This window comes from Cornus florida, unplaced genomic scaffold (assembly GCF_030987335.1).
Source record: "Cornus florida cultivar Cherokee Brave unplaced genomic scaffold, ASM3098733v1 CherokeeBrave_3.0.0_Hap2_Chr06, whole genome shotgun sequence".
Lineage (NCBI taxonomy): Eukaryota > Viridiplantae > Streptophyta > Magnoliopsida > Cornales > Cornaceae > Cornus > Cornus florida.
In genome coordinates, this window is record NW_026775576.1 from 26,340,641 (window position 1) to 26,412,729 (window position 72,089).

The 72,089-nt window shown below is 35.0% G+C and overlaps 1 protein-coding gene and 1 pseudogene across 1 annotated transcript; both read right to left on the minus strand.

Annotated features, from left to right (window-relative positions):
• Positions 1 to 35,856: 35,856 nt before the first annotated feature.
• On the minus strand, positions 35,857 to 37,233 carry LOC132313893 (PR5-like receptor kinase; annotated as a pseudogene).
• A 3,457-nt stretch (positions 37,234 to 40,690) lies between these two features.
• Positions 40,691 to 41,149, minus strand: LOC132313894 (uncharacterized). The gene is made up of 2 exons (XM_059812831.1): positions 41,117 to 41,149; positions 40,691 to 40,978 (listed from the first exon to the last, which is right to left on the minus strand). The coding sequence occupies exons 1-2, from the start codon at positions 41,147 to 41,149 to the stop codon at positions 40,691 to 40,693; spliced, it is 321 nt and encodes a 106-aa protein (XP_059668814.1).
• Between the last annotated feature and the right edge of the window lie 30,940 nt (positions 41,150 to 72,089).

Below are 72,089 nucleotides of genomic sequence, written 5' to 3' on the forward strand. Positions count from 1 at the left end.
TACTGAACCTCTAGCATTAATTCACATTGATATCTGTGACTTTAAATCTATGCCAACCAGAGGTGGGAAAAAGTATTTCATTACTTTTATTAATGATTGCATAAGATAATGTTCTGTATACTTGTTAAGAAGCAAAGATGAAGCCTTGGAAATGTTTAAACATTACAAGAAAGAGGTTGAAAATCAACTTGGCAAGAAGATAAAGGTGTTTAGAAGTGATAGAGTTGGTGAATATGAAGCACCATTTGCTGACATTTGCTCAAAACATGGTATTATTCACCAAACTACCGCTCCTTATTCACCTCAACAAAATGGTATTGCTGAACGCAAAAACCTTACCTTAAAAGAAATAATGAATGCTATTTTGATAAGTTCTGGTTTAATCTAGAATTTGTGGGGGGGAAGTTTTGTGTTCTACTAATTATGTTCTCAATAAAATACCTCAAAAGAAAACAAATGTAACACCTTATGAATTGTGGAAAGGTCAAAAACCTTCCAATAAATTCTTAAAAGTGTGGGGGTGTCTAGTTAAGGTTACGGTTCCTACTCATAAGAAAGTTAAGATAGGACTAAAAACCTTTGATGGTATTTTCATAAGCTATGCACAAAATAGTAGTGCATATTATTTTCTTGTGCATAAATCAAACATTCTTGACATCCATGTCAATACAATTATTGAGTCAAGAAATGTTTATTTTTTTAAGGATATATTTCTTTGTAAAAATCCTCTTAAAAGAAATCATGATATTGCTAACAGCAATATACAAGAGAATATAGACCAAGAGTCTATAGATGATGAAAATAAGGAAGAATCTAGACGTAGCAAAAGAGCTAGAACATCTAAGTCATTTGGTCCTGATTTTCTGACATATATATTGAAAAATGAGCCACAAAGCTATAAGGAAGCTATGTCTTCACCTAAAGCTCCTTTATGGAAATAAGCCATAAATATTGAAGTTGAATTCATAATACAAAATCATACTTGGGAGTTGGTGGATCTTCCTCCTGGTACTAAACCTTTAGGGTATAAGTGGATTTTCAATAGAAAGATAAAGCCTGATGGTTCAATATATAAATATAAAGCTAGGCTTGTTGCTAAAGGATACAGGTAAGAAGAATGTTTGGATTATTTTGATACATATTCACCAGTCACAAGAATAACATCCATTAGATTATTACTGGCTATTGCGGCATTACAAAATTTAGAAATACATCAAATGGATGTTAAGACTGCATTTGATGAGAACTGAAAAGTGTGTATTTAACCCCCTTAAGCTTAGGCATTCTAGTACCTTTATCTCTCTTACTTTACCATTTTAGATTAATTTCGTATTATTTCCATTTTCAGGCACTTATCCTAAAAATAAGCTAACTCAGCCAAATAGGAGCTTAATTGAAGCAATTCTGAGATTAAATAAAGAAAGGAGCAAAGTGGAGAAAGAAAGAAGCAAAATGAAGCAAAGCAGTAAGTTCGATCGATCGAACATTGATCGATCTCAGCACTTCAAGATAGATCCAAGCCTTGACCCAAAGCACTTAAGCCTAAGTTCGATCGATCCAACATCATTCTTTGATCGATCGAATACCTTTTTCCTTATCCAAATGATTGATCATATCCACAATTGTACCACCCACTAACCACTTTTGTCCTTTTCCCATAAATATTTCCCATAAATAACTCGGATTCGTCTTTTTCCAAAAAGCTCAGTCAGTGGATCGATCCAGCCTAAGTTCGATCGATCTCACTTACTTTCGATCGATCGAACTTCCTCCAGTGCGAAAAAGTTAAAATTCCATCTCATTGAAAGTTATCTTTTATCCAATCATTAGGGAATATTGTGTGCACGACCCCAACTCATTTTGGGTGTCATTTTGACCTACCTATATAAGGATAAGGATTGTTTTTTCAAAAGGGGGGCAACATTATTTTCATATCATCTCTTCGAGAGGAAGCTAAGAGGAGGAGGAGGAGGCTAGAGACACCATTGGAGACTCTTCATCAACAAGGAGCGGATTTCAATCATGGAGTTAGCCCTTGAGGGTTGGAACATCCTCACCATGAGTGGCTAGACATCCTCTTGGGGCTAGAGTTAGCCCCAAGCATGCTTTCTATATCTTAATCTAGTGTATTATTGAGGGATTAGTGTTGTAATTAATGTTTTGACACTTTGATATATATAGATCTTATTTAATCAATGATTTATGTGGTTTAATGCTTCCAATTGATCATTTCATTCTATCCATATGTCTATGTATGTTAGAATAGATATTCATGTGCTTATTTCTAGAATTTGTGTTGTTGATGCATGTCTATGTGTATTGATGCCAAAAATTTAGAGGTTGTCAAAACATAGTGCTTAAAGGAATGTTCTTGTGATTCTCTAGATGGTTCATGCTCATATCTTGATGGATTGTGTCTCCTTCTTAGCTAAATTAGTTTAATTTTAATGGCTTAGTTAGAGTTTAGTGATAGTATAATATTAGATGGGAAGACAATCCATGCTAGTTGTTTGATGCTCCATAGTTTTGAATGCAAGTAGCATATGTCTCTAATATTGTGTTGTATTTGGATTGTGAGCCTAATGAAAAAGATCAATGATTTGCTAGATATGTTGTATTTTTCACATGCTATTTAGACAACATATAACTTAATTGCTAAATATATTGTGTTTTTCACATGTTGGTTAGACAATGTATGCTTAATTAGTTATCCTTGCTTGTTGAATCAACCAAATACACACACACCAATATTGCAACACCCTAATTGCCCTCATTAATCATTTGTAAATAATATAGAAATGTATTGCTTGGTGGTGATCTGTAAACCCCAAGACTCTTCTCTCTCTCTTACTTACTCTCCATTTCACTCAATTACTTAGTCTAATTTAGTTGCTCTCTAATCTAATCAACCAACCAATCAATTGTTTGATTACTCGACCTACTAACCCTAATAGCGATTCCACAATCAACTCCGACTCCAATCCCTTGGGACGATCCCTACTCGCCCTAGCTATATTTATAGTGAAAGGTAGTAGTGGCTTTGACAAATGTAAAACTTGGCCCTCGCCTAAATTGAACGTTTCTCCAAGCTTGTGGTCACCGCGACCTACAATATAAAGGACCAACAAGTTTTTGGCGCCGTTGCCGGGGATTAAGCAACGTCGTAGTTGTGGAATCAATTAGGAATTAGTACTATTTTAATCGTATCTTTACTTATTTCATTTTTCTTTTAATTACTTATTGTGTTTGTTCATATTTGACAAGGAGCATTGAGCAAGAAGGCAAGCAAAGGAACATCCAAGTAAAGAAGCTAAGCAAAGAAAGGAAAAATGCTAAAAACTTAAAAAGTGCCAAGCTAATTAAGCTTTAAATTTGGAGTTGAAATGCTAAAGGACCTTTGTGAGACTTTCTTTACTCAATCCCTTAGTTAAATCGCCGGCCCGCGTGAAGGCAAGTTTTTAAATTCTTAGATAGATCGTGAGCCCGCGTGGAGGCAATTTACTTTTCTTTGCATGTTGTTCAAGCATGGGAGTGTGGGTACAATGTATGTGGAGGAAGTTTGTTGATGGTTGATTTGTTGCAAAGGGGGAGTGCTTGCTTGTTTTGTGGTGATTTGTGTGTCATTTGTAGTCTTGTGTAAACCTCGCCATACCATTCATGCTAGGCATTCACATGGAAAATCTAGAGGGTAATTGTGGCTACTTAGACCCACGTTTCATGCAAAACCCACCACTTAATCAACATGGCCCCGGAGTCCAAGCTCCAATTCCTTCAATGGTCCTTCGTGATCATTATAATCTTCATGCATACTATACACCTACTTGCATTGTGTTGCCTAATTTTGAGGCTAATCAATATGAAATCAAGCCCGAGACCATTCAAATGTGTCCACTCTTTTATGGCTTAGATGAAGAGGAACCATATAGGCATCTTAATGAATTTCTTAAACTATGCTCCACCGTGAGGTACATGAATGTCCCAGAGGAAGTTCTTAGACTACTCCTTTTCCCTTTCACACTTAAAAACAAAGCAAAGCATTGGTTCAATACTTTAAGGGTAAATTCAATCACATCTTGGGCGCAAATGCAAAATGAGTTTTTAAAAAAATTTTACCCCGTAAGTTTGACCAATGTAATGTGTGCTTCAATTAGAGAATTTTCTCAAAGGGAAGGAGAGTTATTGCATGAGGCTTGGGAGAGATTGAATGACTTGCTAAGAAAGTGTCCACATCATGGCATTCCAAAATGGCAAGTGGTCCAATACTTCTATGAAAGCCTATCCGATATGCAAAAGGACATTGTTGATACCTCATGTAGAGGCTCATATTTTGGGAAACATAAAGACGACATTTGGCACGTCTTTGAGAAAATGAGTGAGAATTCTTTGCACAAACATTACATTTCTCGGTTTGGTCATCATTCTAAGGAGGAAAGTGAAAAAGTTTGCCAAATTGAAAGTTCAAGGGAAATTGTAGCTAAAGTTAAAACTCTTTCTCAAAAACTTGATCAATTCTTGTTAAGTCAAAGACCGGCTACCAATTCATTCCCTCTTCATCATTTTTCTCAATCTTGTGAGCCTTGCATGACATGTTCAAGTGTTCTACATACTACTTCCAATTGTCCCCATGGACAAGTGTTTAATGAACATTTTGAACAAGTCAATGCTACATTTGCTCGACCTTATTCAAGTGCATATGTTCCAAAGTGGAATGAGAGTCCCAGTCCTTACCTAATCAAAAATTTTCAAAGCAAATACATTTCACCTCATAAGAGGAATGGAGGGTCCCAAAGAATTGTTTCTTCTTCTCATCACCAAAGAATGAACCACTTTTCACATCCTCAAATGTATGACTCCCAAGTTGACACTCATTATCCTCATGCATTCTCTAGCAATTCAACATTTGAAGATAAGGTTTTGGTAGCTTTAGATAGCTTAGAAATGAATACCAACTTGTTGCATTCCCATTCTCAATCAATTTCAAAGCTTGAATCCCAAATCGGGACCATAGCTAATGCATTGAATGCAAGAGAGGTTGGGAAATTACCTAGTCAACCCGAGAGGAATCCAAAGGCCCAATTTTGTGTGAAAGCAAACCCTACATCGGGGTGTTCTTCCCAAGCTCAAACGCAAGCCATCATCACTTTGAGAAGTGGGAAGCAAGTGGATAATAGGGTTGAACTACCGAAGGAAGATAGTGAATAGGTGCAACCTAAAGTTGTCACCCATCTAATTCCCAATCTCACTCCTACTTCCTTGGATGAAACTGTTCCTAACCGGAATTCTCAATCTTCTCCATCATCCTCTCAAATTACAAAGTCTTGTGAGCCAAAAGCTCCACTCCCTTATGCTTTAAAAGAAACTTCACCTTTAGGGAGGCAAGAAGGGAAAACACATGACATGATGGAAGTTTTTAAGCAAGTCAACATCAATCTTCCTCTTTTGGATGCCATTAACCAAATCCCACCTTATGCAAAATTCTTGAAGGATCTTTGCACACAAAAGAGGAAGAGCAAGGGCCCAAGCCCTAAAAAAGTGTTCTTCACGGAGCAAGTGAGCTCCATTCTTCAACAAAACACTCCACTTAAGTTCAAAGATCCCGGTGCTCCAACTATTTCTTATGTAATTGGAACACATGAAATTCGTAGAGCTCTTCTTGACTTAGGTGGAAGTGTCAACTTGATTCCTTACTCCGTATATGTCCAATTAGGGTTGAATGATTTGAAGCCAACCTCGGTGGTACTTCAAATGGCCGATAGATCCGTTAAAACACCTAGGGGCATGGTAGAGGACATCCTTGTAAAAGTGGATAAATTCTACTTTCCGGTTGATTTTGTAGTTCTTGATACCGAGCCGGTTTCCAATCCTTCCACCCACATCCCAATCATCTTGGGAAGACCATTCCTTGCCACCGCAAATGCAATAATTAATTGTAGATCCGGGATCATGGATCTTTCTTTTGGCAATATGATGGTCAAACTCAATGTTTTCCATGCAAGTCGATATCCCACAGATGAAGAAGAGTGTTGTCTTGTTGATGTGTTAGATGAGGTTGTTGCGGAGTCAATTCTAACAATGATTATGAAGCAACCAATTGATTATAGTCTTTCATCTCTTTTATCCAATGGTCCTCTTGCTTCTTGTCTTCTTGAAATGTATGGAAATTGTGGATTTGATGATGAAAAATAATTGAATGAATTAAGCAATCTCATGGAATCGGTTGCAAGCTTAGATTGTCCATCTTGGAGAACTCCAATAGAACCCCTTCCTCCACTTTCTAGCACTCCACTGGTCTCATCTTTAATTTCTCCACCAACTCTTGAGCTTAAAACTCACCTTCCAATCTCAAGTATGCATTCTTAGGTCCAAAAGAGACTCTTCCGGTTATCATTTCTTCAAGTCTTGAAAAAGATCAAGAAGAGGCACTCTTAAATGTGCTTAAAGAAAATAAGGAAGCCATAGGATGGAGTGTGGCGGATCTTAAGGGAATTGACCCTTCTATTTGCATGCATTGCATACTTATGGAAGATGAGACAAAACCCTTTAGGGACACCCAAAGGAGACTTAATCCAAACATGAAGGAGGTAGTCAAGAAGGAAGTAGTCAAACTCTTAGATGCCAGAATCATTTATTCAATCTCCGATAGCAAGTGGGTGAGTCCAACTCAAGTAGTTCCCAAAAAATCGGGGATTACGGTGGTTGAAAATGAAAAGGGTGAGGAAATCTCTAAGCGTACCGCCAATTCATGGCGTGTATGCATTGATTACCATAAATTGAATGCCGCCACTAGAAAGGATCTTTTTCCTTTTCAATTCATTGATCAAATTCTAGAAAGATTGGCCGGGCAACAATATTATTGCTTCCTTGATGGCTATTCGGGGTACAATCAAGTAGCCCTTGACCCATTAGACCAGGAGAAAACCACATTTACATGTCCATTCGGCATATTTGCTTATAGACAGATGCCTTTTGGTTTATGCAATGCACCTGCACATTCCAAATGTGTATGATGTCAATTTTCTTGGACATGGTGGAAGAGTATCTAGAGGTTTTCATGGATGATTTTTCTGTTTTTGGGTCCTCATTTGATACATGCCTTAAAAATCTAGATTTGGTGCTTAAAAGATGTCGAGAGACAAACCTTGTTCTTAGTTGGGAAAAGAGTCATTTCATGGTTCAAGAAGGCATTGTTTTAGGTCATGTCATCTCTGAAAGGGGGATTGAGGTAGATAAGGCGAAAGTTGAGCTCATTTCTGAATTACCTCCACCTTCAACGGTGAGAGAAGTTCGCTCCTTTCTAGGTCATGCCGGCTTCTATCGCCATTTCATCAAGGACTTTAGCAAAATTGCTCGACCCTTGTGCAATCTTCTTGCCAAGGAAACTCCTTTCGTCTTTGATCAAGCATGCCTAGATGCTTTCATAAATTGCATGAATTATTATCATCTGCTCCTATCATGCAACCTCCCAATTGGTCATTGCCATTTGAAATCATGTGTGATGCTTCTGATTATGCCATGGGAGCAGTTTTGGGACAAAGAGTGGGTAACCTTCCTTGTGCCATATACTATGCAAGTAAAACTTTCTCGGGAGCTCAATTGAATTACTCCACTACCGAGAAAGAGTTACTTACCGTGGTATATGCCCTTGATAAATTTTGATCCTACCTCTTAGGGTTAAAAGTTGTTTTTTATTCTGATCATGCTAATTTGAGGCATCTTTTGACAAAAAGAGAAACAAAACCTAGGTTGATTAGATGGATTCTGCTTCTTCAGGGATTTGACTTTGAAATCAAGGACAAGAAAGGCACCGAGAATGTGGTTGCCGATCATCTTTCTAGGTTATCGATAGAGCTTTTCCCTAGTCTACCAATTTGTGACTCATTTCCGAATGAACAACTCTTTCAAATTTCCAATGGGAAAATGCCTTGGTTTGCCGACATTGTGAATTATTTGGCAGTGGGCAAGCTACCAACTTCTTGGTCGAAGAATGAGAAAAATCATTTCTTTGCCAACATCCGGAATTACTATTGGGAAGACCCTGTCCTATACCAATATTGTTCGGATCAAATAGTGAGAAGATACATTCTAGAGAGTGAGATTCCAAGTGTCCTGGTGTTTTGTCACACTCTCGCATGTGGTGGGCATTTTAGTGTAAAGAAGACCACCTTGAAGGTTCTTCAAAGTGGGCTCTTTTGGCCCATTATTCATAGAGATGCCTACAATTTTTGCAAATCATGTGAGAGATGTCAAAAGATGGGAACAATGTCTAGAAGAGATATGATGCCCTTGACCAATATACTTGTTGTTGAGATCTTTGATATATGGGGCATTGATTTTATGGGTCCATCTCCTATGTCCTATAGTTTTAAATACATTCTTCTTGGCGTTGATTATGTTTCCAAATGGGTGGAAGCATATGCTACTAAAACAAATGACCACTCCGTGGTCATTCAATTCATCAAATCCAATATCTTTGCTCGTTTTGGTATGCCAAGGGCTATAATAAGTGATGGGAGAAAACATTTTCGCAATCAATTCTTGAGGCACTTATTTCTTAAATACTCCGTCACTCATAAGGTAGCCACTCCCCACCATCCTCAAACAAGTGGGCAAGTTGAAGTGTCCAACCGGGAAATTAAGCATATTCTTGAGAAAACGGTTAACACTACCCGAAAGGATTGGTCAAGGAAGTTAAATGATGCTTTGTGGGCTTATCGAACGACATATAAGACCCCCATTGGCATGTCTCCTTATAGGCTTGTATATGGAAAGCTTTGTCATCTCCCGGTTGAGTTAGAATACAAAGCATTTCGGGCAGTTAAAAAGCTCAATTTTAACCTTGATAAAGCCGGAGAGAATAAGCTTCTTCAATTGAGTGAGTTAGAAGAATTGAGATACAATGCCTATCACAATGCCAAACTCTACAAAGAGAGAACCAAAACCTTTCATGACAAGCATATTGTGAAAAAAACTTTGGAACCCGGTCAAAAAGCTTGGCTTTTCAACTCTAAACTTAAACACTTTCCGGGGAAATAGAGAACTAAATGGGAAGGTCCTTATGAAATCATCTCTGTTGCACCTCATGGGGCGGTTGAAATCAAAAATTTGAAAAAGGGAAACATTTTTAAGGTTAATGGGCAAAGGTTGAAACCTTACATCGAGGGTCAAGTCTTTCAAAGACATTTTAAAGCTACACATTTAGTTGACCCGGTGTATGAGCACATAGAACATTGCATCAACAAGGAACCAAAGACTCCTTTTGAGCTTAATCCAACGAGTTCTTTAAAGAACCGTTTGTTAGGAAAAGTTCAAAGTACTCATCACCCCAACAAGGAGTGGATGCATCATAAGATCTTTGATCCAGGCTAAAAGAGCCCAACGTCTTGCTAGAGACGTTAAAGACTAGATAAGACATTTATAGGGTGTCAAAACCCTATTCCTCCCCCATTTCTATCTTTCATTCTATTCCTTGTGAAGTTTAGATACCTGTTTTTGGTTCTCACATGCATTGCAAGGAACTTTGGTGAGGATTGCATAAGCTTTTATGTCATAATTAAGCATTTGGCAAAGTTTGATCAATCTCACATTGGAGTTCGATTGATCGAACTATGGATTACACTCCAACACTTAGAAAAATTTTTGACCTGTAGAAACCTGTATCCAAATCACCTCTCTGTCCCATCGTTCGAACCAACTCCAAGATCAATCAAGAGACCTTCGATCGATCCAACTTGCAAGTTCGATCAATCTCAGGACTCAACACTTAGAAAAAATTTTGAGCCTGCATAAACTTGCATATTTCAGCTCTCTGTCTAATCATTTGAAACATTCCAAGATCGATCTAAAAGTTCTTCAATCGATCCAACTCTCCAGTTCGATCGATCTCATATTCCAACACTTAGCCAAATTTTTGAACCAAAAACCTGCATATTTTTGCCCTCTGTCTGATCGATCGAACTCTTGTTTCGATCGATCACAAATCTTCATTTCATTATTTTAACTTTAGTTTGACTTTTCAACTTTTCAAAAATCCAAAAATATTTTCATTTTTATTTTATTTTATTTTCACTCTCATTTTATTTTGTTTTAATTTTCAACAAGTTTTAAAAAATTCAAAAATATTTTAATTTATTTAGTTTTTGATTAATTAAATTCAAAAAAAAAAAAAAAAAAAAAAAACACCAAAAATCCAAAAATACTTTGAAAGGAGTTCATCAAAGTTCGATCGATCACAACTCATCTTCGATCGATTGAACTAGTCGGGAAATGTTTTTAAAAACAGATCCATCCTCCTCTTCTTGGATCTTCCTTCTTTTCACAGTCCATCCCTCCTCTCTTCGATTGAAGGTAAGATCCAAGACCCTAGAGCTGTCTTCACACCATGCTTTGTTAAGAATATGCTTTCAGTGTCTGATTTGTTCAAATTTTCATGAAGATTAGTGGCCATGGATGAAGCTTTAAGTCTTTCGTGTACATATGTCTATATCTATCTTTATGCCATGTCCATTGTCATGAGTTTTTCTAATTTTTTTGGGAGTGTGGACCATTCCAAGTGGTTAGAATTGATGTTTGTTGTGTACCTGGACCCTCGAACATGTTCATGTGGGTCCTTTGCTTCCACAGTCATAGATCTATGACTTCTCATTTTTCACATAACACAGTTCGATCGATCGAACTCCAATGTGAGATCGATCGAAGTTGTGAGATCAATCTCACTTACTTTCGATCGATCCAACTTTTGTGATCGATCTCATTTCTTCTTTTTTTTAATCGATTGAACTTCACAAATCTCACACACACACTTCATTCATCATATCCTATATTCATCCTATCATATCTATGCCCAATGCCTGTGATATTCCACATTGCAAGCAATTCATACTTATATCGCCTAGCATGCTTTACATCCCATCACTTGCATAGATTCATGTCATCTCTATTTTGTCTATCTTATTTGACATACATCTTAATCCCATTGCAAGATTTCCTTTTTGCAGACCATGACTAAGAATAACAATTCTTCCACTTCAGCCACACCTGAGGCTCATGACCAGATATGTCGCTTAGAGGAACACCTCCAGAGTTTAGAGGATATGTTGGTTGCTCTTAGAGCTGACATTAGTACCCTTCGTCTGAATGTGATGGCTGCCATTCGAGCTAACATTTCTCGCCTCCGTACGGAGATATTGACTGCCATTGATGACTTAGCCAGGGAGATCCGTGGAGCTCCCTCTGCCTGAGACTTCCAGTCTCTTTATCTTTTTATGCTCTCTATCTATGTTCTGTGTCTGCTACACTTGTGATACTATTATTTTTGCAGCCGGGTCTGTCGGCTTTGACACTCGATGTATTACACTTTATTATTGTCTTTATCTATGATGGATGTTGTATGTTTTTATTGATACATCTGCCCTTTTAACTCCATCAGGTGCATCACAGTGACTTCAGTGAGAGAGTGTCACCCAATTTCCAGGACCACCCTTATACCTCTGTCATTTCATTATCTGTTTATCACATTTACACTTGCATGACCACTGTGCACTGATTACCCCATTTTGTTATCTGATGCGTTTATCCAAGTGCCAATTTTCAAGACCACAGTTCATCCCAAGTTTGGGGGGGCAATGCCACCCACTTCAGACACTTCAGTCCCGATCATTCTTGCTTAGTTGCACTGGTATACTCTTTCCTTTGTTCTCTTGCACATTGAGGACATTGTGCCATTTAAGTTTGGGGGGAATGGTGCTCTACAGTGATAGTTTTAAATTCAAACTTTTAGCATAACTCATGTATTTAAGGGATATTTCTATGATTGGTCCATACTTAGCTATGATTTTGATCTTTTGAGGGTTATATTGCTTAAAATTTAAAAATTGCTTGACTTGAGAGTCCAATACTCCTTGTATGCCTTATGAATGCCATTTAGGAGTAAATTTTTCGAGAGATTGATATCTTGTTTGCATTTGTGGTCCACATCATCTTGATTTTGTGATTTTTTTGAGATTCACTCTAGTATTCTACACTAGCACAGGCGCACACTAGCATTCATTTGTGGGGTACATGCTTTGTTGATTATTGAATTGGTTATATCCCAATTGGGCTAATTGTGCATTGAAAGCTTTCATTCTTGATAAAGGTGGATAATAACCCCTTTTCACTAAGTAGCCGGGATTCTAGCCTCATCAAGCACTGAACTTCTCGCGCCAAAAGGTGGAGATCCTAAACTCTAGGTTAATAATTGTTAAAAAAAAAAAAAAAAAAAAAAAAGTTGCAAAAGCAACAAAAGTGAGGACTTCTCCCAAATGGTGAGAAGTGAGAAATGATTAGATAGAGGTTGTCTTGATTTGTAGCCTAGTTGATTTGAGCTTGTAAGTCCGTAGGGGTGTTTGAACACCTAGTGCCCTAAAGCCGTCTGGTTTGGGAGTCATTGACCTAACACTTGACCTCATGAATTGCTAGAAAGCTTAATAGATCAATACATTGCACTATGCTTCCATCTTTGATCCAAAAAAAAAAATATGAGTGAAAAGAATAAGCGCACCTAGAGCAATAAAGCTTTAATAAAAGGTCCACTTTTTGTCTTGATGATCGGTACTAGATTTGTATGCAAGTTTGAGGGTAAGGATGTGATTAATTCTTTAGTTGGCTAAGATAGCAACACATTGATGCCGGTCCACTCAAAACAATTCTAGAATTGTTTTAATCTGCATAATCATTTTCTTGATATGTGGAGGACTATATTTGCTTGCTTGATGTTGAGATTTTGGGAGATTGCTTAGAAAGGGTTGAAAAATTGCATACTTGAGGTAGTTTTCTCCCACTGCTTGTTTGCAATATTGGTACCTCTTTTGAAAAAATGAGCTTAATATTTGTGGGTACCATTTCTGGAAACCCTCACGAGACTTCACTCGTCTACTAGGGGTAACTTAGGGGTTTAAAAGGCTTGTTGCATATGCTAAATGCAATCGTGCTCCCTACGAAAGTGGCGTTATCCATTTATTGTTTTCTAGTTTATAGTTGTATAGTTGTTCATTTCATTCCTTTACTTTCTAGTTCATTCCTAGGGACTAGTAATATTTAAGTTTGGGGGTGTGATAAGAACTGAAAAGTGCGTATTTAAACCCCTTAAGCTTAGGCATTCTAGTACCTTTATCTATCTTACTTTTCCATTTTAGATTGATTTCGTATTATTTCCATTTTCAGGCACTTATCCCGAAAATAATCTAACTCAACCAAATAAGAGCTTAATTGAAGCAATTCTGAGATTAAACAAAGAAAGGAGCAAAGTGGAGAAAGAAAGAAGCAAAATGAAGCAAAGCAGCAAGTTCGATCGATCGAACATTGATCGATCTCAGCACTTCAAGATAGATCTAAGCCTTGATCCAAAGCACTTAAGCCTAAGTTCGATCGATCCAACATCATTCTTCGATTGATCGAACACCTTTGTCCTTATCCAAATGATTGATCCTATCCATAGTTGTACCACCCACTAACCACTTTTGTCCTTTTCCCATAAATATTTCCCATAAATATCTCGGATTTGTCTTTTTCCAAAAAGCTTAGCCGGTGGATCGATCCAGTCTAAGTTCGATCGATCTCATTTACTTTCGATCGATCGAACTTCCTCCAGTGCGAAAAAGTTAAAATTCCATCTCATTGAAAGTTGTCCTTTATCCAATCATTAGGGAATATTGTGTGCACGACCCCAGCTCATTTTGGGTGTCATTTTGACCTACCTATATAAGGATAAGGATTATTTTTTCAAAAAGGAGCCAACATTATTTTCATATCATCTCTTGGAGAGGAAGCTAAGAGGAGGAGGAGGCTAGAGACACCATTGGGGACCCTTCACCAACAAGGAGCAGATTTCAACCATGGAGTTAGCCCTTGAGGGTTGGAGCATCCTCACCATGAGTGGGTAGACATCCTTTTGGGGCTAGAGTTAGCCCCAAACATGCTTTCTATATCTTAATATTGTGTATTATTGAGGGATTAGTGTTGTAATTAATGTTTTAACACTTTGATATGTATAGATCTTGTTTAATCAATGATTTATGTGGTTTAATGCTTCCAATTGATTATTTCATTCTATCCATATGTCTATGGATGTTAGAATAGATGTTCATGTGCTTATTTCTAGATTTTGTGTTGTTGATGCATGTTTATGTGTATTGATGCCATAAACTTAGAGGTTGTCAAAACATAGTGCTTAAAGGAATGTTCTTGTGATTCTCTAGATGGTTCATGCTCATATCTTGATGGATTGTGTCTCCTTCTTAGCTAAATTAGTTTAATTTCAATGGCTTAGTTATAGTTTAGTGATAGTATAATATTAGATGGGAAGACAATCCATGCTAGTTGTTTAATGCTCCATACTTTTGAATACAAGTAGCATATGTCTCTAATCTTGTGTTGTATTTGGATTGTGAGTCTAATGAAAAGGATCAATGATTTACTAGATATGTTGTGCTTTTCACATGCTATTTAGACAATATATACTTAATTGATAGATATATTGTGTTTTTCACATGTTGGTTAGACAATGTATGCTTAATTAGTCATCCTTGCTTGTTGAATCAACCAAATACACACACATCAATATTGCAACACCCTAATTGCCCTCATTAATCATTTGTCAATAATATAGAAATGCATTGCTTGGTGGTGATCTCTAAACCCCAAGACTCTTCTCTCTCTCTTACTTACTCTCCATTGCACCCAATTACTTAGTCTAATTTAGTTGCTCTCTAATCTAATCAACCAACCAATCAATTGTTTGATCACTCGACCTACTAACCCTAATAGTGATTCCACAATCAACTCCAACTCCAATCCCTTGGGACGATCCCTACTCACCCTAACTATATTTATAGTGAAAGGTAGTAGTGGCTTTTACAAATGTAAAACTTGGTCCTCGCCTAAATTGCACGCTTCTCCAAGCTTGTGGTCACCGCAACCTATAATATAAAAGACCAACAGCATTCTTTAATGTTGAATTAGAGGAGGAAATCTATATAGAACAACCTAAAGGTTTTATCGTTCCAGGAAAAGAAAAGAAGGTGTGCAAACTTGTAAAATCCTTATATAAATTAAAACAAGCACCTAAACAATGGCATGAAAAATTTGACAAAGTGATGTTGTCAAATGGTTTTAGAATTAATGAGTGTGATAAATGTATTTATGTGAAAAACACTTAAAATGGATATGTCATTGTGTGCCTAAATGTGGATGATATGCTAATAATGGGTAGTAATGATGTTATAATCAAAACTACTAAAAAGATGTTGACAAAAAATTTTGATATAAAAGATTTAGGCATAGCTAATGTCATACTAGGAGTCAAGATTTCTATAGCATCTGATGGTCTAGTATTATCTCAATCTCACTATATTGAGAAAATATTAGAAAAGTTTAATAAAGAAGATAGTAGTTTTGTAACGATTCCTGTTGATGTAAATCTTCATTTATCCAAAAATATTGGTCCTAGTATATCACAACTTGAGTATTCTCACATTATAGGAAGCTTAATGTATTTGATGAATTGCACACGACCAAACATAGCATACTCAGTTAATAAATTGAGTAGATATATAAGTAATCCAGGAAAGAACCATTGGACTGCAATAATTAAGGTTTTAAGATATTTAAGATATATCATAAGTTATGGATTATATTATTCTAGATATCCAACAGTACTTAAAGGATATAGTGATGCTAATTGGATATTAGATATGAATGATTCTAAATCCACCAGTGGCTATGTATTTATTATTGGAGGAGGTGCCATATCTTGCTGGTGAAGAAGCTGAGTGGCTTCGTAATTACTTAGAAGATATTCCAAATTGGCATAAACCTGTGCACACTATATATATACATTGCGATAGTCAATCAGCAATTTGGAAGGGTACAAAGTAATATGATAATTGTAAGTCTTGATATATACGTTGACAACATAATACCGTTAGACAATTGCTCTCAAGTGGGATAATCTCAATAGATTATATCAGGTCAAAACATAATTTAGCGGATCCGTTTACAAAAGGTTTAACAAGAGAGCAAGTGTATAGTTCATCAAGGGGAATGGGATTAAAGCCGAAGGCTAATGAGTCATCTTAATGGAAACCTAACCTAGTTGACTGGAGATCCCAAGATCTAGGTTCACTACAAGAAAAATGGGTTTTTATGAGGTAGTATTTACGGGATTTTTTAAATTCTCTTGTAGAAGTTACTTTTTACACACAAAGGGTCACGTTTTCACGGGATGTTAATAAAATCCTCGTAAAAAAACATTTTCACGGGATGTTAATAGAATCCTCGTAAAAAAACTATTTTCACAGGAGTTTCAAGAGCTGGTTAATGTTGACATATATTTACGAATGATTTATTCAACTTTAACGAGATATAAGTCACTCGTTAATAAATATATTTTTAAGGAAGTATTTTCCTCCCCCCCACCCCCAAACAAAAGTCCAATAGTCAGCCAAAACTCAAAAGCTAGCCTCTTTTTTCCATGTCACCATTTACACGCGCGCGCAAAATACATTGACTTTATCTCTTTCATTCCCACGAGCGGCTACTCCACCATTGTTGCGCAAACTGCCCTAATGCCCTAATCCTTTTCTTTTCTTCCATTATTTCTTTTAAGGAGGCAGGATCATTTACCCCATCTCCGCTTGAAGTTCTATCTCCAATCTCTACCTCGGTTAGATAGGTTTTGGGTTTTTTTTAATCAAGATAGGTCATTAGTGATATCATCTGGTCTCACTTCAAGAAATTAGAACTCAGCAGAAGGTCCGTTGTGTGAAGGCAGCGTCTTCTGGTTCGACAGGAAACGGAGAGTTGAGCGATCTCAACCAATTTCTACCTTGACCAACACAGAGCAATTTGTTCAACCCTCTCTTTACTCTCTAGAACCGAGGATCCGGGACTCACCTTCATTCTTTAGGTAATTTGCAATCCCTCTTCTCAAACATTTTAAGGGTTTTCTTTAATCCCTATTTCTTAAACATTTTTAGGGCTAACACATGCATATTTTATTCTCTGGTTTATTGTTGATTTTATTGGTTGAATTTGCTCTGGTTGTGACTGGATTTGGATTTTTTTGTTTTCCATTTCGTTATTGATTGGGTTTCTCTTTTTATTTGCATTCATGTAATATATATATATATCTCCTCCTTTGCTTGAATCGTAAATTAATTCGAAGCCTCGGCTATTCTAGCAAAATTTAGTTTTGTACATTCCTCTGTGTGTGTTGTATTTCACCCCTTATTAAATCTTGAGGTCTATCATTTTTTTGGCAAGTAACTTGAGGTCTGTATTGGGTTTGGATATTGATGTTTCAATCCTTAAAGGTGACAGATGGTCCCTTTTTTCCCCTTAATTTAGTAAATGACAAACATACTCTAAAACTAGGAACAGTCTAAAATATAATATACTCAACCTTCTAAGTTGTGAGACTTCACCTAGTAACAATGAATAGGATTACAATTTACAACACTGCATGTGCTTGAAAGCAACACATTGTCTTCTTTTCTTGCTTATTGTATGATTTTTTCCAAAGGGGCACTGGAAATGATCTATTATTAGCATATATCTAAGAATATATCTGAAATTGTAAAGAATTGCGTAATAAGTATAGTTGTTGGATCTCTTGTATTTATTACCACTTTCGACCTATTCATTTTAGTGTTCTAATAGTTTTCTTTCTTGCTTCTTATATATTTTTTCTTCAATTTCTTCATTTTTATTCTTTTGAATAATATCAAATTCAATGGTAGTTTCTCCTATAGTACTTAATGAAATTAAATGCCCAGTGATTGGAACTCACATTCTTGAGTACAACAAGTGAACACTATGACAAAATAGACTTCTGGAATATTAAACCACTTATTCCATTTTGGGGGTTTTTATTTTGGGGTTTTTAAGGGAAAGAGGTTGGTAAGCAGTTTTCTCAATTATCTTCAGATTACTCATTTAACTATATACCTTAAACATATCAGTTAAAGATTAATCAATAGCTAAACATCAATCTTACGACCGTTAATCAAAAAGACTCATTCCCTTATTGAAACAGAGTTCCAAGGCCACCTTACAACTATGATTTTTGAGCTAGAAAGCTAATAATACAAAAACTCAATCAGAAGAGTGCTACCAAGAAAGATACATAACACCTAAACATTTTTTTTTTTTTACAGAAGTGGTAGATATCACCAGGAGAAGCCCATTAATTAGTTCTGATGTGTTTGTCATGCATGTTTCTTACACCAACCATGACCATCTAAAGAATTAATTGTCTGCAGGTTGAAGAGATAGCTAGATTTGGTAGTTTCTTCTTTTGTTCTTTTGTTGTTGTTATGTCCTTTATTTAGTATAGTTTTGTTGTATATATCTTTGTTTAGTAATCAAATATGCATTTATGTGAAAAATACAGAAGAAAATGCTAACATTAATCATCTATACATACACACACACACATTAATCAAAGAAGATCCCTCGGAGAGTTCGAATCCAAGCTACGCCAGCATTGCCCTTTGCTTCATCTCAGTAAGTTTTGATCCTCCAACATATCACATATATACTCTATGAGCGTGTGCTTGCAAATTCTTCTATTTTTTTCGAGGATTTTCTATTGCAATATTTACTGTGAATAATGTTAATTGAGTTTGTTTCATGTAGATAAAGCTTATTTTCTTATGTAATTTTTCTTTTTAAAAGGAAAAATAATTTTATTTATGAAGAGCTTAATGTTTCTTTTCTTGCGATTTTCTCAATTTTTTTTTTATCTGGGAGTAAGCATGTTACTTCCAGATCCAACCTCACACACTTACTATGTGAATTACGTTGCAGAAAGATTTTTTTTTCGTTGATTTAATTAGCTGCATATGCAACATTCTTTGTAATAAACATAACCAAAGCCTAGCTTTGCCCTCAAAAATCGACTTCTTTATGGATGTTATGGTCTCATAATGACCAAATGTAAGGAAAAAAATCATCTTGCCCTGAACATTGACATAATTATATTCTACTATCCAGCCACACTCCTTTGGCTAATAGTATTGGACAAATTTTGTGTGAAGAAAAAGTTATTCTGCTTTGTGTTATAATGTTTTTCTTGCATTTCTTGCTATAGATCCCGTTTTGTTTCTGTTACCCAAGAATTGACTCTAGAGGGGGGGTGAATAGAGTCAATGGCCAATTTTCGCAAATTATAGAATTACAATTTCTAATCAACAGTATAACCAATTATGCAATAAACAAGATATGAAAGTAATCAATTTAGCACAATTGTAAAAGAGATAAGGGAAGAGAGATTGCAAACAATAACACAGCAATTTTTGCGAGGTTCGGAAACTCCTACTCCTCGGCTCAAGATCCCTCTTGAGACTTCCCAAATTCCTTAGAGCTTCTCCTTAATGGTGGAGAGCAAACCTTTAATTGAAGCAAGACCTTGCTTCTCTTTCTTGCTAGGAGAACACCCTTCTCCTAGGCTTCCTTTTGGGTCACACCAACCCTTTACAGTATCCTTGCTAAGAGACCACCTCTCTTAGTTTTACATAGGCCACACCAGCCCTTACAATTTCTTTGCTAAGAGAAACTCTTCCTCCTAGGCTTACAGCAAATTTGTAGATAGAATTTGCAGTACAAGAAATCCTCTCAAGAACTGATATAAATCAAACCTCGCAATAGAGTATATATGAAATCAAGTGAAGCTCAAACTCTAAGTATGAAATGTATGAGAGATGATGAGGAAAATACAGAACAAAAGCTCTGATGAAATACTAGAACAAAAGTTCAGCAAAGGCTCACTAAATGCTCTCTGAAGTTCACTGTGATTCAACTATGGAAGCTTGTATATGAGATAAAGATCGATGTCTGAACAGAGGCTCTGTGAGTGAGTATAACCAGAATAAAAGCTCTGTATAATGGTAGAGCCAAAAGCTCTCTTTGATGCACTTGAATGAATGTTCTTGAATGCTCTCTCAAGTAGTATAATAGAGCAAAAACACTATGAAGATTAAAACAAGAGCAAAAGCCCTGTAAATCTTTACTGGAATCTCTCAAGATAGAATAAGAGTGAAATGAGAGAGATGATGAGAAGATTGAAAACAAAAGCTCTCTTTGCAATGTAAAATGATGTCTCTTAAAATCATGTTTCTTTTCAGACAAACCCTCTGTATATATAAAGAAATTCATAGCTCAATATAGCTGTTAGAAGTGGTTAGAGGAAATAAATGCAGAAAAATTACCGTTGTAATTCAAAACCCTCAAAGTAGCCGGCTCTTTACAAAAGTGGAGGTGGCTCAATTTCAAATGGAGGCGGCTCCATTAGAAAAGTAGAGCAGGCTCTTTTTCTGAAAAGGAGACGGCTCAATGGAAAAGTGGAGCCTTCTCTAGATTTTTAGAGCCTTCTCTACTTTCGTAGAGCCTTCTCTACTTTTTGGTAGAGCCCTCTCTAGTTTTTCATTGAGCCTTCTCTAGTCTTTGAGAGAGCTGGCTCTATTTCTTATAGAGGCTGCTCTTGCTTCAAGAAGGCTGCTGCTAAATTGGACAGAAAAAAGTGCATGACTTCAAATAGACATAACTCAGTCCATGAAACTCCAAATGAGGTGAAATTTGAGTCTAAATTTATTTTCTTGAAGTCAGCTATCTAAAGCCACCGGCCTTGCTCAAAAATTCCAACCATAGAAAAAGTTATGGCTGTTTAAGTGCAACCTGGTCAGAATTTTCGCAGAGCAGAATCAGGTATTTTGTGAAGCTCATATCTCAGTCATTTTTAATCCAATTTAGGTGAAATTTGAGTCTAAACTCAAGGGCTCGAAGTCAGCTTTCCAATGCCACTGGCCTTGTGTAAAAATTCCAACTACACAAGTAGTTATAGCAGTTTTAGTGCAAGCTGGTCTGAAATTTTCTAGGCTGAAAATAGCTTCTTTTGAGATATTCATTTTTCTAGCACCTAGGACTTTGATGAATGATTCAATTTAGTTCAAGGCCTGTTTCTAGGAGTCTATGGACATATGAAGATGTTAAATTTCAAGTGCATTGTGTCCTAGAGTCATTTACCAAATTATGGCAATAAGGGCTTTAAAGATGAAATATAAAATTCAATGCCTTTTCCTTTTCTTTCTAGAGACCAAAATAAGTATTGTGATTAATGTGCATGGTCCTAGCATTTCTAGCTTAAGTTGAGTTCTTTCAAAGCTTATGCAAGCTTGAACTAACTCATTCTTAGCAAAGACTTCATATGTTAAATATATGTGTATTGAAGTTCAAAGTCTATTGCTAATGATGTAGGAGCATATGATGTATGATATGCATGGTCCTGTAGAGATGAGCTTCAAATGAATTCAAAAATACTTTGACATTAAATCTTAAGCTCTCACCATCTTATCTACCCCTTTTCTTCATTCTTGACCATGATCGTTTAGGCTTGATGAAGACTTGTTTTCTTTCTTTGAAATGCTTGAATGATCTTTGAAGTTCGAGTTTTTCTTTGATTGAATATGCCTTTGATCTCTTGCAACTTTTAAGGCTTCCTTGAATCCATAGCTTGAGTATTTGTAATGCTTGGAATGGATCTTCTAGCTCAACATTGAGGATTGAATATTGATCAACTATATATCACTCAATTAAAACATTAGTACTTAAACATCATTAATGGTTTGTAATCATCAAAACATAAGATTGACCTTTAGATAAAATCCTTAGGCCAACAATCTCCCCCTTTTTGATGATGACAAAACATTGATGTGTTTATTGTCAAAGTGGAGTTGCATTTGAAAGAATGCTCCCCCTATCAATATGCATATTTTGAATATCATAGCATGCTTGATTTTACAACAAATATTTTAGACATTAAAGTGTATAAGACTCCCCCTTTCAATATGCATCTAAAATAAGTGAAAAGTAATATACGCAAGCATAACAAGCATAATGAATCACACATCTTTCTCCCCCTTTGTCATCTCAAAAAGGTGGGAGGATGAACTAGGTTCTTGCAAAATTTTGAAGTAGTAGTGCATGAGAAACATGAAAGATTTAAACAAATAGGAAGAAATTTGAAGCAAATTTTCATTTTACATCTATAGAAGCCATGGATATTTCTAGAGTTTAGACTGAAATTACAGAAAGAATTCTCCAAAAAAAATCCAATTATCATACAATTAAAATTTCAAGACTCAAATTGGTTTTGATTGAAGATTAACAGAGGTACTTAAAAGGATTTTGAAACAATGAACCCATCTAGTTTAAATTTCACATTCAGTCAATTTGAGTGCTAGGACAAATTTATACTTGAAAACCCCAACACAAAATTTTATGTAACAAGATTTAAAGATTGAAATGGATAAATTCAGCCTAAAAGTGGAAATCCAGTAGAATCTTGAAATATTCTGTCCAATTGAACCATAGACAACACATGTTGAAAATTTATTCAAAGATAACTTCAAAACAAATGGGGTTTGATAACAAAATTTGTGCAATATATCTCTAAGATTTGATCTATATATAATGGATCAATAGATTAATTAAAGGACAAATGATAGTTTGTGCATAAATTTTGAATTTGCAAACCATAGACTAAGCAATTCTTGCTAGAATAAGTCTTTTACATGTGAAAGAAAAAGGCTACATTGCAATCAAGGGTCTCATGGAATGATGAATTAAAGGTGATGAGTTTAGAAAATAATTACTAGAAATTAATTACTAAAAATCATTTAAAAAGCAAGAGTTAATTGAACTTTAAAGAGAATTGTGATGAAGAGAGCTTACTTGTGAAGATGCCCAATCAAGAGTTCTCGCCGAGATACTTACTCACTGTTGCTTTTGGAAAACTTTCTGGAGTGATTCAAGTTCAAGACCTCAAGACAGAAAGTGCTGAGACTCATTTTAACATCAAAGATGGAGCCTGTTCTTGTGTTCTTCTTGAGATGCCGAGATACTGATTCTTATAACCATCATAGGAGCCGGCTCTTAAGTTATATAGAGCTGGCTCTATAAATTCCTTGGAGCCTGCTTTTGTTTTATAAGTAGCCGGCTCTCTCTCATCATTTTTAAGATCATGTGAAACTTTGAGTGGATTGAATGAAAGAAACTTACTGGGTAGTATGCCCAATTCGCATGAAGACAATCTAGAGTTCTTGCTACTGGAAATGTCAACTACAATGCTCCAAATGAAGTGCCGAGATCAATTAAATATGTCTAACCAACTTACAGTGCACTTAAGAACCCGAGACTTAGAGAAGCATTGTGGGAGCCAGCTCAAAGGTTGTTGGAGCCGGCTCTGTATTTGTCCTTGGAGCCGACTCTTAGTAAATTTAGAGCCGGCTCTTACTTCATCAAAGAGATCCCGAGAGTGAAGCTTGCTGATTCTTCGTTTCGAGATCAATGAAAACTTCACCGGACTGAAATTCTGCTTGTTTGATCACCGGAGCTGAAACACTATGGAATGGAACTGTTTGTGAAGCTTGCCTGAACCATTGTTGTAGTATGAAGCTCGCCGGTATTAATGGAGATAGTTGTGTCTCGCCGGCGGACTGAAATTGTAGCTAGGAACTTGTGATTTGGTCATCGGAGCTTGAATGCAAGCTTAGAGCTTTCGGTTTTGGGTCTTATTGATCTGAGCTATTGCCGGAAAGTTGATTGTTGTAGCATCTTCACCGGACTGATATACTTAATTCTGAAATAGAAGGAAGCTCGCCGGAGGTTGTGGATGATGTAAGCTATGGCAGCAGCTGTTGCAGCTTTCGGTTTGGTCTTGGAACCTCACTGTAGCTGAACTGTACCTTTGCCTTTTAGGAACTGAAACTCACCATCGTTTGAATCTGCCATTCATCTTCACATTAGTGGAGCTACAGCTGAGTCCGAATTGGTTTGATAGACTGAAGCTTACTTGGTCGGAGTTTCACCGGACTGATATGGAACTCAAAGGTAGCTCGGGCGTCACCAGAGTCAATAGACACTCGAAGCACACCCAAGACCCAGAAGCTCTCCTCTTTTTTTTTTCTTTTTTTTCTTTTTTTTTTTTTTTTTTAAATCTACAGTCATGTATCAATGGACCTCACTGGTTTTGAATTGATGCTCTTTTCTCTCCGTTTAAGCTTTCCAAGACATTTTTCTATGAAGTTCAGTGGAGCTCATTGTGATGGCTCAAAATAGTGTATATTTTCTTTGCTCTGCCGCTCACCCACATCTTAGATCTTGAGAGAGTAGATTTTAAAGCAGTTTGGCAGCCGGCTGGGATAATTTGTGGAGACGGGTCTTAAAAATTTTTTTTTTTTTTTTTTTTTTGGAGACGGCTCTTCCTTTTTGTTGAGCAGGCTCAATTGTCTACAGAGAAGATCCCGAGAGTTGGAAGAAAATAGCACTGAAGGAGCCGGCTCTACCTTTTTCTAAAGACGGCTCTTCCTATTCCAATTTTGTATGCAGGTTGGGGAGCCGGCTCTTGTTTTTATAGAGCAGGCTTTTTCTTAAAATTTTTGAGATCCCGAGAGCAAACAATTTGATATCATCTGTGGAGACTGCTCTGCCTTGTGTAGAGACGGCTCTTTTTCTTCAAAGAGAGGGCTCTACTCTGAATGGAGCTGGCTCTGCTGCAGTTTGTTGGTTCATCTTCTCACAAAAGCTCAGAGGTTAAGCAATTCATTTCATAATTTAATTTCAACCTCAAAATCTGTTATAAACCAGTTTCTGTAGAAACTCTGCACTCAGGGACAAAGCTATAAAATCACTGCACCACTGTATTGAATTCGAACCTCTCAGATATATTTCATGTAAATACACTTGCTCAGACAGTAATTACATCAAGATAAGCATGGTAAATAATTTTCATAGTTTGAATCCCAGATTTTCAGGCCTTAAACCTTAACAGCTTAGGTTTACTAGGCCAAACTTCAAGTTGGTCAGTTTTGATGTAACTTCTGAACTTCACTAGTCTCTATTAAACCACAGACACTTGCTAGAATGATTGGCAGATGAATCACAACAAGATATTAACACTTCCTTTCATAAATCAGAGGTTGAACCAGAAAAGAAGCTTAAATGAGGGTTAGGGATATGAAAAACTTACTTCAGCTCAACTTTATTCAAGTGAGCACCTCCTGCAGATGTAAACATGATATAAGAGCTTATTTAAACCTTCTTCAAGCTAAGATAGTGATTCCAGCAAATTTAAGTCCTTCCAGACACCTTTTCACCAGATTTTCAGTTTCTTAAGCATCCATCATCACTTCAATGTATTTTACATTTGCTCACTGATTTCTGAGAATGTATTCAGCTTTCATTCTTGATTAAGAACTCAGGAAATCATGTGTTCATATGGCCTCTCGAGACACTCTCATTTAGCTTTCTCTTCTAGGGTTTTCTTTTTACTTTGAGGCTTACCCTTTCAATTTGCTATAACAGCCTTTGTATAGACCACACACTTCTGACCCTTAGGAAAGCAATATACATTCTCATTCTTCATTTTAATGAGATGGCTCTACCAATGAGATTTGTTCCTCAAGTTGAACAACCTCATTTACTATATGTATGGAAGTGACACAAATAAGTAGATAAAACATTTAAGATCACAAAAGCATATAGATGACTTTTTATACATTGCTACTTTAATACATTTGATAAGGTTCACATGAAATAGAATTGATGGTCTATATTAGATAATGTATGCTTTCATTTGATGGCATATCTTCCAATAAATCCATCACAAAGATTGGGCATAGTTAATCTAAAGATCATTTGAAGGATAGAAAAACATTTCTTGTTAGCATGTTCATAACTCAAAAAAAAAAAAAACTTTTATGCAAAAAATCAAAACATAGACATTTTTACATCTATTAGGAACAAGTAGCATATCAAGAGCGTCATGCTTAGAATTTCATGATTGAATACTTTATATAAGAGCAAATTAATGAGAAAGGAAATATTTATCCATGGTACTAACTTCATTAGCTTGGAAGTTGTTTCTCAAATAGATGCATCATTTATAATCCTTGATTGATGCCATCAAGTAACCCTATAAGAAAGGGTTGCATATTCTTCTTTTGGTACCCAAATTTTCTTGGGTCCATATAAGTTAGGCAATGGAACATAAGTTCTTTTTGGAACCCAAACCTTCTTTGACCTCAACTTCTTTCTATATGGACAATCATGAATTGTGTGTCCTAGCCTCTTACAATAATTGCATTTAAAGGAATGAGTACCACTTTTGACAAAGTGATCATACAAAGGCTTTCTTCTTCTCAACAAGCATACATCTTTAGTATGAGGATCATGTCTTATCTCATTTTTGAAATAAACAACTCTTTGATTTCCAAGTATAGAACTTAAGTTCTCTTTTCCTTTGGTTGTCTTTGCTAAAGTGCCATTTTGATCATCAATGATTTCCTTTGAAAAATTATACTCGGAAACGCAATCAATTGATGGTGGCTCTATAGATAGTACATTATCCTTTTCCTTTTTCAAGGATTCGTTTTCAAGTTGGATCTTTTGTAATTCTTGCACAAGATAATGGTTTTTCATTTTCAAAGAATCATTTTCCATTTGGACTTTTTCATATCTTTGAGAGAGATTGTGATTTTCCTTTTTAAGAGAAGAACATTTCACAGTCATTTTATCGAGCACACCATGTAACTCTTTAAACGCATCAAGTAATTCATTATGTGCATCAACTAGTTCATTATAAGAGGCTTCTATATCAAAAAATTCATGATTAGGATTTACCTCATCTTCATCGGCCATGAGACAAAGTTTGTCTAACTCTTTAACGTCACTTGCTTCTTTGCTAGAAGCTTGGAGAACAATACTCTTCTTTTGAGTTGCTTTATTTACTTCACTATAGGAAAAAGAGTAAGTTCTACTAAGAAAATTCAAATGATTAGTAATGTTAGTAGAACTAGAATACATCTCACTAACTAATTCATTTTCATTTATGATGGAAACAGCATCTTTTTCAATAAACATAGGCATATATGATTCCTCACCATTAATTGATCCTCCATAGGCTAATTCAAGTGAGTTCCAAATTTCTTTTGCCGTTTTACAAAAGATAATCTTATTGAACTCATTTTTGCTTAATGCACAATAAAGATGGCATATGGCTAAAGTATTACACTGTATTAATCTATGATCATTTTCATCCCATTCCCCTTTCGACTTAGGAAATTTATTTCCTTCAAGAACTTTAGTTGGGATATGACCACCATTTTCTATAACTTTCCACACATCAATATCAATACTTTTTAAAAATGCCCTCATTCTAATTTTCCAATAGATATAATCATTTCCATCAAAACAAGGAGGTTTATCAATGGGATAAACTTCTAAGTGTGTGATACTACTATTATTGGCCATGATCGTACTCTAAGACGGTTAAGTCCTTTAATAGAGTTTAGGCTCTGATACCAATTGTTACCCAAGAATTGACTCTAGAGGGGGGGTGAATAGAGTCAATGGCCAATTTTCGCAAATTATAGAATTACAATTTCTAATCAACAGTATAACCAATTATGCAATAAACAAGATATGAAAGTAATCAATTTAGCACAATTGTAAAAGAGATAAGGGAAGAGAGATTGCAAACAATAACACAGCAATTTTTGCGAGGTTCGGAAACTCCTACTCCTCGGCTCAAGATCCCTCTTGAGACTTCCCAAATTCCTTAGAGCTTCTCCTTAATGGTGGAGAGCAAACCTTTAATTAAAGCAAGACCTTGCTTCTCTTTCTTGCTAGGAGAACACCCTTCTCCTAGGCTTCCTTTTGGGTCACACCAACCCTTTACAGTATCCTTGCTAAGAGACCACCTCTCTTAGTTTTACATAGGCCACACCAGCCCTTACAATTTCTTTGCTAAGAGAAACTCTTCCTCCTAGGCTTACAGCAGATTTGTAGATAGAATTTGCAGTACAAGAAATCCTCTCAAGAACTGATATAAATCAAACCTCACAATAGAGTATATATGAAATCAAGTGAAGCTCAAACTCTAAGTATGAAATGTATGAGAGATGATGAGGAAAATACAGAACAAAAGCTCTGATGAAATACTAGAACAAAAGTTCAGCAAAGGCTCACTAAATGCTCTCTGAAGTTCACTGTGATTCAACTATGGAAGCTTGTATATGAGATAAAGATCGATGTCTGAACAGAGGCTCTGTGAGTGAGTATAACCAGAATAAAAGCTCTGTATAATGGTAGAGCCAAAAGCTCTCTTTGATGCACTTGAATGAATGTTCTTGAATGCTCTCTCAAGTAGTATAATAGAGCAAAAACACTATGAAGATTAAAACAAGAGCAAAAGCCCTGTAAATCTTTACTGGAATCTCTCAAGATAGAATAAGAGTGAAATGAGAGAGATGATGAGAAGATTGAAAACAAAAGCTCTCTTTGCAATGTAAAATGATGTCTCTTAAAATCATGTTTCTTTTCAGACAAACCCTCTGTATATATAAAGAAATTCATAGCTCAATATAGCTGTTAGAAGTGGTTAGAGGAAATAAATGCAGAAAAATTGCCGTTGTAATTCAAAACCCTCAAAGGAGCCGGCTCTTTACAAAAGTGGAGGCGGCTCAATTTCAAATGGAGGCGGCTCCATTAGAAAAGTAGAGCAGGCTCTTTTTCTGAAAAGGAGACGGCTCAATGGAAAAGTGGAGCCTTCTCTAGATTTTTAGAGCCTTCTCTACTTTCGTAGAGCCTTCTCTACTTTTTGGTAGAGCCCTCTCTAGTTTTTCATTGAGCCTTCTCTAGTCTTTGAGAGAGCTGGCTCTATTTCTTATAGAGGCTGCTCTTGCTTCAAGAAGGCTGCTGCTAAATTGGACAGAAAAAAGTGCATGACTTCAAATAGACATAACTCAGTCCATGAAACTCCAAATGAGGTGAAATTTGAGTCTAAATTCATTTTCTTGAAGTCAGCTATCTAAAGCCACCGGCCTTGCTCAAAAATTCCAACCATAGAAAAAGTTATGGCTGTTTAAGTGCAACCTGGTCAGAATTTTCGCAGAGCAGAATCAGGTATTTTGTGAAGCTCATATCTCAGTCATTTTTAATCCAATTTAGGTGAAATTTGAGTCTAAACTCAAGGGATCGAAGTCAGCTTTCCAATGCCACTGGACTTGTGTAAAAATTCCAACTACACAAATAGTTATAGCAGTTTTAGTGCAAGCTGGTCTGAAATTTTCTAGGCTGAAAATAGCTTCTTTTGAGATATTCATTTTTCTAGCACCTAGGACTTTAATGAATGATTCAATTTAGTTCAAGGCCTGTTTCTAGGAGTCTAGGGACATATGAAGATGTTAAATTTCAAGTGCATTGTGTCCTAGAGTCATTTACCAAATTATGGCAATAAGGGCTTTAAAGATGAAATATAAAATTCAATGCCTTTTCCTTTTCTTTCTAGAGACCAAAATAAGTATTGTGATTAATGTGCATGGTCCTAGCATTTCTAGCTTAAGTTGAGTTCTTTCAAAGCTTATGCAAGCTTGAACTAACTCATTCTTAGCAAAGACTTCATATGTTAAATATATGTGTATTGAAGTTCAAAGTCTATTGCTAATGATGTAGGAGCATATGATGTATGATATGCATGGTCCAATAGAGATGAGCTTCAAATGAATTCAAAAATACTTTGACATTAAATCTTAAGCTCTCACCATCTTATCTACCCCTTTTCTTCATTCTTGACCATGATCGTTTAGGCTTGATGAAGACTTGTTTTCTTTCTTTGAAATGCTTGAATGATCTTTGAAGTTCGAGTTTTTCTTTGATTGAATATGCCTTTGATCTCTTGCAACTTTTAAGGCTTCCTTGAATCCATAGCTTGAGTATTTGTAATGCTTGGAATGGATCTTCTAGCTCAACATTGAGGATTGAATATTGATCAACTATATATCACTCAATTAAAACATTAGTACTTAAACATCATTAATGGTTTGTAATCATCAAAACATAAGATTGACCTTTAGATAAAATCCTTAGGCCAACAGTTTCCAAACAAGAGAAATTTTATCCCCGCTGTACACCAAGGAATTCAGGGCCCCAGTCCCGCAAAACTCCACCTAAAAGAGGTAATTTATGATATCATCTCAATATTGACTTGTAATTATATCTCAGTCTGTCCATCTAATCATAAAACTGGTACAGTCATCCATAATTGAATGTCGCGATGATATTATCCTACAACTATGCTACATTGCTATAAGGTCAAAACCTCCATTCATTGCTGCTCATATGTCATTCACACAACTATGCTACATTGACACTGTTTTCATAACCTTTTTAAGTATCATCCCAGGTGGATGCATTAATTGGATTTGTTGATCTCCTTGATAGTGGTGGGAGAAAAGTGACTGGACTGGGGACAAAGAGCTAGGTATATTCCTTACCTTCCATTTTCTAGATTTGCTAGTTAAAAGTATGGATCTGTATAAGATAGTTTCCAATGTTTTTCACCATCCATTTATTCTGAATTTTTTTAATAGTTGTTCGCTATGTTGTGGTTGAACTTAATATATATTAACTTTAAGGAAAACATATTTATTTAAGTTATTGGATAATAGATGCTAACTTTGCCTGAATGAGAAAAAGTACTTATGATTCCAGTTTACTTCTCAAGTTTAAATTGCTAACTCAGTCCAGCTGGTTATCTTATTTTTCTAAATAGGGGAAAAAAAACTTATTTTTCTAAATCAATACTATATGGCATATTTGACTATTTTGACATGAAAGTGAAAGAAGTTGAAGGTTTCTTATGGGCATGAACAATCAATAATATAGTAGACACTAAGAAGAAGATGCTATATTTGGTTATGTGGAATTAAATCTAGCAACTTTTTTTGTAACTAGGTTTGGTTTAAATCCAAGAACTTAAAGGAAGGAAAAGAAAGGATAAAAGTTTTTTAGGCACTGAGTAGTTGTCAAAGTGTGTGAACATAGAATACTTGTGGGGATTGTTTTGTGCAGTATAGGGTGATCCTTGCATGCTAAATACGTTATTTGAGTTATTATTTAAAGAGAGAAAGTCTAGAGAGAGAAACATGGGAGGAGCCCGTGAAGAGTCATGGTTACATCATATAGAGTCCATGATTTCTTGCAAGTTGGATATAAAGACCTTGTAACTGATTTCTCTGTTACTTCAAAGTTTAAACTAGATTCTGAAAAATACCTAAAATAAGAGAACTGAATGAGAGGAAAATTTTGAAAAAATGAACTATGCATGTCACATGCAATAAAATTTAACATTTTGTTTCAACTTTTGTAAGATAGTGAACTAGCTAGAATATTTTTGTCCATTCTTTGAACTAATATGCCAATCAAATTACTGATAAGCCTCAAGAAATCAAATTGATTTTAGTACTATGTTATGCGTACCAAGGCAGATCCGTGATCTAAGAACTACTACGTATGTAGATAAAAGAATGCTACTATCTCCCACTATTTCATAAGCTAAAACCCAGCTAAAAGGCTTTTCCAAATACCATGTTGAAAAATAATATTATATGCGTAAAAATTAGATTTCAACTTTTGCCGATATTGGAACTAAGAATTGTAAAGTTGGTAATTTTTATCCTTCCTATTTTTCATGGATTGGAGTATTCAATCATTTTTTTTCACCTATGCTTTGTTGTATTAGAAGAGCAGCCTTGAGAAAGCATATGGTCCTAGAACTTATATTTATACAAACTCATGTTTGATTCACTTTAGTCTTTTAACTTTTTATCATTCTGCTTTTAGAATTTGTATATGCATTGGATCATCCAATCCAATTGTGTGATGTGAGTTTCGAAAAGCGTAAAGGACTTGTGTTTGTTGTACATATGCTCCACTGTGATGAATATAAAATTACTGCCCCACTTGGTTTAATCAATATGATAATCATTCACAATAAAAAATAGGCAATCCACAAACCCATCACAAGAAAGGTATTGAAGTTGTTTAATAAGATACAAATGATATAACAAGACAGTTCAAAAGTGCAACTTTGTAATACTCATTCGTTTCATAATATTTTTCTTCATTGCTTGCATATTGGTATCATTCATGTTTTCCCCTTTATTTTAAACTTCTGGTCTGTTTTATTTGGATGATTGGATCTAATAGTTAAGTGCATTATTAAAGAAAATTACAAAGCGATAAAGATAATGCCATTGATATAATTTCAACAAAGGGAAGAACAAGAACAAAAAAGATAGCAAAATATATTTTTAATGCTATCATTAGATCATTGATTAAATTTTTCTTTTTCTTTCTTTTTTTTTTTTTTTTCTTGTTGAATAGTATGTTATACAAAAATTTCACTTGTTGATATGATTCTAATAAGTTCTCTAATATGTTTTTGCTGTAGTATATTATGTTGAAGCTAATAAGTTCTCCAATATGTCCTCTTGAACTAATTAGTAGCATGAGTTTAGCTTTGTAGTTGTTTAACAACTATTAACTATATTTGTGTCAAGCATCTTTAGGTTCCATGTTGAAGTTGTTATTTTTTCTTTGATGTCAAATTATCAATGTGCCTTAGAGATTTGAAAGAGCATAACAGTTATGTTTCTTATATTCTATGTCTAAACCTTTATTGGCCGTTGGCATTCCTGGTACATTATTATCATACTAAAATTAAAACTTGTGTGATGTAGGTACGTTCTTAGATTTTGTACCAGACAACGAGGTGTGGGAAGTGTGAAAAAATGGAAGTCACCTTGCGCTAGGAATTAACGAACAATGTGAAGATTGACATATTGATCTATTTTTGGCAAATATTGGATTTTCTTTTTAATTTTGGCACATTGAATAACGATGAATTGTAAAATGCCTTACTCTTTTGATATATTTAATGATGAATTTATATATGGATTGTTTTGAGTATTGGCATTAAGTGCAATTTTTTAGCATTTTATATTATTGTTTAGTTGAAATGTAGCCAGGTTATATATGTGAATGATTAGGCATCAGGGTGCATTGATTATATATATACATATATATATATATAGCTATCTACGGGGGGCTTCAGACCTCGTAAATAATAATTATTAACGAGAGGCCTTATAAGTATTTACAAGATGTCATATATCTCGTAAATTAATTATTAACAAAAGGCCATTAATCTCGTAAATTAATTATTAACGAGAGGGTAAAAATCTCGTGAGAGTTTTATTTAGTGGTAGATTCATTGTGCTTTACTCTTTTACGAGTGCTATTGTTTCCCGTAGAAAGTTGAGAGTATTTATAGGACCATAATAGACTAGAGGCTCAGAAGTCCTGTGAAAAATTTTTCACAGGAGGCCCAGACACTCGTAAAAGACCTTTTTATTATTATTATTATTATTTTTTGTAGTGGTTCAAAGGGACAGCAAAAATTCTGAATGGCTCACTAGAAGCACTAAAAAGATATAATCTTCAACCCATTACTATGATGAGACAGTGTTACTTATAACGATGAGTAGAATAAGCTATGCTTTTACTGACTCTTATACCTTGAAAATGCAAGTGGGGTATAGTAGGATACTCTTAATAAGAAGTCACCTATATGAGTTTGAAGTGGGACCGCTTCTATGAAAACTTCTAAGGCTAAGTATTCTAGAGCACTCATGAAATACTAGGAGTTGTTCAAGGCCATATGAACATAACCATGAGAACTGACTTTGTGCGGGAAGGAACTGTGTGTTTGCTACTGTCTTGGTTTACATCAACGGCTGAGCAGTTCAAGACATCACGTTCACTGGTTAACTCGTAAATCCGATAGTAATACACTAGGGAAGGTTCAAGGCTAAAAGCTACTTATCCCGATGCAGTTACTTTCCAATAATACTCTTTCTAGTGTCTGTATCTTCTTCATTTGCAATTTACACAAATTTTCATTCATGTGGGGGATTGTTGGAAATGGAGGCATTAAAAACATAAACTTTGGATGAGATTTTGAATAAATTTCGATAAGAATTTTTTATGAATCAATAGACGAGCGCGTTCCTTTCCGCAAGGAGATGAACGTGGTATATTTACTTTCTCAAATCTGTTTTCCGATGAATGAGAAATTAGCTCCAAAGTGAAGTATTTGATAAGCTTAAATGGGTTTGCAAAATGTGGGAAGTGTTTATCCCACATCGGAAAAATATTCAAACCAAAAGGTACCATGAGGCCTATATAAACCCCCCCTTAGGTTCATTCCAAAGTACTCTAATTCAGAATCATTTTCTCTAATTCTGAATTCTCTCTTTCCTTTCTCTTCTTTTATAAGTGTCTATCGGTACGAGCCCTTGTCTTTGGGTTTGAGCCTTAGTCAGTCACTCCGAGTCCAAGTTTAGTCAGTCATTCCGAGTTTGAGTCAGAGAGTATTACACTGAGCCGGTTCGCCAATTCCTTTGGTTTGCAGTGCTAATACTGAAGGAAGTAAAAGTTGTTGTATCCTGGGAGATAGACGCTACTGAGTCCGTTAGCACCATAGCGAGGCAAATCTGTCTTAAGGACATAGAAACAAATTCTAACTTCGACTTATTTTCAAGTTCTTTTATTTTGTTTTTTTTTTTATATTTTATAAGATATTATATATATAGATTATTATTTTATAATAATTATTATAAATATACACACATTATATTTATGCATAATATTTAAATAGTAATACTATAGTGTGTGGTATACTTAGACCATATTTTGGACTACACCTTGTTTCATAGGCACATTGAACATGATAAAATAAATTATTATTATAATGATTTTTAAACTAACATAACAACTAACAATGTAGCAAGACAATAAGCCAAAAATAGAAGTACAAATAGTAAGTCATTTTCATAAAAAAAATAATATAATAAATTACAGTATAAAAAACCAAAAACGTAAATATAGACATTAAGTTCATAAAATTATTGTAATAAATTTAAAGATGAAGAAGATTAAAGAAAATCCACATACATCATATATGAGTCTAAAAGAATAAATTTTAAGACGAAAAAAAAAGAGAAAATAAAGACAAAAGAAGAAGAAAATAATAGGAAAAGAAAAAGGTAAATGGGAAAACTTTAAAGGGGGAAAATTAGGTTTTTATTAAAGATGAAGAATGTAAAAGAGAAAATTAGGTTTTTATTGAAGATGAAGAAAATAAAATTTTGATGGGATCAATAATACGCAAGGAAGAAAAGTAAAAGAGAAAAAAATAATACGATTTTTTAAAAAAAAAAAGGGGGGGGGGGGGGGGGGCGGAGGTCTTTAGAGGGGGCATTTTCTTAAAATTTCAAAATTTCACATACACAAGAGTATAAAGATGAAATTGAGGTAGCCAGGGGTAGCTGAGCCCAATGGGTTTTGTCACACGGCTGGCAAAGAAAGTAAGATGGAAAAATGTTTGCATTCTTTGCATTCTTAATGCAATGAGTATGGAATATGTTACATCTTTGAAGTAATGCACATAGGATGGCTAAAATCTTTACCCCTCCAGCCAATTTGGTGTTGGTTTTGGGGAACCGATTATGTAAATAGGGATGGGGATGAGGGCTGCTTTGAAAAATCTGATAGGTTTTGGAGCTGTTTCGGAGATGGTTGCACCGCCCCGCCCCGCCCCGCCCCGCCCCGAATATACTATAAATTTATTAAATTACCCTTGCATACTATGATATATTACTAAAATAGGTTAAGTATATATAAAGGGATGGCAAAAATTCCCGTCCCGATAGGCCCACTCTGTTTGGGGTGGTTTTGGGGAACCAATTATGTAAATGGGGATATGTAAAAAGGCTGTTTTAAAAAACCTAATGAGTTTTGAGGTGGTTATGAGGGTGAATAAACTAAACGATGATAGAAATGGAAATGGGGAATGAGATCCTGGCCCCAAACCACACCATTATCATCCTAAATTTGTATCTCGGACTTGGTCATTAGTGTGGTAGAGTCCTTGTACCAGTACAAATTAGATCCCTCCCTTCATGCATCGTTTGAACTATTGTGAGTACTGCTGAATGGTTTGAGCACATTCATGCCTACTGAATACAGATAGTGGAATGGTCTAGGAGGCGGAGCAATGTCCACTCCTGCCTCCAACATCCTCACCACAACACTTATCGGTGGCCTAGTCTCTAGAGAGTCTTAAACACACCCAAAGCTATTATGGATAGTCTCTCTGCCTTCTCTCTATCCTTCTCTTCAATCCCACATGATATGGTCATCGTTGCCTACTCACCCTTCTCATACCGATCCCAAACATATTTCGGGAACCAATCTGGGCTCTCAGTAGGACCGCCTATGACATTCTTCCTCCTTCCAACTATCTCAAACAATAGTATTCCATAACTGTAAACATCATATGTATAAGTTACTGGAAAATTCTTCAGAATAAGCTCTGGTGTGGAGTAACCAGAAGTCCTCCTATATCCGATCACACTTGCATGGGTGCCATCTCTATTACACAGCTTTGCTAGCCCAAAATTTGCAACCTTTGGGAAGAATTTTGCATCAAGTAAAGCATTATTGGGCTTGATGTCATAGTGAATGATTCTTTGCTTGCATTCTTCAAGCAGATATACAATACCTTTGGCTGTACCAACTGCAATTTCATATAGCTTCTCCCACTCAATTGCCTCTGTATCATGGGACAGGTACTTGTCAAGAGATCCATTTTCCATGTACTCAAACACTAACGCACTTATAGAGGGATTATAACAAAATCCATATAGTCTGACTAGATTTATATGGTTGGTTCTTCTTATTGTGCCAACTTCTGACATGAATTGCTCTTCAGCTCTTCTTTCTGAGCTCCTTTTGAGGACCTTTACAGCGATATGCACTCCATTTGGAAATTCTCCTTTGTAAACTACCCCAAAACCTCCAGAACCCAACCTTGTCGAGTAATTACTTACGAAGCTAAGTAGTTCCTATTCATGAAATCTAATCGCTTTCTCATTTGCCAGGTCTTGGAAGAACTTCGCCATTGAAGGTGCATCAACCTCCTAAATTAGAACTCCATTCAGTGATGGTTGATTGAATGCTTGTTGCACTTCACCTATGATTGGTTGCATTTCTCTTATAATTGGTTATCTCTTCTTCCAACAATATAAAACGACAAAGCCTATTACTGCCAGTACTATCAAAAGCCTTACTATGCTTGGAAGTGGAAATAACTTAAAATGGTGAGATCTTAGGATCAATTTGATGTCAATGAAAATTTTTGAATATCTCTTTTTATTTCCCTCTTCCTAATTTTCTCCTTTTTTCTTAAAACTTACCAATTACTATTGCGACAATGAATGTTTTCTCTGGTGAAGACATGTAGTCGTTTGTGGATATCTCTGGGGAAAAAACCAAGGCAAAATCAATAAAACTCTTCATTTTGATTGATTATATTTCTAATGAACATAATATTTGCTTGGATTTGATAGGCAATGCTATTGAGATACAGATTGTGTCAAACATATGATAAATTTTTTCTGCAAGTATTTGGGTTTATGGGTTGAGTAACTTTGCATGCTGCCATAAAATGAAAACATTTATTAATAAAATTAAAGCAAACATGTATTTAACTTATATCACACTGGTGTGCTTAAGAAGATTTGAAATATTTTAATATGTACAAGAACAATTATCTAGCTATTTAGATTTTGAGATGTGACAAGGATGCATAAGGATGCTATTTTTATATCTATTTTGGCACCTTAGCTCTATTCTGGAAATCACCAGTAGTGTATCCATGCTTTTTTCTATCTTCTATGTACATTTATGTTCTCTTCTAAAACTAATGTTATCATCCATGTTCCTTTTAAATCCTACTTAATTCAAATGCATCAAAATACTTTTAGATTGATGTCCACCTTTCATTTATCTAATAATTATTACCATCTTTGCCTTAATCCCATGCAAATATGTGTAAGGCCACGTGAATTCACTATTTCCATTCTTTTTCATGCACTATGTTTAAAGTCATTTCTAATAACTTATTTTTTGTCACCCTCTCCGTCTCTTGCCTTCTTCTTTTTCAGATAGATGATGGAAATTGAATTCCAATGTCTATCCAACCTTATTATCAACCCTCAATATATTCCAAACTTTAGTTTCCAAAGAAATGGAAAAAAGAAAAGAAAAAAGAGTATTAGCATCCATTTGCTCAATAATTAATCACAATGTAAAGCTATCAATAAAAAAAATCCATCGTTGAATCTTGTAAAGACGAAAATTGTCATCAAATTTATTATTCTTTGTATTGAACCTGTTATCCTTTTAATTCTTTTCACTTATATAGTATATACTAAGTTCTTTTAGACTAAAATTTCTCTATTATAGTCAAGCCCATATATTTTAATGAGTGTGTAGATAGAAAGACATATACATATATATATATATAGTTCCTTTTGTGTCTTTCTCAACTGGAAAACTAGCTTGAGAGCATATAAACAATACAAGAAAATTAATTCAAGGCATTCTATGAAGAACCCATGAATTATTTCTGTTGTTCATCATTAAATAGGCCTTTTCATTTCCACTCAACAAAAATAAAAAATAAAATAAAATAGAAAGAGGAAGCTTTGTTATACACCTGAGTTAAACAAAGAATAACCAACTCATTAAGCTTAATAAGCAGTAAATCACATACCAGCTAACAAGCAGGTGAGTATGGTGAGAAGCAAAGTAATGAGCCAATTAGTCCTTATTGTTGCCTAATCTTTGGCCAAACACCTTTAAAATGTCCCTAGAAAGTTTGTATTCTAAAAGTTTCTTCACAAACAAACAAACTGTAAAGAGATTACAATAAGAATGTGACTAAATTTGGAGACAAATCATTGCTGGTAGGTTTGGGGAAGAGAAAGGAGGTTAGAAGTCTAGAAGTGGGTCTACATCAGAAGGTATGAGAGTGTGGAAAAGAATTAGGAGGGCTTGGGATGAGTTTTCAAAGCAGATAAGGTTTAAAGTTAGGGATAGAAGGAATGTGAGGTTTTGGAAGGATTTATGGTGTGGGGATGTGGTGCTGGCTTGTAAATTTTCATATCTATTTAGCATTGTTGAGAATAAAAATGTAATGGTTGCTGATTATTTCCATTTTATGAATGAAAGAGTAGAAGATTCAATTGTGAGTCGTACGCAGTGGAAAATACTTAGAAAGTTTTTGTTTGTTTTGTAAAATAGATATGTGTCGCTACCACTTTACTTTTTTTATATTTTAGCAATTAAACAATTAATCACATACAGATAAAATAAAGCAAAGTATAAAGTTAGAGATGACACTAGGATTTTAGCGAGGAAACCCCAGTTGATAAAATACGTCAACTGTTATGGGAAAAACCTCGTGGACTGTGCAGCCCAAAGTAAACTAATCCACTATGCTTGAAACAAAGTATACTGAACTTTGACTCTGGCTCACACCCTATCATTCTACCAAACACCAACTGTTGAAAATCCTCTGGCTTTGTGACTCCCTATCCAACAGCAACTTGACCTCAGGCTTATGCTTGATATTTGTAAAAGAGTAGCAAGTAGATCAGACAACACTCCTCGAATGCTCTAACCCTTTCAAAGTGTGATTGTTTTTACTTCTGTTCTTCAATCGTCTGAATAATATAGAAGAAAATCTACTTTTGTCTGATCGTTGTAGATGCAACTGTATAATCACGATTAGGATTCGAACTCCACAACTCTAACCTAAATAGGTGAATATATATATATTCTAGGAAGACTACAGAAAAATCAACTTTGATTTTCTAAGAGGGATAAACTTCCTAAGGCTTTGTATGATATGTGAATAATAATTAAAAGCCGTAAATAAACCAATGTATATGACATAGTTTATATAGAGGTTTGCAAAGTCCTATTCCTCTTGAAAATAAAGGAAATTTCGTGCATAGAACTTGGAAGGAAAGTTGGATTGAAAAGGGATTAAACGGAACAAGGAAACTTGAAACCTTGTACATACAAGACTTGTGGAACCGGTTCCCAATCTTGTAACCGGTTCCCAAAGGACAGAGAGTTGTTTCAAGTGAATTAGCTTTTGGAACCAGTTCCCAAATTTAGGTACCGGTTCCCACTTGATAGAATCCAATATAGACTTAGAAATTCTGTATTTTTGGAATTCTATAAATATACCATGTATATCAATGTGTCCTAAGTGGGAAACATTGTCCTAATCATTGTTCTTGCCTTTCTGATGATATTACTTTCCACTTCTGTTCAACCTCTGAATTCCGCAGTCGATATCAAGCCTAATATGGTAACTAAAATTACAACTTGACTAAGAATTGTTTTGTTACTGAAATATGCTAATTTACAAAAATATATCTCACAATCTCCCCCTTTGGAAATTTCATGGCAAAACCCTATAAACAATGTATAATCTACCCAAAGCAGAAAAATAAATTACAATTATTTAAGGAAATACGGAAATATTTTAACTTTGTTCTCTTCATTTCTTGGACAAAAGTTTACCTAAATTCTTGCACATGATTCAAGCAAAACTACCAGTGAAAGTTTAATAAAACAAGTTTAAAACTCCCCCTGAATTAATTATCCAAAAAAAAATTGTTTTCTTCCCCTCCTTAATGTATTCTTGGTATATCTTTCCCTTTTTGTAACAAAATTGACAAAGAAATAGCCAAACAACCAGAGATAAATAATACTTAAATAGAGTAAACACAAATCAATTTAATACATATCAGAAACCAAAACAGAATATCCAAAAATATCAAGTCATGACAATGTAAAAACTAATAAAAAATGATGCATAAATAATATGAAAATAGAATCAGGTATCAGGATCATCTCCAGCAAACGGAACTCTAGATGTTGGAATCTCTTCATCATCACCAGTACCATCATCTGTATCACTCCCACTGGCATCATCATCATCCTCGTCATCCTCATCATCCACATCTGTATCAGCCTCCTCATCCCTATCATCCTCAACAACAAGTGATGCATCTAGAAGGGCTAGTCTGTATACATCCTCAGAAGTACCACCCGACCTCTTTTCCTTAAGCAACCAAACATCTTCTTGAAGATCACGGACAACATCCATCAAAGCTTGTTGATTCTAAAGAATTAAGGAATAGAGCAAATTGGCATCCATAGTATTAAATGCCCGCTCAGTCAGAAAAACTGTAATAATCGTAGGAAGAGATGATGAAGACACAGTTGCACCCATGCTAGCTTTCCTAGATGAAGCTCATACAGATTTGGCCTTGTTAAAAGCCCTCACATCCATCTCAGATATGATCGCAATCTAGTGAGCACGGGGTGGAAGAAGGATCTCAAAATGCCGATATAACCACATAATGATCATAGGGAATGGAGATGACTTCTTCTCGGTGTTGTTCTTGTAGTGCGCAACCATCAAACCATAGATTGAAGAGTTAAGATAAATCTCAGCATCAATGGATAAGAGATATAGTACATCTGCACGATCTACAGAAATAACATATTTTTCCTAAAATAACCCAAATTTGAGATGGCAAACAAATTCAGAAAAGCGGCCTCATCTATAAGATAGCGATTGGGAATGTAGTCGGGAAATCTCGGAGAACCTGGAACATACAGCTCATTGCAAACATCTTCCCACTTTAGATTGGAATGTACTAGTGGAAGACGATAGCCAGTGTTTGAAAAATTCTTGGGAATGCCAAGAACTTTTCCAATCACATCATTATGAACAACATAATCCTTCCTGAACAATGACACCTCAAAATATCCAGAATCATGAACCTTGCGGATATTTGAGTAGAAATAATGAACGAGATCAGGACTGTAAGAACTTGCCACAGTGGTGAAGAACAACCACTTGTGATTCTTGATATAATCAACCAAGTTCTTTCCCGGACTATCTCGTAACTTTTTCAAGTTCACATTTTGTTCAGACTTAATTGGACCGTCCTTGTACACTTGCCAAGCATGGTCATCGTAGAAGTGTTCGGAAGTAAACTGAACCTTCCCTATGTCAGAAATCGATGGATACTCAGATGGTATCTCAGTGCTAGGAAAGTTAGAGAGCACGGGAGAAGACGGAGAATCCCTGTGATACCCCCCAATTTCGTAACACGGGTTGATCAAATCCATGCACAAAATTAAAAGATATCAAAACAATTAAAGTATTTAAACAAGCACAGATTACAAAAATGGAATAAGAATAAAATAAAACGCTGAAGAAACATTAATTAATAGTAAATCCATTAATAACTTTCAAATGGTTACAACTCGGGAATCCCGAAACTCAAGGACCCCTTAACCAAAAGTTCCTATTTAGAATTCCAGAAAATAAATACTAGTATCAACTGAAACAATAATAATATCCTACTTCTAAATAAACAGAAGGAATGGATAAGTCCTCCAGCTACGGATCATCAACCTTGAGACTTGACCTTCTAATAACCTGAAAAATAAATCGTGGGTTAAACCCTACGAGCAAGCTCTCTCTATCAAGTCTCTGAAAACTAATAAACAGATCATCTCTCCCAAGTATCAGTCTGAATAACCGATGCTGGTACTGGTGCTGGTAACGGTGCCGACTATACCTGAGGCTGATTCCGAAGTGCAGCTGTTACCCCAACTTCTATAGCCCGAGTAATGAGGTCATTGTTGTGAGGAGGATACTCTGGATCCCTACCCTGAGCCGGAGCCTGCTGAACCTCCTCTTGCTCCTCCTGAAGCTGACCCTCATCCTGAAACCCAAGCCTTTGCTGCTCTTCCTCCATTTGCTGGCGTTGCAGGTGTTCTTGCTGCCTACGTGCCGCTCTCCTCTATCGACTGTTCAGATTCTATCCTCTTCCAGTGTTAACCATGCTGTTAACATAGAAAGACAGACATCAGTACGATTATATCGAACCGTAAAGGAATACAATGAATTCTAAACTTAAGCTCTAAATAAAAGAGTACACAACGCGGAATTCACATAACGAAAGACACCCTAGGGACACTTGAACCTGGACTGCTCTGATACCAACTGTAATACCTCATAATTTCGGAACACGGGTTGATCAAGTCCGCGCACAATATTAGGGGATATTAAAACAATTAAAGTAATTAACAAGCACAGATTACAAAAATGGAATAAGAGTAAAATAAAACGCTGAAGAAAAACTAATTAATAGTAAATCCATTAATAACTCTCAAATGGTTACAACTCGGGAATCCCGAAACTCAAGGACCCCTTAACCAAAAGTTCCTATTTAGAATTCCAGAAAATAAATACTAGTATCAACTGAAACAATAATAATATCGTACTTCTAAATAAACAGAAGGAATGGATAAGTCCTCCAGCTGCGGATCCTCAACCTTGAGACTTGACCTTCTAATAACCTGAAAAATAAATCGTGGGTTAAACCTTACGAGCAAGCTCTCTCTATCAAGCCTCTGAAAACTAACAAACAGATCATCTCTACTAAAACCATCCCTAATAAAGCTTTAACTTTAACATATTATGCTACGAATATATATATAAATACTTATATATGTCATACAACCATTCAATATGCCAATAGGTTTATAAATTGCCAAACCATTAACCAATGATTAATTACCAATCATACCTACGCTAATCACCCAATATATGTTTCTTTTAAAAGAAGCACCCCAATTCCTTAATTCCATCTTAGATAATAATTTAATCATTTAAGCAATAAATTACAATTAAAAGAGGAATACATTAAATCCAAAACCTAATAGTGATTTATAGTTATTTAAATCACATAACTAAAACCTAGGCCTTGCCAAATCATCCATATCACACCAACATTATTCTATTAATATATATATAATAATGTACTAACCTGTAAGTACTAGATTATTCTAGTCCTAACCCAACCTATACATACAATACTCACAGATGAAATTTTAATCATCTAACACATAATAAATTTAATTATGAAATGGCAACTCAACCATGCCATTATAAATATATCTATTTATATATTAGCAATTCAACCATGCTTCCTGAGGTGTATTTATTTATACGCTTAAATAGCAATTCATCCATGCTTTCCATTTATGAAATTTATTCATAAATAATAAGGCTATCTATTTAAGCTTTTGGCAATTCATCCATGCCTACACTTTAACCATATACCAAATTTTAACACCAATTTAACCATAAGCCAAATCATATGTAAACCTTCCATGCATATTATAAGCATGCCATTTAATGTATCAACCAGCTTATTAAGATATACCATCAAACTATCTTAAATAGTATATACATCTACTCATATATTATTTATAAAAAAATATATGTATAAATCGCTTCTACAAAAAAAATCCCTTATTATTAGAATAATATATATATAAATATATATATATGTATGTCAATACATATATGCATACGTCCATCCATCTCCAATTATTAATTTAATAAATTATCGCCGTTAAAATACCCTAGACCTACTTTATGCCTCTCAAGACACCACAAACACGTCCTATAATGGTTGTTTTCCAACCTTAATAGCTTAAAATAAATTTTGGGAATTCACGGGACCGCACAGGAACTTCCAGGGACCTCAAACACCCCCGCATGCGCCCCCACGCGCCGCTACTCACCCCTAAACCCACTGCACGTGCTTCTACACGCTCTCCCCATTGGCAGGCGCGTCCACGCACCTGCACGCGCCCACACGCGCCAGATCCACTCTCAACGCGTGTTGGCTTATTTTGATTGGCTGCCCCACTCTATTTTTGTAAGCCGCGAAGCATTAGATCCATTCAAGTGTTGACCGAACCTGATCAACGATCCAGATGCCCATGCGCACCAGATCTCCATGCACTGTACCACACTAGATCATTTCACCATCCATCAACTCCACCCACGGTTGAGATCAACTTGTGCACCATCTATTCATGAACCGCAACACACTGGATCGAAACCCCTTTGTAGTGCGCCGATTTGTTAACCTCCAATGTATATGTATATAACCAAATATATATATATATATATATATATATATATATATATATATAAATTACAGAATATACACAATAAACCCTAAATAATATACAAAAAATTATAAACTCCTTCCAGAAAATTCCAGGAAAAATCCCAACAGCCTTATTTATTATTTTGAGTATAAATTAACATATATAATTCTATTAAGATCTATTTCCTTCCATTAATCGTGCTAAACTAATTCAAAACAAACCATACTAATTACAGAAAATAAAAACCTAATTAATATAACCTCTCATATATTGAGCTAAATTATTTTTTTACAATTCATATAGTTATTCTCATGTTCAAATCTATCACTTTGCAAAGAAAATATGTTCATTTAATTCGATTAATAGCTTGTTTTTAATCAACCAAAAAAAATATAATTTATATTCAAGGTGATAGGTTTATGAATTTCAAGAGGAGAAATAGAGAAGAACTTGCCTTTTCTTTTCCAAATCCGGTCTCCTCTTACGTTCTTTGATCCGGCCTCCTCTTCGTTAGCCCTTCTTCTTCCCTCTCTAATTCTCTTATTTTTCTAAGGTGGAAAAACTCCTAACTCTAAAGTCTTATGTGTCCATTTATACATATCCAAAAACCTAAATCCTTTTCCCACTATGATTACCATATAAAATAAATAATATTTATCTTTTAAATAATATATATACATACATATATTTTAATATAAATATATATATTACCTTCCATATATAACCATTAGTTAAGTAAATTATATATACCTATATCTATCAATATATAATTATATTGACATATGTACCCCTCCACATGATTTAATAATGAATTAAATTTATACACATGTAATTATATAGGTATAATTATGCAAAGATAATTATTAAATATCCTCACAACCATGGGCCTTTACTAATTAAACCACAAGGCTTCCTTCAAGCCCAATACCACATCCGTTGGTCTAACTTCCCTTAATCCCAATCCAAATAATTTAAATACCTAAAATAATGAAATTAAATTTAATAGCTACCAATAATTAACAATAAAGTTACACAAACATAAAATCACACAAATCAAATAAACAAATCACTAACTAGCATTCCACCAATCAAACACCATATAAATTTAACAAATAAAATTATAAAATATAATTTAATTAAAACAATACAATTTATCTATGCACTTAATTAAATAAAACAAATCACAACTATCAACGCACCTAATTAAATAAAACAAATCATTTAAAAATAATAATAATAATAATATGATATAAATTAATTTAATTAATAAATCCTTTTAAAATATCAGGGTATTACAATCCCTTGGAGCGGTTGAACCTTCTTGAGGTTCCCGGATACAAATTGTGGTTCGAGCCCTTTTCGGAGGTGGAAGAACCGCAATGGCCTTGCCTTTATCCTTCCTAGACAATTTGGGAGGCATCTTGTGTTCAGAAAATTTTGGTTTGAAGCTTCGAAGCTCACTTAGTAATTTTATCGAACACTTGGTGTGCATTTCACAACTTGTTTTTGGACAAGATTAATTTGATTCTTTAAAACCCCAAAGATTAACAACAATGGAGAACAAGTCTTCAATCATAACTTCAACAAGTCTCAAGTGTCAACAAAGCAAGTTTCTTAACCAAATCCACTAAAAATTTTCAAACCCACACCCCACTTTCAAACTTCAAAATTCTTATCAATTCTCAAGCTTTAATCTTCAACACAAATTGCAATCCAATGATTCAATGTTGTTTATGCAATCTTCTGATGAGAATGATGTAAGATGAAGACTATATATATATATATGTATGGATTTATAGAGAGAGAAAGAGCATATAATATAGAGAGAAGAAGTGTATACAACAATGCCCAACAACATAGCAAATGGATTCTATTTATGCAAAAACTCGCTGCCAGGAACCGGTTGCCAAAGTGGGAACCGATTGCCAAAATGGGAACCAGTTCCCACTGGGCAGTGAACAAATCCAAAGTGAGGACCACTTTGGAATCGATACCAAATATGTGGTACCGGTAGCCAAGCTCCAGAGACTGTGTCTCAAATTTTTTAACCTTGAATCGGTAGAAGCCATGTGGAACCGGTAGGAAAGAGACTATGTTCTCTCAACTTGAAATTTTTCAAAAAAATTTCCTTTGACTTTGTGAAACACTCAATGATCAAATCAAACTAAAAAAAAAAAAATACAATCTAAAATCTAAAATCTTTTTGAATTTTTTAGTTTTTCCATTTTTTTCATATTTTTCCAATTTTTAAAACAAAACAAAAATAAAAATAAATCATTGAGTAGTCAACCAAAGTTTTTCAAGTCCATACTTGATTTAATATTTCCAGAAAATTTTAGAGATATCTATGAACGAAAATTTCGACTCCACAGAATAGTCAATTAATTTCAATTCTCAGGAAATAATCACAACATGAATTTTAACTCGCAAAATTTAATGAAACATTTAGAAATCAATCTAGCAAGTTCAAGTGTGTGTGTTCAATCCATCTCATCAAATTATAATCAATTATCAATAAATCATTGTCTAAACCATATTGATCAAAAAACATCAAGATAAAATTATCTTTGAGCAATTTTTCTAAGTTAGGTGGCTTTCACTCTAAAGAGCAAACAACAATTCCCCAATTCAACTTATCTCCACCTTTCTTTTTACTCATTTAGCTCATCTTCAAAGTCTAATGGGAGCTTTCAAACACATCTCAATTGGTAGCATTTTCCAAACATAAGATTCTAACATTTTTTTCTTTTTCTTTTTCAAGCTTAATTTTTTCATTTTTTTTTAAAAGCTCCTATTTTTTCAGATAATAACCTTTATAGCTTTTATGATTAATATACCCTAGTGAACAATTCAAAGAATTTTAATCAAATTTTTCAAATTTGGACTAGTGCACAAAAGATTATGAACTTAGGAGATTTAAATCTAAAAATCCCTTAATCAATGCAAATCAATTTTCATTATATAGATTATAAACCAAGAATCTATTTTTAATAAAAAAATCATGCGTCCAAATTTGCATTCAAAGATAGATCATAAATTCAATGAAAAAATTTTCTCAAATATATCATAAAGACTATGATCAGAAACTCAATACCCTAACCAAACCCTAACAAGTGATCTAATGGCAACAAAAGTCTACTTTCAAACACAAGCCATGATCACTGAATTTCATAAGACTCAGATCAAAGGTGACGTCCTTTTGGAAACTTATTCCAAGGACTCAACAGGCACATATTGAATCAAATCAGACTTTTTGATCCAAACAGTTCTCACTTTCATTTCCTGAAAATTTTCTTTCTTTACCTCTTTTTTAGGCAAATTTTTAGCTCTAGAAATCTTAGGTGGACCAACATTCTTTTTCTTCCTAGAATGCACCTTTTCCCTAGCATGAGAATTTTTAGGATGATTTTCAGAAAAGTCTTTATTTTTCCTATGAAGGCATGACTTATACTTATGTCTATTTTTTTCCACAAAAGTGTAATGCAACAATTTAGGCACATAAGACATATCAAAATGTAATGCATCAGTCAAACATGGTTAAGGCATAATAGCAGGTTTAACAAAAGTTGTTTTACTCTGATTACTAAAAGAACCTTTAACAAATCCTAACCCTATTTTATCATTCACATCCTTTCCCATGTTGATTATCTTATTCAAACTGTTGTGACTCAAATTGAATCTTTTTAGTTTATCTTGTTCAGATTTTAATTCAATTTTAAGATAATCATTTTTTAAAGCAAGACATTCCTTCAATGAGTTAGCAACACTTACCTTATCCTCAAGAATGATAATCCACTTTTCAAGCTCAGTGATGACATAATTACTTTTAAAAGCTTTCATTTTTCCTTCATCAATCTGTTTATTTAGATTTTCGTTCTCTCCTTTTTCTTGGATAAGCTCCTTTGTTAGCTTATTGATTGCCTGTTTGACTTCAATGGTTTCTTTGACCATCTTCTTCAACTTTTCATTGTCTTTTTCAGCCTCTTACTCCTGTTCATCATGAGCTTCATTGGCATCGTTATCTGAAATATCTGAATCAGATAAAGACATGATATGAGGACCTCTATCAAGAAAAACGACATAAGAAAAATCATTAGTATTATTCAGAGGAGAATCACTATCACTTAAAGTAGAATTTTCAAACATAGAAACTTTCATTGCTTTTCCTTTATTCCTATCCTTTTGTTCTTTCCTAGGACTAGGACAAACATTGGCTGCATAACCTTTGCCACCACAATTCCAACAAATAAACTCAGTTTCTTTTAATTCTTCTACTTTCTTTTCATTAAACCTAAACTTTGACATTTTGTCAAAATTCTTAGGATTAGCCATGTTGCTATTCCTACTCCTCTGTTGCCTTTGCAAAATCTGACTGTATTGCCCTGACAAAAATGCCAGATTATCATCAGAGTTGTCATCCACATAATTTATAACCTGTATAGATTTTAAAGCAAGATTTTTCTCTTTCTGATCTAACTCAAAAATCTACATCTCAAAAGTTTTTAATGAACCTACCATCTCATCTACTTTACTGGTAGACAAATCTCATTATTCAGTGATTGTTTCAACTCTAATATGAAATCTTTTAGTTAAAGACCTTAAGATTTTCTCACAGATTTTCTTATCACTAACTTTTTTACCTAAGTGACGTAATTCAGAAATCATTTCAAGAAGACTAGAATAAAAATCAGAAAAGGTTTCATCTTCTTTCATCACTATATTCCCAAATTTATGAGAAAGTGACTAAATTTTGGGCAACTTCACTTTAGAAGTTCCTTCATGAGTAACCTGCAAAATGACCCAAGCTTGTTTGGCAGTTTTACAATAAAAAATTCTAGCATATTTAGATGGAACAACAGAATTAATAATTAAATATAAAGCTTTGCCATTAGCATCATTACGCTCAGTTTCAATAGCAGTAAAAACAAAAGTATCTTTTAACTTTTTGACTATTTTGACATCCACAGTTGTATCTATTGTAGGAGGTGTAAAGCCAGTTTCAACTATTGCCCAAGTTTTACCACCAGAATTTTGCAAATAAGCTCTCATCTTTGATTTCCAAAAATTGTAATTATCTCCTTCAAATAAAGGACCACGTTAACTAGAACCACCTTATTTCAACGCACAAGACATCTTTTGAAAATAATTTTTGAAAAACACAACAAAACTAAACTTTCCAACAAGGATCAACTCAGTGTATAGAATTTGGCTCTGATACCAAATTGTGAGTCGTACGCAGCAAAAATACTTAGAAAGTTTTTGTTTGTTTTGTAAAACAGATTTGTGTCGTTACCAACTTTACTTATTTTATATTTTAGCATTTAAACAATTAATCACATCCAGATAAAATAAAGCAAAGTATAAAGTTATAGATGACACCAGGATTTTAGCGAGGAAATCCCAGTTGATAAAATACATCAACTAGTTGATAAAATACATCAACTGTTATGGGAAAAACCTCGTGGACTGTGTAGTCCAAAGTAAACCAATCCATTATACTTGAAACAAAGTACGAGTAGCTTTATGTTACTCACCCACATAGTGGAGACATTTTTCTAGGTACAGGGACCATGATTTTGGATGCTCACTATGCCTTGGAAGTTTTGTAGACTTGAAGTTTTTAATTCATGCAAATGTTAGCATGAAAGGATATTTTTAGTTTATATTGCCAAAACTTGTATATTGCTTCTAAATATGTAATGTGTGCATAAGTACACCTTTTGAGTTGTATTTGATATGTATGACATAAGGCCAAGAGCCACAAACTTTAAAGTTCAAGTGTTAGCTTTTAAACTTCAAGTTCACATTTGTAAAGTAATTTTGCTAACTTTAGAGGTTTGGCATGTGATTTGGAGTAAATGGAATGTAATAAGGCTATAGGCCATTGTAGCACATTTAAATTATCATATTACACTTGCGTGTATGTTCACATCATCACACATTAGCATTTTATGTAAATAGATCATGCCACGGGGGATTCAAATGAGACTTAGGAATTCTTTCATCTTTTGGTCCATAGCAGGCCTAATTTTCACATTTTCAACCTATTTCAGTCAATTGGTGGCTTGTTTCGGCCAACCGGTTCTTTGTTTAATTTGATTTGAACAGTAAGTTGTCATTTCCAGTAGCTAAAACACTGTTTGGGTCACAACTGGTCGACCGATTCATCATTTCAGCCGACTAAAGAGATTTTCCTTCATTTTCCAGTTTTTGAGTCATTTTAGGTTCATTTTTATTGACCGAAATGGCATTTCGGTTGACCTAAATGCTTCAGTTCTTTATTCTTTAGTGTTGGGATAACACTATTTCTTTTACTTAAAACGGTTATAACTTCTTCATTTCTAGTCTAAATTGGATCATTTTTTAGTCTAACCTTAAGAGCTCGAAGTTAGATTTCCAATGGTACCAACCACACATAGAAACTCCAAACGTACTAAGAGTTATGATTGTTTAAGTGAGATAAGGTTGTGGTATCTCTTAATCGGAGGACGTCGTTTCGTTCTATCTCCATAACTTCTTCGTTCAGATTCCGAATCAAATGATTTTTGATTCTAACTTGATTAATTTTTCATTGTCTATCCATTGGTGTACTCGATTACACTTGGATCTTTCTAGAAAATTACTAGCTTGCCCTTGGGGGTAAACTTGTCCGGTTTTCCTTTTCATTTTGCTTCCGCTTGCTTTCTTTGGCTTCCGTGACTTTATGAGAAGTCATGGATATGTCTTGGGAATGATGTACATTTCTTGAGACATTGCTTCTATCTAAAAAGTACTATTTTTCCCTTGGGGACTTTTTTTAGTATTTTATGTTCTTTTTTTTGGCTTCGGTTCTCGTGGAGTTCTGTGGCCTCATAGAAGGTCACTTTAGTGTTCTAGGGATGTTGTATATCCCTAGAAGCCTTGTTTTATTTTTACTTCCGCATTTTTGATCTGTTATTGGGTCAAACTTGGGTTCATCATAGGGCGTACTGGCTTGAAAAACCTAGGCTGTCACAGGTGGTATCAGAGCTCCTTCGAATACCTTGGACGACGGGTTTTAGGTGCATATCATGCTTGTGTTGCTATGCTCTATGTGTTTAATTGTTTCTTAATAACATGTTTTGATTTAATAACACATCTGTTTCTTTATGTGGCAACTCATTTAGAAGCTTACTTTAACTACTTTAGCATATGATGTATGCTTGTTTACCTTAACATGTGGTATATGCTTATTTACTTTAGCATGTTGTATATGCTTATCTGCTTTAGCATGACTATATGTTACATACATTGACGTGCTATTTGTTTTATGCATTCACCGAGTGAGTTACTTTCAGTCATGATAACTTGTGTTATTATCGACGTCATTCTTTCTTTCACGCATATAGCGTTATGGTCTTGACTCGTGGAGAGTCTTTTCTACAGGGCTCAAGTAAGCATAGAGTTGCAGTATTTGTCTAGTGGAATGAGACGCGGGCCATGGAGGCACCGTTTCATTCCGTTCTTCTTTCGTAGCTTTATGACATGGTTATGGGGCATCCGATGTGGCGGTATCATCTCTTGGGGTTTTATGGTGACCTTGGTGTGATGACGTCATCGAGGTATTTGTTTCTAGCGTCATAGGATGAAGAGTCAGGGCTGACTCGAATCCTTCCTTTGGGAATTGGGAAGTAGCCTTACGAGCCTCAAGGTAAGGTTCTCGTGTCTTGCCTTCTTAGGGCGATGGTTTCCAAATTTGGATAGGTGTGTTGACCTAGTATCGTTCTAGTGTTGCCTCGGATAGCTCTTAAGAGCTACTGTTGGGATGTGAGCGGTTTCATGTAATTAATTGTGTTGGTGCAATTAATTACTCTCTCCTGTCTTTGGAGACTTGCGGCGTTGTGTTGGGGTTCCAGTAGAATCCTTATGAGTTCCCATAGACTCACTGGCACCTTGAGGGGAGTTTTTTTTGTTGTTATCTCGTAACGGTTAGCATTGGGCTATCCATTACATTGTTGTCTTGTTTCGTGTGGTGTCGGGATTCCATCGGGGTATGAGCTGGTCTTGGGAAGGACTTGCTGACCCTATGTTTAGGAGACCTTAGTGGTCGTTTGGGTGATGGTTCTTTCCCTCGTAGTGAGAGATTAGACTCATCTAGGTTCAGTTGTACGTTTTTTGCTTGGTGTCTCATGAGAGGCATTCCATTCATTTCTTTTAATTTTATGATATTGTCATTTGTATGATCCTTTTTACATATTTATTAGCCTATTGTTTTAGGGTAAGCCTTCAAAACATGTTTAGGATATATGACTATGTAGTAGTTGTATGTGTATGTAGATGGTACGTTTTCATTTACAGTATCTGTTTTGTATGCTAGTACCACTAGTGGTGTATAGCGTGTTGTAGTTTATGTGACCCCTATATGATAGGTGGCTTACTTGATTTACCTTATATGTACTGTGTGCTTAGTACTAAGGTGTTAATTAATTTATTCAATTTAATTTTTGCGAGTATGTACTATGTGAGTATCTAGCTTATATTGTTTTATCTTTCCTGCACTTATGTTAAGGCCTTGTGACCTTGGTTGTTGGGATTGTCATGAGTGAGCTACGTGGTAGACTTCTGTTTTGAGGATTTAGTTGTCCGGGATTTTGATCCAGTATTTTGTTTCCATTTGTGACTTAGGATAGGTCTGATTGGGACGATATCTTTCAGTTCCGTGGAGTCCAATCTATTGGCTTGAGGGCATAGACTTGTTAGGCTTTGGATGCGTGACCGGAGGTTGTTGATAAGGGTTTTTTGTAACGTAGGAGTTGCTGACTCTACTTACACTAAGGATTCAAGGCCTTAAGCGTAATGGTGACTATGACATTATTGTCAGAGTTTTGGGATTAACTACCCCAACTCTCACAAGATGCCTGGTTCTCATAGTGCTTTGGTAATGATCTTTTCCATCATTGATGTCATTCGTATCGATAAATTTTTCCAGGTTGACCTGGTTGGGGGTAGGTTATGAACTAGTGCTTTATACTATCATGCTACCGTACAAAGTTGTATGTTGTGGGCTAGTGCTAGTTGCTGTCGATGTTACTTACTGACGAGTAAGTGTGGGTGGAAACTAGGCACTATCATTGCTACCACACATTTGAGTACGTTGTGGGCAGGTTCTAGTTGTTATTTGTAATGCCATATCATTCTTAGTCTTTTGTCGTTGTAGGTGCAAAATTTCGCTCAATCAATTACGATCGAGAGAAAATAATACAATACACTCAACAAACAATAAGAATAAACAAAAACAATGTTTATTGAAGAATTGAATTGCTTGCCCCTTATTGGAGGTCTTAGCCTCTATTTATACACAAAAGTTGGTAGAATTATGGTAGGACTCGCGTTACTTGTCCTCCAATTCTTTCCATATATGACTTTCTTTACAAATAGAGTTCTTTCCATTGTATGATATTTCCTATGTAGAATTTGCTTTGTATAAAAACTTTCCATCCGAGTTGACTCCTTAACTAAATAGGACTGAGCCATATTTAGTTATACTTGGGCCGGATGCGGTTTGGTGTAAGTGACTTGACTAATGGATCAAAACTTCAACAGCGGTGACGTTGGGCTGATCGGTACTTTTGTCTGGCTTTGGAGGCCCAACATAAATGATAATGGGTTAAAGCACAACGTAACTTGGGCTTGATCTGGATGGGCTTCTGAGATCTCTTAAATGCAGATTTGTATAATGGTGACATGTCTCATTCTTATTGGAGGGAAATTTTTCCCTCCACAGTCGTGTTTCGACGTTTCGTTGTCCTGGATTCTCTCGGTGGTTAACGTTGAGTTGACATGCCGATTCAATTGAGGAGTTGTCTTCGATTCATGGTTTCACGTTCCTTCAGTTGGATCTTGAGGTTTTAGGAGTTGTCCTTTAGTACTTTATGATCCCTTCCTTGGTGTGACCTTATGTTTGGTCCTTGTTCAGTTCTTCCGGTGATGTCTTAATTTCGGGGACGAAATTTCCTTAAGGAGGGTAGGTTGTAATGACCCGGTTATTTTCCTTCCTTCCTTTCCTTTTTCTCAAATTTTACGGATATTTTTTTTTTTCGTTGAATTTTCTTTTCTGAGTTTAGTTACTCATCACTTAGTATCGTCTCGAGCGCTCAGAAATGGTTTCCGAGACTCTTTCCTTTGGATTGACAACTTCCTTAAAGGACCGCGTCATTTCCACAATTTCATTTTTTAGACACTATTCACTTTTGGTCATTTTTCTATTTGTCACTTTGTTGGCACAACCTCACTTTCTTTGTTCGGAGTTGGGTTTTGACTTGACAAGTTTTCATTCCAGTTGGTTTCCACAAAACACGTAGCTTTACTTTTTGAGAAAAGCTCGCCGATTGTTCCTTTCTCCTGTAGGGGCGTGGATGAAAGGATTCTTCAGAAACATTGATATTTCTTAGGGTGTTTTTCATAAATATCTTTTGAAGATATTTTATTTTATGGGTTTTTAAGAAAAATATCTTTTGGAAGATATTTTCATTTTCGGTCAGTTTTCTAATTACCCTTTCTTGGAGTGGCCAATGTGCAATTAACGAAAGTTATTGCAAAATGCCTCATTTGGTGCTTGGATCCTTGTACGAGATTCATTTTCACTTTTGTCAAGTCATGTAGTCTTAAATTTTCCTTCCAGACATTTTTCCCAATTTTAGGGTTTTCGGCCCCAATTTGCACCGAACTTGTTTGAGGCATATCTTCCTGCACGGGACTCAGTTTTTGATGCCGTTTCTTTCTTTATTCATTTTTGTTCATTTCGGTTCTTTTTTGTTCACAGTGTTTTACCATTTGAGCACGTCTGCGTAGATTCCACTTTTTCGGACCCAACAGGGCCCGTTCGGGGCACTTTTGCGGTTTTTCTATAAATAGGGGGTTTAAAAAATTAAATCATTTCATTTCCCCTTCTTCCACACTACTGAAGATTAGATTCTAAGCTCTTCCATGGCTGCCACCCTTCTTTTCCCAAATCAACCTTCTTCCCTTAAGTAAAATGTTGTAGTGCCTTAGTGTTTATCGTAGGCTTTGGCGAGACAGTTCTTTCCCCCTTATTAGAAGCCAATTCTGACCATTTTTGAGTTCAGGTTTTGAGTTCAAGTTTGGATTTTCATGGTGCCTCAAAGGTTATTGTTGCTTCCCTCGTTGTCCCCAATAAAACCTAAAAGTATAGTCGGATTCGGAGCAGTTTCCTTCCAGTGGGTGGTGGTTGAAATATGTTTACCAATAATAATCAACACTTGCAATAGCACAAATCATTGTAAAATAGGCCTATCGTAAGGGTAAGTCGAACCACAAGGATTACTAGTTTCTAGCAACAAAGGTTATAAAATTACTTTGCTTGATGAAAGAGGTGTATAAGGTTTGATTTGTTTGTCACTTAGAACTATGAATTAAAATTTGAATAAAATAGTAAATGGAATGGATTTAAGATGAATTAAACTTATGTAAAGAGAACTAGGGAAATGATCTACCACCAACCACATAAACATGCTTGCTTGCAATTAACTTGGAGAACAAATTATATATGTGACCATGATATGTAGGAATACATGATTACTACATTATCTTCAAGAATTTCATAAAATCAATAATTAAGTATAATCCATTAAAGTCTTACATGCTTTAACTACATAGACTATGGTGTAGCTTATGTGACGATCCTGGTTTTTAGGCCAGCCTGCCCTGTGATGAACTGTAAGGATGATCCGATAACGGATCCGAATGCGGAAGCAAAAACAGAAAACAAGACTCTAAGAAGTCAAAGTGACCTTCCATGAGGTCGTGGAACTCAACAAGAACTGATGCGGAAGCAAAAGATCAAAAATATGACAAATAAGCCCCCAAGGGCAAAATAGTCATTTCTGAAAATTATAGATTCGGGTGCCACCGAGTACACCACTAGAAGGACAACGAAAAACTAATCAAGATGGACTCAAGAATCGCATGATTTGGAGTCCGAACGAAGGAGAAACGGCATGACGAAGAAAAACGAGCACTTAAAGCAGGAAGAACCGGGTGCAACCGAGCACACCGTTGGAAAGACAGCAAAAAATTAGTCAAGTTAAAAAAAAAAAAAAAATTCACTTGAATCGGAGTCCGGACGAATGAGAAAAGTCCAAAAGAAGAGTTGACGTCGCGGTGGCCCAACGAGGGGCCATGGCGCACACAACGCCCATGCGCGAGCCCATCGACGTGCATGCTAGCGCCCAAAGACATGGTTGGTGGTAGCCCTTGGCTACTGCTACATTTTTGTTGATCTGCCCAGAACTGAGGCTTGAAATGGAGGGCAAGACGAGTTTTTCTGAAAAAACACGAAGAAGAAACCCCCCGTAAAATCGATTTTTCTACCCAACTCCGTGGACGGAATCGAAAAAAACTCACTGTGAAATCCCCAAATGCCCCTAAATCAGAACTGAACAAGAGGGTCATAAAGCAGCTAAATCAAAACTGGAAGTTGAAACTTCACAAGGGATTTCCGGTACCAAGACGACATTTTCTGGAAAAACACAAAGAAGAAACCCCCCCTAAAATCATGTTTTCTATTCAACCATGTCAAATGAAGAAAATAAAACTGATGTGAGAGGTCCATAATGCCCCTAGATCAGAATATGCAATAAAAATGCGAAATGAATTCACAAGAGGCTCAAAACACAAACGATAAGGTTTTGCCCGGAAACGACTATGCACACAAATGTAACTTACCAATTTAGACGCGCTACAATGGTCCATGGCTTAAAAATATAGCCGATGCAAAATCCGACCCCCCAACGGGCAAAAAGGCAAAAATGGACTTGGAATGGAAAACATGGAATCCAAAAATGCAAAACGGGATCAAATGACCGTTTGGCCCTTGGCCACACTTCAAACATGATTTATGAGACCCTATGAAAGAATGAGAATGGAATTCCCACACCCGATGCAACCGTGGTGAAGCAATGACTTGCGATTTTTCAAGATTTTCACAATATTTCATGAAGTTAAAAAGTACATAGAATACAATATAATGTTCATTGGCCTCCGGCCTCATCTCATACATATCAAATACATTGAAAGGAGTGCACTTATGTACACATTACATACATGGAATCAAATATACAGATTTTGACGTATAAGTCTACAAAATGACATTTCATGCTAACATTTACATGAAATGGAAACTTGAAAGCTACACGACATCCAAGGAATGCTAGGCTTCACGAACCAAGTCTTCGTACCTGAAATATGCCCCAGTATCGTAGGGGTGAGTAACATAAAGCTACTTGCAGGAGATGAGCATGCATCGACCTAGCATTTTATAAATTTATCACCTTAAGGTGAAACATGTTAAAGGGGTTCATGCCATCTAACGTCTATATCGAAATGAGACTCAGGGAGCATCCTAAGCTACCTTAGAATGTTTCTAGCATAAATCACATCATCTATGCCATTTAAACAATATGGAAGCACGTTATACAAAGCAACAAGATATAGGTTCTTAAAGGTATTAACTTGCAATCTCGAATACAGAAACAACTAAAGTGATCATGTCACCTAACGTCTATGTTCTAAATAAGTCTAAGGAATCATCCTAGGCCATGCTGAACAATCAAAACGCAATTTACAACTTCAATGCAATCTAACCACATAAAAGCATATTATACAAGGCAACAAAATACAATTTCTTAAAGCTATCAACTTGAAATCTAAAGCACGAAAACAACAGAAGTGGGTCATACCGCCTAACGTCTAAGTTATAAATGAATCAATAGGATCAATCCTAACCCTTATTAGAACGTCAAAACACGATTTTCAATATTGATGCAATTTAACCAACATTGAAACTTCTAATACAACGCATAAAGCACAATTTCGCAAAGTTAACATCCTATAACTTAAAATGGAATGACAATTAAGAAACAACAAGTTACAACATCATCTAGTTATCAACTTGAAAATGAAATGCAAAATCAAACAAAGTGGATACTCGGACGTCATGCCGGGTCAGACCGACAACATAGTTACTTTAGGGTTGCTAGCCCATGAGTAACCTCCCTATGTGCGCACTAGACTATATATAGAGGGACTATCCCCCGTACTAGAACCACGTCCTAGCCATAGTCAAACAACGGCATCCCCAAGTTTCCAAAATCAACAAGTTGTGTAACAACGCATATATCAACAGGAATATGCAAGATAATCAACTATCTACTAAGCACAACCAAATTTGGAAACCTATACAATACATGCTCTAAATCCACAACTAATATGATATGATGAATGTCGAATCTTCAGTGTGCGATTCGTTACAAGCTATGCATGAAAGATGTTAAACACGAAGTGTGCAAATCATTACACAAGGCAACAATATATTCAATAAGGAAAACATATTCTCATGAATACAAACATAGCAACTATGTTATCCAATGTTCAAAATATAACCAAATGAATATACAACAAGTCCAAGTCCATGATTTGAATATAGAAACCACTTCTAAAACACAGCTAGATCATGAAGCAAATTGATAGAATTTAAATAGATAAACACAATTAAATTCTCTAGATTTCCGATTCAATTTCAATTAACCTCAATTTAATACATGTTAAAGGGCATGGCAAGGTCATCACCTATATCCATTCTAAAACTCAATTAGGTTGTTAGAACAACAAAGTAGAACTTTAATTAAATCATGCTAATTTAAATCCCAAGGTTCTAAAACAACTTCAGATAGTCCCAATTTAATATATACTAGTAAACAAGTCATGGCCAATACAAATATCAAGTTAAAATCTTAATTAAGCTAATGGGACCACAAAATAGATTTTAATTAATTCTTTTAATTAAAATCTCTAGATTTTCAAACTTAACCAAATGCTCTTAATTTAACATATCTTAGAGAACATGCCAAGAACTAATGTAATATCACATTACAAGCTTATTTCATACAAGTTACACATATGTAAATTAAACTTTCACTAAAGTTAAATATAAAATAAAGGTTGCAATTCTCATGCAATTAATCCTAATTTAATATATGTGAACAACCACACCAAAGCTTAATTTTCTAGCTTGCCACAATTCAATTCCAAGTTGTATATCACCATGAGAATTAAATCTTAAACAAGGAAATTAATTAAATGAAAGGTTTCAAAACCTCACCGAATATTCTAAATCAAATATATGTGAAGCTATATGGCATGTAAATCAAGAATATCAAGTCGGAATTCAAATAGAGTGAATAGTGCACTCAGGGCAAATTAATTAATAATTACTAATTTTCAAAACACCTCCAATTACTTTCAAATTTAACTATGTTGAAAGGCATGCTAAGGCCTAATATAATATGCTAGCACATATTAATTTCAAGCTAGTTAAGCCCATGTGAATTAATCTTTCACCTAAGATAAATATTAAATAAAATCTTTAATACTTATTCAAATGTTCCAATTTTAATACACGACAATGAGCATATCAAGGGGCAATATAAAATCATGCTACATATTTAAACCAAGTCATGAACAACCGGGAAAATTAGATCCCGTACAAGAAAAATAAATAATAAAATCTCTAGATTTTATATTTAATCATGCAAACAAGTAGTATAAGCATCACAAGCATGCTATATAACAAGAATTTAAACCTAAAACATCCCCTACCTCAATTTGAGATGAAAATCTCAAATGCCATCAAAATGGAACGGCTCCGAATCCGACGAAACTACTAGGTTTTGTCGGGGACAACGCCGTGAACATAACCCCCATGAAAGCCCCATCAAAATCATAACTTGACCTCAAAACCAAACTCAAGAAATGGTCAAAACTGAATTCTAATAAGGGGGAAAGGTAGAGCACGGCGAGGGGAACAACAAACGTTAAGGCCGAAGACTTTCCAACAAGGAAAAGTGAACCAAAAGAAGAGAGAGAAGATGGCAACACCCTTTGAGCTGCCATGGAAGCTCCAGGTTGTGCATGAAGAGGGGAGAAGATGAAAAATGAAATATCTCACCCCCCTTTTATAGAAATCTCAAAAAGTGCCCTGAACGGGCCCCGCCGGGTCCGAAAAAGTAAAATTTGAGCAGACGCGCTCAAATGGCAAAACTTTGTGAACAAAAAAGATTCAAAATGATAAAATATGAACAACGAAAGAAACGGCGTCAAAAACTGAGTCCCGACCAGAAAGTTATGCCCAAAACAAGTTTGGCAAAAATCGAGGCCAGAAACCCTGAAACTGGAAAACATCGACCAGGAGAAAATTCCAAGAGTACACAACTTGACGAAATGTGAAAATGAATCCCATAAGAGGATCCAGGCTCAAAACAAAACATTTTGCAATAACTTTCATTAATTGCACATTGCCCTTTCCAAAAAGTGAAAACTGCACTTATGGCCCAGAATGAAAATATCTTCCAAAAATATTTTCTTAAAAACCCCTGAAATAAAATATCTTCAAAAGATATTTACAAAAAACACCCCAAGAAAAGAAAATAATTTCAAAGAACTTTGCATCCATGCCCCTATGGACACCGGGAGCAACCAGAGTACTTTCTTGCAAAAGTAAAGATACGTATTTCGTGGAAACCACTCAAGATGAAGGCACGTGAAGTCAAAAACCAACTCCGAGCATGAGAAGTGAGAATGTGCCAAAAACTGACAAACGGAGATAAGACAGAATAGGGAAAAGGACGAAATAGCGCATAGTGTCGAAAAATGAAAAATGTGAAAATGACTCGGTCCTCAAAGGAAGTTGTTAATCCATACAAAAGAGTCTCATGAACCAATTCCGAGCACTCGAGATGACACTAAGCGACACGAAACAGAGCTCAGAAAAGAAAATTAAACGAAAAAAATTCATTCGTAAAATTTCAGGAAAAAGGAAAGGAAGGCAAATGACCGGGTCGTTACAGCTTATGACATGCTCACTAAGCTAAGGACTATCAAATTCGTCAATAAATATGATGAGAGCACATGAAGTCAAAAACTAAGCATAATCCATCACAGGGAGGCCCTAAGCTATGGACTATCAAAATTTCCATACAATATGCCATTAAAAACCAATAAGAAAATATAATCTCATCTCCATTCTCACTATGAAGATGTAAGTAATATAATCATGAGAAAAGATAATCTAAGACAAGATAATAAGTTCAACACAATCATTTATTGAAATGAAGAGCCATTACAACTTGTGTAAATCTCTAGACTATGAAACTATCATATACAAACTTCATTCCCCAAATAAAAACACAACTAGAGCATGTTTACAAGGAAGGGCTTCATCACCTCCCTAAGAAGGGAGTCAGCTACCCATAGCAGTAAGGAAGGAAGAGGTTGAAGAACTTAGCCCTTCCATTTTTGCCCCTTTCAATAAATACCACCCAAAAGCTCTCAAAAACTCAATATTTCTCTCTCTAGAATTATCCTCTTCATATTCAATAATGTTTTACAATCATCCATCTCACCAAAATAGGCAAAAGATCATACTAAACCCTATTAATTTCGTGGTCAGAACCCCCTAGGAGAAGGGAGACACGTCCCTTCAATCAAGGGGACAACATTGGTTAAAACAAAGAAGACCACGATCTGCTATCTGCAAGTTGGCGGGCACCCGCAAAGATTGGCGGGCCCCTACTGGGTGCCATGGTTGTCTTCTCCGCGCAACAAAAGGGGCATCCTGGGGCTGTGATGGCAACCGGCGGGCGCCCGTAGGAACTGGCAGGGCCCCACGGATTCTGGAGGCTACTAGAATTTCATCTTTAGAATTCAATGCCTCGAGTCTAGCTTGGCGGGCTCCTACAGGATTTGTGCGTGAGGTTGGCGGGCTCCTACAATGGTATACTAGGCTTAAAACTACTTCTCTTAAATTAACCTTGGGCTTGGCCCAATGACTCTATCTTCCTTCTTTGGCTCTGTAGAATGTGTCCATAAGTTCATTGGACCATATTTGCTTAGCAAACATGTAGAGCCCCGGCCCGGCATGCCTTGTTCTTCAAGAATTTGCAAAACCTCAATTTTATTTCTTTTTGAGGAACAAACCTGAAAATATACAAAAACACACAAATGAAGATAATCTATACAATACAACCAAATGATGGACTTAACTAATGCAATTAAGGGCGCTTGAATATTCAATATTCAGCGCTTATCAGTGGGGATTTGAGATTTCATCTCAAAGTAAGGTAGGGGATGTCTTAAGCTTATATAATTGTTGTATTGATTGTTTTATAAGCTTATACAACTTGTATGCATGCCTACGTATTTTATCTAGAATTTAATTTAATTATTTTCTTTGTATAAAATTTAATTCTCATGGTTGTATATAGCTTGGAATTAAATTGTGGCATGCTATTAAATTAGGCATTGATATGTTTATTAACATATATTAAATTGGGAACATTTGAATAAGTATTGAAACTTTTATTTAATCTCTCACTTGTATGAAAATTTAATTTACATGGTTATAACTAGCATGACAACTTGTAATATAATATTAAAGTAGGCCTTGGTATGTTCTTTAACATAGGTAAATTTGAGAATATTCGGAGTTATTTTAAAATCTAGAGAAAATTAATTAATGAGATTAATTAATTTTATTTTAAGTGTTCTAAGCACTAAATTGGATTTTTAACTTAATATTGTTAATGAGCTTGGCATGTTCTATCATATACATTAATTTGAGAATAATTGAATAGGTTTTGAGACTTTTATTTAATTATTTTCCTTGTATAGTTTTTAATTCACATGGTTATACCTAGCTTGGAATGAACTTACAATGTGATATTAAATTAGGCCTTAATATGTTCGTCATATATAAAAATGAGAGTATTTGAATGAGTGTGGAGAATTTTATTTGATTATTTTCTTGTATGAAGTTTTATTTACCTAGTTGTGAGTTAGGTAGAAATAACTTGTAAAGTGTTATTAAACTAGGCCTTGCCATGACCTTTGACTTGTATTAGTTTTAGAATATTTGGAGTTACTGTGTAATCTTGAGAATTTAGTTATTTAATTTAATTAAATTCCATTATATGCTTCCATTGAAGTAGTTAGGTATTAAAGTTGTTTTCATGCTTAACTTGCAAATTTGGAACTTGTTGTATGATTACATTATAGTATTCTACGAGTAGAAGTTGTAGTTTAACTTTTTTGTATACACATTATATATTTGACATGTCGGATGCCTTTGTAGCTTGAAGACATAGGATGAGTATTGTGTGTATTACTTGACTTGTTTGTGTATGGCAGTTGACTATTATATTATGTATATGTATTATACCTTGATGCACAACTTGATGATTTTAGGAAAGCTTACAAAGACATTGTAATATGTTACGGCTAAGGCATGGCTCTAGTACGGGTGATGAAAGCTCCCCCTACAACATATAGTGCGTACTGGGTGGTTTCCTAAGGGCTAGTAACCCTAAAGCACCAATATACGGTTTGATTCTAAGTATAGTGCGCACTAGGTAGTACCTTGTAGGTTAGTAACCCGAGATCAGCTTGCTTGGTCATTGAGACCATATGTTCTTGTCTTTCCATCACTACTTGATTTCGCATTCAATTTCAAGTTATTTAATATGGATTATTTATAGATTGTGATGTAGTGGTTGACATTTCAATTAGGTGTAGTATCCATGTGCTTAGTATACTTGCATGCCTTACTTTCCAATACAAGTTAATAGTACTAAATTGTTATTACTTGTTGTTTCCGCATTTTAGATTTCAAGTTGTTAACTTTGATAATCTATGCCTTGATACATTGCATTAGAAGTTCCACTTTTACTAAATTGTAATATTTAGTTGTTCACACACTTTAGGTTTCAAATGGATACTTTCGATAATCTATATTTTTATGCGTTGTATTAGAAGTTCTAATGTTAGGTAAAATTGCATTGATATTGTAATTTGAGTATTAATTGTTTAATGCGGCCTAGGATGATTCCTTAGACTCATTTGGAACATAGACGTTAGGTGGCATGAACTGTTTTAGTTGTTTTTGCATTTTAGGTTGCAAGTTGACAAATTTGAATACCTATGTCTTATTATGTTACACCATATGCCCCTATGATGTTTACTTACATGAATGATGTGGTTTATGCTAGAAATGTTTTAAGGTAGTTTATGATGCTCCTTTAGTTTCACCTTGGACATAGACGCTAGGTGGCATGGACCTTAATTATTGATTTATATCAATTTAATGAACAGTAAAATGTTAGGTCTATGCATGCTCATCTCGTACGAGTAGTGTTGTGTGTTTTTGCATACTATTCATAAATTTATCACTCGCAACAGCACGAATTCTTGTAGGATAGCACTATAGAGAGGGTGTCAAACCCAAAGGGAGATGAGTTATTATGTTTTGCTTTTAACTAATTTTTATTGGTCTACAGTTAACTGATTAAATTGGTTGATTGGTTGTCATGATTATAAACTGAAATTAAACTAAAATTAAACTCAAGTGATCATAGAGAGAGATGTCTTAGGGCTTTGACTTCACCACAACCTTCGTAACTATAGTTAATTGTTTCAAGTCTGGAGATTTAATCACATTATATTTCAAATGAATTGAACTCAATAACATTCGTTTAGTTCGAGTTTTAAAGAAAGATGTTTTATAAAATGTAGTTAACTATAACCTATCTGCAGTTAGCATGGACTATCTACCTACCTACTCTAACTACCTTAACTACTTTGTAAACAATCTATCTTTCCTAAGCATAGACTATGAAAATATTCTTTTATAAAAAACGTTAGAACACTGATGAGCGCTGAAAAGTGCGCATTTAAACCCCTGAAGCTTGAATATTCTAGGACCCTAATCTATCTTATTTTCCCGTTTTAGACTAATTTCATGTTGTTTCCCCTTTTTAGGTCAATAAAGTTAAAATGAGCTAAAAATGGCTTCTTAAGGCCTTGTTGGAGTCAAACTAAGGCTTGGTGAGAATCTGGAGCAAAAAGAAGGCTAATCTGGAGCAAAAAGGAGGTTGATGCTGAAAACTGCCAAGTGAGATAGATCGCTAGAAAAGTGAGATCGATCAAACTCTGATCAATCGAAGAAAAGTTTGATCGATCGAACCAACTCTAATCGATCGAAGAAAAGTCTGATCGATCGAAAATGTGCTGGCAGCGAGTTGCTTATTCCCGCGCGCCCGAACTCCACCTACCACATAATTGCAGGATTAGATATTTTTAGGTTGTATTTCTGAATTAGTGACTAAGAAAAGGACCTTATATTAAAAGGAAATTGAACCATTTTGTAACAGAGCTTTTATCATTTTCTTTTTACATTGTAATTTTTTATTTTCTCTCTCTAGAAAAGTTAGAGATTAGGGTTAGAAGAAAAGAGAAGAGTAGAGGCTCCAAGAACACATCTCAAGATATACACACTCTCTCTCTCTATAATTCATCAAAGAAGAAGAGGAAGAAGATGGAGCCATGTTTGGGGATTGCCCTTGAGGGTTTCAAGATCACACCCACCTCCTCTATGATTGGCTAGACTTCTCCTTGGGGCTTGGATGAGCCCCGAGTTTGTAATCTAAACCTCTATCTTTTTCATACTTTTTGGGGAATAATATCTTGTGATCAATGTTCTAACCTTGTGAATTTAATGAATCTTGGTATATTTCTATGATTTCTATGGTTTAATTCTTCCTATTAATTCTCTAGTTTATTTACATGTCTATGTATGATTAAATTAGGAATTATGTCTTACATGATTCATATGGTTTAAGTATTTCTATTGATTCTCTATATGATTACATATTGTCTTACGTGTGATTATTTGGGAATTAATCTCTACACTAGTTTTTTTTTATATTAATTGCATATCTATGTGTGGTTGATTGAGAATCTAGTGATGGCTAGACATGGTTTTTATTAGATGGGTTTGCCAATTAATTTGATGGATTATACTTATACTTGATGGGTTATTTTACAATTTAATTCATGTTTGTAGGCAGGTAGACAATCTTTACTTGATTTGATATTCCATGGCTCATTATTACAAATTCCATGACTCTCTAGTTTGATGTGTGCTACAATTGTGACTAGTTTGATGAGTCATGCTTAGAATTGATGGGTTGTGCTACACTTAGTTTATTTGTTGGTTTGGTAGATAATTCATACATGAATTTGATAGTCCATGCTTAATATTGCAATTGGTAGTCGTATTTTGTTCACAAGAATGTTTTCCCCAAATTAGTTGAAAGTGTGTGGTTTGGTGAACAAGCTTGGTGGCAATTCAAATACACCCCAAGACCTCACTTCTCATCTCTTAAATCCCTATCTCAACTTACTTTATTTTAATTGCATTTTAATTAATTGTTTTATAGAGTAATCAACTAATCTTCCTTTGCAATCATTTGATACATTAGAGTCAAAGTTAAATTCCAACACGTATAATCTCTGTGGACGATCCCTACTCACTATACTTCATTAGTTGTAGTAGTAGTTTTTATACATGTAAATTTGACTAGAAAGGCTTACTAAACCACAATCATATTTTGACCTTGCGAAGTGACCTCTCGCATTAAAAAGTCCATTTTCTTAACGCTTAGAAAGGGGCTCGTCAAATTTTGGCGTCGTTGCCGGAGATTAACGGTTTTGTTGGAATTAAACTAGATAATAGTGTTCGTTAGATTACTTCTATTTTTATTTTATTTTCCATTGTATATTCGTTTCTCATTCTTGATATTATTTGTCAATTAGGTACTTGACTACAAGAAAGACAAACTTTGAAACTTGAAGTAATCATTAGAGCTTAAAGATAACATTAAAATTTGAAGTTGAATAAGGACATTTGTGAGCATTTCTTGAAAATCTTGTAGTTTAATTGTTTCACTTCTTTGCATGCTTGTAATAGCCCTTATTGAGGCTAATTTCATTGCTTTATTTTAAGTCCAAGCATAGGCCTATGTAGAGGCCAAATTTTTTTCTTGCATTTAGATTTTGAATATGGATGGAGCCATTATTTGATTCAAGTTTGGGGGAAAATTACTTCCCTTCACCTTATGTCCCTCCACCATATTTTGATCCTTATAAGATTGAGTCCAATGTTCAACATGCATCATTTTATCATGGACTTGATCACTCTTTTAATCCTCCTTATGACTATTACCCTCCCTCACCATTTTACGAAGAACCACCTCTATCACCTTATTCACCCAAGTTTTAAGAAAAAGTGTTAGCTTCATTTGATGTGCATATTTCACAAACTCAACATATTCTTTCACATTCTCAAATGTTAGCTAAGTTAAAAGCTCAAGTTGAACAAATTGCAAGTACTCTTTTTCGTCAAGAAGAGGAGGTAGAGGTAAATGAAAAAATGGCAAGAACTTCAATGTATATGGATGAGGATGATGAGAGTGAAGAGGAAGAAGAAGTAAGTGAGCTAATGCCCAACACTCTATCTTGTATAGAGGAGGAAGTGGCAAGTGAGTTAGTGGCTAATCCAATAGAACATAACATGATTTGATGAGGACTTTCCTTGTTTTGATCATGATTTTATCCCGACCATTGCTACTTTAGAGAGTGAGGAGATATTGACCACACTTGAGGTAGGAGAGGAGGAGGAGGAACTCGTTGAAGAGGGCCTTCCTTCTATTATCTCCAATGACCCTCTTGAGACATGCCTTTTTGAAATGTATTAAAATTGTGGTTTTGACTTTGAAAACTCCAAAAATGAGTGAACTCTCTAATGGACTCCTTAGCTAACCTGGAAGGTGAGGAAATGGTGATAATTGAGGAAGAGAAAAGGGGATGAAGAGACTCAATTCTTATTAATCCAATTGAGTCTTTAAAAGACTTTGCCTTGCTAAATACAAGGGTGCCCATTATTGATTTCATTTTCAAGATCGTGGATGAAAGGAATCAAATTGCATCTTTCATAATTTCTTTTCAAGTCATTCTTTTGGAGGATGTGTATATAGTTGTAAGTGAGGCATTAAATGAGAAAATGGAAAAGATGGTCAATAAGGAAGTTTTATATCCGGTTTTTGATTCATTCGACTAGTGAGTCGACCCAACGTCTTGCTAGAGACGTTAACACTAGTATTCGTAGAGTTTTCAACTCTATTCCTCTCCCATTTCTTTTTATCTTTCACTTCTTGTGGCTTCTAGATATGTTTCATTGAGCTTCATTGAAGATTTCATGCATGTTAGGCATAAACACTAGTTTTTCGTAGAGTTTTAAAACTCTATTTCTCCCTCATTTCTTTTTATTTTTCGTTCTTGTGTACATTCTTTCATCTATTTTTCAATCTTCATTCTTGTTACCATCATTGGAGCTTAGCATAGGATTTTCTGCACTTTCATCTCAAAATTAGGCATTTGGTACCGATTCGATCGATCACAAGTGTAATTTCGATCGATCGAACCTCTTTGTAGTCAATTCTCTGCAGAAATCAGCTTTCTGTGTATCGTGCGAACTTTTCATCCGATTGATCCAACACTCTTCGATCGATCCGGTTATCCCTGTGATCGATCTCATTTCCATACTTAGAAAAATTTTCAAAGCTCTACAAATTTCATGCTTTTGTCCTATCATGCGAGCATAGAGATCGATCATAGCTTTGCCCCATTTGACTTTTTGACTTTTTCGTCTTTCTATTTTTATTTTATTTTTCATTTTCTTTTACTTTTGTCATTTTCTTTTATTTTATTTAGTAACTTTTCTCTTAAAAAAAAAAAATCCAATCTTTTAATGTGGCATTCCGTCTTGCTAGAGACGTTAAACTTAACAATCATTGTGCATATTTCTTACATTTGTTTCTTTACATGCTTTCATAAAAAATATAAAACAAATATAAAAAATAAAAAAAAAAATTATTTCTTTGCATTCTTTATTTCCTTACATTTTTACTTCTTTTATTTTTATTTACTTGCCTTTATATTTTTATTTGTGCACATATTTGTTTGTCTAAAAATAAAAAAAATTATTATTATTAAAATAATTTTTCAAAGTAGCATTCCGTCTTGCTAGAGACGTTAAACTTAGCACCCATTTTTGTATATTACTTACATTTTTTATTTTTCTTTGCGTGCTTCAAATATATATATATATATATATATATATATATATATATATATATATCAAATAAATAAATAAATAAGAGTTTTTATATTCATTTTTCATTATTTTGTTATTGCATCATTTCTTACTCTTTGTTTTTCATTTCTTACATTGTACATATTCTTTAATTACATTTTACCTTCTTTATTTTTCTTTTTCATTTTGTTTATACATCTTTGCATTTTATTTCTTGCATTTTGTATATACTTGCTTTCATAAAAAGAAAAATATAAAAACTTTTCACCGTTGTGCCCTTATGTGTAGTCATGCTACTTTCATACTTTAGCTGGGGCTTGATCTCATATCTCTCTTTTAACTTGTGTTATATTACCTTAAAATGCTTGATTTGATTATTCTTATCCCATTTGATATTTGATGTGAGTTTGCTAGTGTGGTTATTCAAATAGGTTGTTGATTCCAAGTTTAAGGAAGACCCTTTTCATATTAGATCATTGCCAGGCATTATGCTTTCTCCAACATGATATACTCTTTCCATCTTTTCTATTGTTCTCATTGCATATTGAGGACAATGTGCGATTTAAGTTTGGGGGTAAGGTGACGTTGTTGCATTCTATTTAAGTTTGAGCTTTAAATGCATGATTAAGATTTGGGATCCATGTTAGCTATGATTTTGATCTTTTGAGAACTATATTACTTAGAATTTAAAAATTGCTTGACTTGAGAGTCCAATACTCCTTGTATGCCTTGTGGATGCCATTTAGGAGAAAATTTTTCAAAAGATTGATATCTTGCTTGCACTTGTGATCCACATCATCCTGATTTTGTGATTGTTTTGAGATTCACTCTAGGATTCTACACTAGCACAGGCGCACACTAGCATTCATTTGTGGGGTATATGCTTTGTTGACTATTGAATTGGTTATATCCCAATTGGGCCAGTAGTGCATTGAAAGCTTTCATCTTGATAAAAGTGGATAACAATCCCTTTTCATTGAGTAATCGGAATTCTAGCCTCATCAAGCACTGAATTTCTCGCGCCGCAAGATGGAGTGCCCAAACTCTAGGTTAATAATTGAATGTTTCTACAAATAAAAAATAAAAATAAATAAAAAATAAAAAAAGAAAGAAGAAGAAGAAGAAGAAGTTGCAAAAGTAATAAAAAGTGAGGACTTCTAACAAAAGGTGAGAAGTGGGAAATGATTAGATGGAGGTTGTTTTGATTTGTAGCCTAGTTAATTTGAGCTTGTAAGTCCTTAAGGGTGTTTGAACGCCTAATGCCCTAAAGCTGTCCGGTTTGGGAGTCATTGACCTAACGTTTGACCTCATGGATCGCTAGAAAGCTTAATAGATCACTACATTGTACCATGCTTCCATCTTTGATCCTTAAGGTAGTATAAAAAAAAAATAATAAAAAAAAAAAGTTCGAGTGAAAATAATAAGTGCACCTAAATGAATAAAGCTTTAATAAAAGGTCTACGCTTTGTCTTGATGATCGGTACTAGAGTTGTGTGCTAGTTTAAGGGTGATGAGCACTGAAAAGTGCGTATTTAAACCCCCTAAACTTAGGCATTCCAGTACCTTTATCTATCATACTTTACCGTTTTAGATTGATTTCATATTATTTCCATTTTCAGGCACTTATCCCGAAAATAAGCTAACTCGGCCAAATAAGAACAGAAATGAAGCAATTCTGGGATAAATCAAAGAAAGGAGCCAAGTGGAAGCAAAAGGAAGAAAAAGGTGGAAATCAACATTTTCGATCGATCTCAGATCAAGGTTCGATCGATCCAACATGATCGATCTGAGCACTTCAAGATGGATCAAAGCCATGATGACATTTTCAGAGATCTCAAAAGTTCGATCGATGCAACATCATTCTTCGATCGATTGAACTGTTTTGTCCATATCCAAATTATTGATCTTATCTAGTTATACCACCCTACTAACCACTTTTGTCCTTTTCCCAAAAATATCTTCAAAATATCTCAGATTTGTCTTTATCCAAAAGGCGCCACCAGTGAGGATCGATCCAGCCTAAGTTCGATGGATCTCAGCCATGTTCAATCGATCCAAGTCCAAGGTTCGATTGATCGAACTTCCTCCAGTGCGAAAAAGTTAAAATTCCAGCTCATTAAAAGTTGTCTTTTATCCAATCATTGGGGAATATTTTTATGCACGACCCCAGCTCATTTTGGGTGTCATTTGACCTACCTATATAAGGATAAGGATTGTTTTTTACAAG

What these genes read in the sequence shown, in the direction of transcription:
- LOC132313894 (XM_059812831.1), bottom strand. Translation starts at nt 41,149, where the DNA reads ATGGATGTGAGGGCTTTTAACAAGGCCAAATCT. An exon ending in CTTTTAACAAGGCCAAATCT is followed by an intron (nt 40,979 to 41,116) that starts GTATGAGCTTCA and finishes TTAATTCTTTAG; the next exon opens with AATCAACAAGCTTTGATGGA.